Source organism: Dromaius novaehollandiae, chromosome 1 (assembly GCF_036370855.1).
Source record: "Dromaius novaehollandiae isolate bDroNov1 chromosome 1, bDroNov1.hap1, whole genome shotgun sequence".
In the NCBI taxonomy this organism is placed as follows: Eukaryota; Metazoa; Chordata; class Aves; order Casuariiformes; family Dromaiidae; genus Dromaius; species Dromaius novaehollandiae.
The window spans coordinates 110,598,175-110,659,122 of record NC_088098.1 but is presented as its reverse complement, the minus strand read 5'-3'; the positions used below and the strand labels follow the sequence as shown (position 1 = coordinate 110,659,122).

The following is a 60,948-nucleotide window of genomic DNA, read 5'->3' as shown; positions in this document are numbered from 1 at the left end:
TATTGGTTTGGTTTTTGAGGGGAAGAGTGGAAGACAATCACCTGACATAGGCTTGACCTATAGAAGACTGGAAATAGAAATTCCCCATCCTTGTATTACAGAGATCTAGAAAGCACACAGACTGAGAATATGCTTCTCCTGGTCTCAGGAAAGAAAATGGTAATTTTCTGTTTTCAATAGTATTTTATTTACTGTTTCCATCCTGACCACTAGAAGACTTGCTACGGCCAGCCACCCAAATTCCTGAAGGAAATTTCTCTCCAAGGCTGTACATCTCCTAACATGGGTAACAACATGTTTCAAGAAGGGAAGAGAAAAACACAGGGGTGAAAAGAAAGATAAAGAGAGGGAGCAAATAGCACTCTTGGAACTCTGGGCTTGGATTTCTATTTGTAGGAGTGAGTCCTTGCCTTCTTTTTCCTGGACACATTTTCTTGTGGACCAACTGACTGCATCGGTTTACCCCACATTCAGGCCAGAGCCAGCCCAAGGGAGGGGACAGGAACATATAGCCTAGAGAGGGGAAGGGGGTAGGAGGGAAAGGACTTTCTCCTTTCAACAGCTTCAGGCAGCTGCTGCTGCACATGAATCCACCTGGAAAGTGGCAGGTTAAATTGGAGGTGCCACAGTCCTGCTCATTCCTCAACCCCAGTGTTCCCACATCTGCTCTTTGCTGGCATGGGAGCTCATGACACTAGCTGATAAGTTAGTTCAGGAAGCTGGGCTGGCCAGTGAATCCCTTTTGTTTTCAGTGCGCTCAGCTCCCTGAACTGTTTTCCTGCTTGCTTGCCTGAGTGCCAGCTGGCATAGAAGAGGGTGCTGGGTGGAAGGCAGGGAAAGGGCAGGACTGTGAATACCCCGGCGTCAGCTGTTGGGGAACCACATCCCGAGCTACAGGAGGGAAATGTCTAGCTTACAGAACCATTTTTTTTTCCAAAAGAATTTTCAGCATTGCTTATACAGGTTTATGTGCCCTGATGCGAAGAACAGGCACTTTTGTACAACTAAGCTTTTTGGCTCTAGCTGTCCTTATAAGCATTAGTTAAACCAGCCGAGGGCAAATCAGGCTTATATGCTGAAAATAGCTGCTAGAGTCAGGAGATAGTCTACACTGCGGTCTCCTCAACCTGGGGAAGTTGGAGCAAAAGATGTGCAAGGCAAATTTACAGAACATTTTTCAAAATAATGCTTTGAGTGCACACTCTAATGTTACATCCCAACTGATAGAGCCAGGAGCACTGGCAAATTCCTGAGGCTAGTGTGTGTCCTGTGTCCCAGCTTCCCATGTGGGAGTGATCTAGCAGGGTGCCACTGCTCCTTTCCTTGCTGTAGCTTCTACATGGAGGGAACCAAAGTAATGTTTTGGATAGGTCACAGATTTGGATGCTTGGGAGAACAGATGATTGGGTTCTGCCTTTTTTAAAAGACTTTGGGCTGTTTCCAACTGAGCCTTAATTAGATTGCTACTTTTTTATAATGGTAACAAAATGCAATCCATTACTGGGATAAATGAAAAGAAATAAAGGAAAAAATAGACAACAGTATCTGAGTTTTAATTATTCTTAATCCAGGAAATGTTTTTCACAGACTGTCTTGTTCAGAGTTAAAATAACAACTTTCAAATTTAACACCTTGATCAAGCAACAGTTGCTATCAGGGTATAATTCACACCTTGCTACACTCCTATTCAGGCAAGATTATTTTTAGCAAAGATGTTTTAAGAGGGCAACAATTTACAGCTTGATGTCCCTGTGATATTAAAGTTTAGAAATATAATTTGCCTCAAATAATAATTTTTCACTCAGAGATCTTTTAAAATGTGTCATTTAGAACATTTAAATAGCAGAAAGAAGTAAGAAGGAAGTAGTAATGGAGCACTAATGCTCTACTGATAGCATTTAGAATTTGGCCAAATTTAAAGTTCTATATTTACGCTATAAAAGGGAAGCAAAATACGTGTAATAGAAAATAGATGTAGTTTGTGTAAAGTCCAGAAGAGTACATTGTATGGTTTGTCCATATAAAAAAATTAGCCCTACATATCTTTAATCTTTATTAATTATATATTGAAGAGCAACTTGTATTCAAACTTTAGTTTATATGCACATGTCAGTAAATAAGTAATGTGCAACACCTGTTAGTTGGAACATGAGTACAATTCTCAATACGAATCTGTACTGTGACAAAGCAATTTTCTGAGCTAGTATTTACCACAGATATGCCTTGATTGAGGAAAACTTCCCTTACTCAGGAGGAAAAGTAGATATTAAGTGATTTCCTGAAGTGAAGAGGAACTGCTTCTTTAGCAGCTAATCTGATCTGAAGATTACTGTCTCCGAAAGGAAGAGGTCACATTCACATTCTTCTCTCTCCTCTTCCCCTCTCTCTCTCTTTCTGTCTCTCTCTCTCTTTGCATTGAATTTCATCTGTGAAATTTGCCGATGCCTACATGACCTAGCAATAACATTTCACAAAGAGTACAATTCTGGGCCCATCTCCCAATTTTCACTTTTGCAGACTTTCCCATATGCCAGTTTTGACAGTCCTCTGACAATTTAGTGAATTAATTTAGCTCACCAAATTACCAGAAAGTTATTCTCTCTTTACACCTTTTTATCAGATTTACCTGCAGAATAGTTTTTACCTGCAGAATAGCGTACTGACCATAAAAGTAGCACAAGCACATAGTTAGGAGGGGAGGATGTGAGGAAGGAATGGGAGAACAGGCTCATCCTTGCTGGTTGTAGATCTGCTCAAGTGCCTCATGAAATTTTTCCTTCAGAGTGAAGTTAGCCTTATCAAGGGGCCGTTCTGTTGAAGCAAGCACAACTACACTGGTGAGGAAATGCTGCTATCCCATACTTAGAATTAGATCCTAGTGGAAGGAACTCAGCATCCACATCCAGCTGGTTGTACACTGAGCGTACCCTCCTCTCAGGGTTAGTATAGGTTATGCTGGATTTAGATTGTATTTGCTAACTGAAGGTGCTCAGCACTGGGATGGAGTCTTGCATGGTCAGGCACTTCACACCTAATCCTAAAATTAACTCAAGCCAGTTTTGATGCCCCAGAACTAGTAGCTGATGGCTGCTTGGACTGCATCATGAACTTTCAGATTATTTTGTTTGGGCAAGACGTTTTATGAACAGCGCCTTTAGCACTTACTAGCTTTTTTGGTATCTGTATCTACCACTAGTAGTATCTACTACATTAGTGACATTTTCTAAACTGCTATTCAGCTGTCAGCATCCTACTGTGCAGCACAGTTTCTCCTGGTTGACATTGCCCAGTTGCTGGCAAGTTGCTCAAAGCCCTTTCCTGAAATGATATTCCAGAAGCTCTGAAGCAAGACCCTTCATAATCAGTAGAAACTACCTTTTCATACAAAGCTTGAGGCAGCACAGTATTAAGTGGTATGAGGGAGAGCCTGGGAGCTGGACTGCCATAGGCCTGCTGTGCAGTATACCTAGTGGCTGCATGAACAACTGTGTGTGATAAAACCATTAGCCAGAGGAAAAAGTAGGAAGGTCCATAAGACAGCAGCCAAGTGAATGTTTCTCACTTCATTTGACATTCATTTGCTTATTCTGCCAGCAAGACCAGATCCCACAGGCATGCTCAGATCACTCCTAACATCTGTGGCCTGCCAGCTCACATGGCAAAAGGTCTGGACACAAGCCAACAGTGGGTGGAAGAACAGGGTGTTGGTACAAAAGGCAGTGGGAGGAATAAAGAAATAGGGCAAAAGTTAGAGATAGGGAATGCAAGTACAGGATGGGAAAACAAACTGGCAGTAGCTAACCAGTCTTTAATGCAGATGTAAGGAAGGTATTTATAGGTTAAGACTTCAAGAACAGGCAGGTGCCATTTCAGATCCATCAGCCAGTTATACTGAGTCGGTTGCTTAGGTGTCTGACAACTTTACTCTTTGCCCCACGCTTTACCTTTCACTCTTCATGAGTGTGCTGTGCTAGCTGGCTGCTTGCTGAAACACTTCTTCTGTAGGTTCTAATCTTCCCTTTCACTGTAGGGAAGTCTGATTGCTTAGCTCAGGGCTATAAAATCTATTTGTCATAGGATTTTAAGTGTTTCAGAGTAACATGGAACAGTACTTAGCCCAGCTTCTCAAAGGTATTTCAGTGCTAACTACCATTGTTTCCAACTGAACAGTTAAATAACATTCAGGATCTGTAGGTTGTGGGCAGCAGTTATAAAGATTTTCACAGTACCTGCCATCTAATACCTACCACCCATATAAATGATATCATTAAAGAATGGCAATTATCTCCAATCTTTTTGAAGTCCTATGCTATTTGGTCTTTTCCTTTCGTTTAAGGCATCAGCTTCTACAATCATGAAAAGTGTAACTGTCATTAAAAAACAAACAAATATTAAAACCCATTTCCAGCTGATAGGCTGGGAAGAACTGTGGAAATCTTAAAAAACAAAAGGCAACTAAAAATAATCCTAAATTTATTTTTTAAGAAGATCCACCAATTTTGGATGCAATCTCAAGATCTAAGGATGTGGGGAGAAGAGACTTACTCCTGAGTTTCTGATTGGTAGTACACATAACAGGTTTTCCTAGCCCTTTCTGAGATGGATGCTACCTGCTCCTTATCATCATCATTTCCACACACTCCTGCCTCCTCTGTCTAGCCATCAGCTTTAGGTCTTCAGGTCCCCTTCCTTAAATCTCTTTTTTTAATACCTTTTTTCTCAGGTAGACATGTAGCCATGCTTCATATAAGTGTGGCATTCCCTAAAAGCCATAAAATTTATAAAGCAATTCCTAGGAGCTTGAGAATGCTGAAAATTGCTGCTTCAAGTCACTTAAGAGATCCCTGTTCTAAATTATGCTTGGTATCAAGGTTCTGATTTCACTGGCTGAATAGCTGCCACCAGAATAGGAGTTTTACTGTTAGCCCCATATTTCTTCCACTTCGCTTACATTATCTTCTAAGTCCCTTATGTCATCTACTGATCACACACCCTCAGAGTAGGTTCAGCTGGCTAATATATTGGCAAGTTAATCCTCCAAAGGAAAATAAGATCCACATTTTTTTTCCAGCAGAACCATACAAAACCACATGATCACTAGATCTGTCAGTAGAAACCAGTAGTTCATGAGACCTGGGTTTGGAGAAAGGGTTCCACCCCTTCTGGCAGTGGTTTTCCCTTAGATCAGCATGAGGCACAACCATACCTCCCAACCAGTGAGGAACATACCAGGCACTCAGTCAGCCCATGTTCTGCGGCTGCCAGTAGTCACAGAAGTGGAACATAAATCACCCTTTGCCCTTGACTGCTTCCCTCATTGCAGCCACACCTACTAGCTACAGCAGACTTTGGCCCAGGGAATCTACATTTCTTCCTAGAGAAAAGTTTCTAATTCTCAGAGTTAGAAGTTCTAGAAGAGCCTTCTCACATGGAGGCAAAAAGAACAGGTCTAACAATTTTTAATACAGAACTTAAACAAATTTCTGAAGGGCAGTATATGATGTGGCTGCTTATGATAGCAATGGATGTTGTTGACTCAAAGGAGTCCTTTCTAATCTGCAGTTGTTTTTAGTAGTGATTCTTGTTTTCCTTCCCTGTGCATTTTACCTAAATAATTTCCCATCACAAGGTAAGGTTTCAATTCTCATTCTAAGTTGACTTGAATGCATTTTTTATGTTGCTGGATCAGTTAAAGTCACACTTGTAAAATCTTTAAAGTCTGACTTGACAAAATGGTGGGTTTTTTTGAATAGCTAGTGTTATGTAATTCTCCTTCCATATTGCATAAACGGGTTGGGCCAGTTTCAATAGTGCCTTGTAATTATGCTAGCTTGGGAAAAAATGCTGACAGTGCAAAGAATACATATTTTTACTGATAAGAACCTTTGTGATGGCTTGCATATCTGTTTACAATGAAAGCTGTTTTAAATGGCCACCCAAAGAGAAAGTGAAGACTATTTGTCCGGTAGAAGTAGCCCCTAACTGGAAGTCTAGTGCTGTTAACCTAGGGGCAAGCTATGATAATGTGGTTGCTTATTGAAAGTGACTCTTATTGCAGAATTGTGATGTATTTGGGGACATTCTGCAAGTAGTCCTCTACAAGGAAATGAAATTAGTTTTAAAATTCTGTAATTTCTTTTTTCTGAAAGCATTTTCCCCCTTTCCTCCATAGTTCAAACTCATTGCCTCTTGTTAAGGCAGATTCCAGTGGTGAATGTCATCCTGAATTATATTTTAATCCTTCATCAATTACTGAAATGCTGCAGGAGGATGAGCAAAATGCATTCAGGAGTTCAGAACCAAATGGCATGACGTGGAGAGGAGAGTGGGAGGCAGGACAGTCAAATTCTTTGTTTTCTTGTTTGTTGAAATCTCTGGGCAATTTGCTTCATCTGTCTTTTCCTCAGTTGTTTCATCTGAATAGCTGTATAATAAAATATTTGCTTATCAGAAAGGGGCAGTGTGAAAAAATAAAATTGGTCATTTACATTTGGCTGAATACTGTGTCCTCCCTCCTCATATAGGAAATGCTACAAATGCAAGACATGTTATAGGTGCTATAATGACACCATTTCGTAGGATGTTTTAATGTATTTTTTCAGCTTGCACTAAAAGTTCAGAAATCTGTTTACATTACAGGGTGGCAAAGTCTAAGCCTGATGCGTGGCCTGCAGTGACATCAAAAGCAGCAGTCCTGGCCCTTCCCTTCCCCCCTCTGCTCAACTCTGCTTCTGTGTCACTTCTTTGTGCTTGTGCGTGTGTCCATTGCCTCGCAATGACTGGGCAGAAGGGATCAGGCAAATTGCACAGCTCAGGAGGGAAAGAAGCATGAAGCCTGGATAGGTGAGCTTTGGGACTTGCTTTGGGACTTTCAGCAGCAGCAAGCTTTTAGATCAGCTCAGCTGTCTTGGGAAACTTCATCTTGAGATGGCACAAATTAACGAAAGCTATTGGTATTTCACCTAAGTAAAGGCTGCAAGTGAAATTCTGGCACCACTGGATGGAACAGCAGAGTTCCCACTGAATTCAAAGAGGTCAGTGTTTCCCTTTGCAAGGTGTGGCTTCCTAACAGCGCATGGGACTGGGATGGCATAAGCAGTTGCCAGCACAACCCTTCTTCTGGCAGTTGCCATTTTTACCTGCTTGCTGAATCAATTCCTGAATCGCCACAGGTTATGGATGTGCGTATTAGGATCAAGATATACATTTATGATAGCATCCTCAGTATTGAATGTAGTCTTTTTACCGCAGAATAACCATTTTTACAGAAAGGTAAGGATGGCCATGTGGTTGGGACGATTACTTCAGCTAAAATGACTGTCATTTCAGCCAGATCTGCTTTTAAAACACTGTCAAAAATGTATTTATTAACTTTTTGTGTTAAAATGGTGTCTAAAGGCCCCTGTTACAAATCAGGCCTCTATTTCGCTAATTACTCTAAATATACATAAGAAAAAGTTTGTCCTTGTACTAAATAATGTGTCTAGTCTGTCCTGTGAAGCTAGTTTCTTTTTAGTGCTCCTATCAGTGTGCAATTACATTGCAATAATGAACCCAGCTATTTCAAGATATGTTCTCAGTGAAGATAAGGCGCTTTAATTTCACCACAAAGTAAAATTACCCTGATGATGACTGACCTGGTAATGTAACCTCACACCAAAACATGTTTGATTTTCAGTGTGACTTTACTTCAGAATACCCCTCTACTTATGTCTGTAGCCTTCTAGCATACTTTTCTGCATTGATTTTTAATGTTACTATTCCAAATGTTTGTCTTGTCTCTCTGTCAGAGATTACTACTCCAATAACAGAAGCAGCAAAATAGGAGGTGTGTCAACACCTCAGTTTCTCCAGTTTACTGTTAGGAAATCAACTGCATCAAAGAGCTTAAGCTAATGTGCTGAAGATGAACTGAAGTGAGTAGAAAAAGGTAAGAGAGTACAAGCCTTCCTTTTGCCTGTGCTTTTGCTGTCTTAAGTGACTTTTGGCAGGGTGTGCGTGAGTATCTTAGTGGAGGGAGTGGGGCAGAATACACTATAAAATATCCCGTTAGATTTTTTAGCAGATGTCTGTCATTTGCTCTAGTTGGTCTGCAGATAAATATGTAATACATACTACCCTAAGCAGTGCAGACAAATCACAAGCTAAAAGCACATATTTGTTTTCTTGACCAAAACTATGGAGAGCACACTTCCCACTACAAATGTACTTAATATGTTACTTGACCATCTTTGTAAAAAAATAAAACACACTGTAACACAGACTTTTAATTTAGCCAATGTATGCAAAAGGGTTAAAAGAAGTCCAGTGAGGAAAGATACCAAGTACCTGTAATGTAAATATGAAATGGACAGAAGGAGATGATTGTGATACAAATAGTAATACACAACTTCCTATTTATTAGGGAACTATTTATGTTTTCTGGGAGAGATAGTGGATTAAATTAAATTAGTGACCTTACATATTTTTATGGGAAGCTTCTCTGATGCCACTGAGGATCAAAAGAGAAAGCACAAAGATGATATGGGCAATAAAAGATAATGCCACCTGACGAAGCAGAGGTGAAGCAGATGAATAGATTGACAAGACATAGGAAAATATAGATAGCGTTTATCTAAACCAACAAAGGACTAAAATGGGTAGCATTTATGATATGATGAAAAGAAGGAAAGAAAAGAGACACAAAGGCAAAGGTGGCATGATCAAAGTGAGAAGCCTGGAAGAAAGATGTGTTTACACTAGAATTTAGTGCTCTTAAGACCAGAAGAATTATCTTTCAGAGCATTTTAGAAGTGGCTAATATCTTTTCAGATAGTCAAAACAATCTTGGCATTTGATGAGTTTACATTTTGCTTCATGGGTTTAAATTGAAGACAACACAGACTTCCCTTCAGCAGTTAGTGTTCAGGTATCTTTGCACTTTTTCTGTTCTGCTCTTCCCTTGCTGACATACAAATATGAACTGAATGGGCTATTACAAATACTACAATAACTGTGTATTTCTCAGCACACAGAAGCTACTCTCCTCATATTTCAGAAGCTCCACTGCCATTGACAGCAATCTGTTGTTTGCACAGGGACTGTTACCATTATGCAGAAGAAACATTTTTCTCAGGACCTAGTTCAAGACTGATTCCACAAGAAATATTTCAAACCTCACTATGTTTACACAAATGTAAACTTGATTTTTTTTCAATTCTTTCCTTCTTCAGTATCACAGCATAGATTCATATTTCCTAAAAAACAAACCCAATCCCTGAAATGATAGGTATTTTTTTTCTTGACAGAGAAGAAAATGATCATGTCAGATGCTGGTCATTTTGTTTCTACTGTTTATCTGTTTTATCTGTTTGTATGTTTATCATTACAAAGAGATCGCGTACCTTAGAGTACAGCAGAACAGAACAATGTTACAAACATAAAAGGCTGATCAGGTTGGAAACGGTGGACTCTGACATGCGTTTTAAGTCAGTATTGGAAACACACTATGACCTTGGGAAATTTTCCTAGATGGAAAGAGATGCAAGTTTAGCTATTGTCCCACCATTTAAGGCATGCTCTGGGAGGTAGGAAGTTCATAAATTCTGCTGACTCAGAGCAAAATTTTGTGCCTGGATTTCTGAAATATCCAATGATTCTCCTAGCCATGGAGCTACAGTATCATTCTCTCTCTCCGGCCATAGTATGGAATGGCATAGGATTCAAGAGAACATTCTAGGAGAGACTGACTGCACTATCCTGAGGTTAGGCTATTGACTTTTGACAGGGAAAGGTGCAGCTGAGCAATGCTTACTGAACACGCTCTGCTCCTCAGGCCTTAATCTGCATCATGTCTCCAACTTCAGTCTTTTCAGGGAATTCTGATGCAAAAAAAAAAGTCAAAATTTGCATCAGCACAGCTGCAAGTTAGTGAACTGCAGGACAGGGTCAGGAACAGACAGGAAAAAACAGGGGACAGATGGATGAGATGCTTTTTAAATGGGCTAGGCTGGTGAATATAATGTAGTGTTCAATTGCACTGACACAGAGTATGCTGGCCTGAGCACAGGAGAAATTACAAAGAGGATAGGAAGAGATACTGTCTGAGAGATGAGTTTGTCCATGTTACAGAAAGTGTCAGTGACATTTCTTAATAGATGCTGAGGTAAGGTATGCAATTATAATCTCTTGTATTTGAAAATGTTCACTGCAGGCAATACAAATGAAAGATGTATTAACAGAAGCAAAAAAAGCTAGAGTGTATTTGACACTTCCCTACATCCTCTGCTCAGCTAACTTGGTACTTTTCTATATTCAGATAGCTTATTGTTAGGGATACATGGGGAACAATCAAAGCAAAAAATGCTCCAGGTAAAATAGGATAATAAAGGCAAACTGGACTGAGTTCAACAATTTAAGCACATTTTAAACACTAATAAATTCATAAGCACTGGTGAAAACATAATCTTTTAACATAGTGAGGCAAGTAAACAAATATAAGAGCTAGGTTTGGAGTTACCCTACAGGAAGAAATAAGAAACAACCAAATGAATAAAATAACTCTTTGAGTTAAAGAGCCTGCAGGAACCATATAAATTCAAGCCAACACAGATGCCAGCTTCAGTTTTTAAAGACCAGGAGGGATATTTAGATAGGCAAACCTTTTCTTTAAAAAAATATGAAAATATTCAGATTAATTCATTTAAGGACCTCCTTTTCTTGAAGGTCTTGATTCTAGCTCTGAAGTTAGTGAAACTATTTAAGGGCAAAATAAGATACAGAGGCAGAGAAAAAGATAGTGTATGAAAAGACAGAAAACAAAAAAATAGCCTTTAAAAAGCTAAAAGAAGCCCAACCTTCCAAAAAAACCCAACTCACACAAATATTCCATTGCATACAAAACAAAATAAAGCAATTCTCTGATATATGAGACAAACTGTGGTGATGCTCAAGTTGTAAATGTGACTTTCAAAACAAAGGGATGTTCTAATGATTTTTTGTTGTTACTGTGATCATTAACATGGCCAGAAAGGTTTTTTTTTTTTTTTAACATGATTGTTTTCTTGGATTAGAAACTCGTTGTCTACTGAAAAGCCTCTTCAGATTTTCAATTATATATCAGGAGTTCCCAGCAAATACTGTTTTCAAGGCTGGCATTTCTAAGAACTAGTCAACATTCTTGTCACTTTAAAATGACTTTACTACTACTTTAACTACACTGTTTTGTACCCCTATAACTGCATTCACATAAGAGGCTACACTGACACAAATGCTCTTCCTCCTCCTCCTCAATTGCCTGTTTTAAAAAATTACCTCCCATATAAGGCAATTGGACTCTTACAGACAAGATCAAAGGTAGGAAAAAATGAACATTTAAAATAAAAGACATATTTAAAAATTTAAGCTTTAGCATCATAAAAGAAACAAAAATAAATAATTATATATAAAAATCCAGAGTGCTTTTAAGATTCTGAAATTCCTCAAAACAATGTTGCCAGTACGAGCTAGTTCTGTCATGAGCTACAGGAAGAAGCAAAAGGTGAAAGCTACAGCTCTCTTTCAAAGTAACTTTTTTAAAAACACTTTTTTTATACCTTTCAGAGACCTAGTGCAGTGTTTTCTTCTGCTGAAAACAGAAGTCAAGAATTAGAATCCACCTGAAGTAAATCAAAGGTAGATAAATGACAGCAGGGCAGCTACAAAAAAGAATTAAAAATAATACAATAGGTGGAAAACTGGAATTAAGCATCGAAAATATCTTTGGCTGAATTGCATTTTTTTATTTTTCTCTTCTTTTTCGTTTCTGTGTGAATCAGGTTTAGTCTAAGTATTCCATTTATCCTACCATCCAAAATCAAACACAGAGAAAAATGCAAGCCAGACAGGAATGTAGCACTTTCACACTGAAACCTGATACCACCAAGCTAGATGTATGCCCTGTAAAGCACTTTTTGGTCAAAGGAGGAATGATTAGCAAAATGAACCCTGAGTCACATTTCATTATGCACAGTTCAGACAAAAAAACAGTAGACTGAAAGGGTACAAATAGCTTGGTGGAGAAGAAGAACAGAAGGAAGATAAAATATTTAAGAGAGACCACTGGAACAGCATGTTGACTATGTGAAGTTATTAAGTAATTTCTCAATTTTTTCCCAGACTTTTTTGTACATAAACAAAAGCAGCTACGCAGAAAGTGAGAGCTCAATATACAGTAGATATACAGAGCTCTGTATACAGAGATAAAGCTGACCAGACAAAAACTGCAACAGCCTGCCAAAACACTATCATCTTCTAGGAAAACAAATGACACAGCCTGAAACCAAAGAACTTCAGACAAATCCTTCCCCCACCCCCTCCCCTTGCACACCCAGACACAGCCTGAGGCTTGCAATTCAGCCATTGAAAAGGTGCAATCCATAGAATAACAATGCTGCTATTTTCCTGTGCTGCTGATAATGAGAATTCTGGGAATTTTTTTCCAATCAAGGAAAACGATGATACTCCTACATCAACAATTAATTAATGTGCTATTTTATTTAAAAGACAATGATTATCTCTGGCTGTATGTGCTTTCATAAATCTACGTGGACTAAAAAATAATCTGTCACAAACACGTAGAGTAAATACCCCAACATGTGTCACAGTAAAATGGACCAGAACATCTACCTTGGTGGTAACCCAACATCTAATTACGTTATATCCAGCTATCTGTTCTTCCTTCAGATCCCTAAGAAAAAGGAGGTCAGTGGTGTGAGTTGGAGGTTAACAAATGCAGCCTGTGCTTGCCGTCAAGGACAACACGTGGGTAATTGCCATGCATTATTTACCATGTATTAACTATAATAACCATGTTTACAGACTGTCATTAAAGGTTTGTCTGTACAAGCACATTTTTGGCTGCTTACTGTCAATGGTAGCAGTTTTATTTGGCTTTACCAATCAGGTATACTCTCTTGCGATTCAGCTATAATAAGCATCAGAAGAGGAGCTGCCTCTCCTATCAGCCTATTCCACTCAGCAGTCTGGCAACAGCAGGGCTGTTTGCAATAACAGGAACTCGAGGCATTTGCTCTTTACAGCATCATTAGCACCAGATAACAGGAGCAGAGCCAGGGGTTTCTTTTTGTAGCGCACTGCCCAGAACATCAGTTGAAAGAAAGAGTAGAAATAAGTAAAATGTGGAGAAATAAAGAGAAAACAACAAACAAAATGTATAGGAAGAAAACAGAAGAGAAAAGAGATAGAGGAGGAGGTGTCCTAAACAAACAAAAAAACCCCAACAACTCCCCTCCCCCCCCATTTCATTCCTATCATATGAGGTGTTTCTCTGTACAGCTTAAAGATATTGCATACATGCATCCATGTCTCCCAGTGTTTGGTAAACTGTTGCATTAGAAAATATTCTTTTATTGTTTCAAGTAAAATATGAAATGTGCTTGTTAGATAGATTTATATTTCATAGTGCTATAAGCCCATTTAACAATTTTGGTTAATATAGTACCATATAAATGCTGAAAGTAACCCAAGATGGGGTGCGTATACCTTCATTTCATTTAATTGGCTCATCCTATGTTATTGCTTGTTTTACTGTCTTTGTTGGAGTGACATGGGTGGAGTTCTGTGAGAACTGGTTCTTTCACTAACTTCTCATTCTGCTACTTGTGAAACTAGCTAGCACCTTACATAAGCATTTACTTTCTAAATATACCTCTTAACCCTTTGTTATTCATCATAACCCAGCAAGAACTTCCTTGATTTGTAAGACTCATAATAAGATCATTATATTTAGTAGAGATTTCTCATGTTTACAAAGTTTCCCAGACAATCTTTATGAGTCATAAACTAGGGATGAAAAATAGCTGAGCAGAATTCTACTGTATTACTCATGTTAGCCCTACAAGCCAAAGACAGCAATTGCAACAAAGAAATTAGAAAACATAAAGCAGGTCAAGAGGAATATGGACCTTTTTGCATAGTGTCAACATCCTCAGGATGTCTGTTAGAGAGAAGGTGTTTTCGAATGATCAAGTAGTTCTAGATAAATTGACTTTATTAAACAGAGACTATATAAACATATAAATATATAAACTCTTTGCAGTGTATATTTATAAGTACTGGAAAACGAGTCTCAGACGAAAAAATGTGGGGATTCCAATATCTAGTTAGTAAAAATGAGAACAGAAGCTAAGAAGAGGAGAAAACATTATGCGCAGCCACTGGAGGGAGGCAAGCACAGTGTGTCTTTAAGGTGTATGATCTCAAGGAGCAGAGCGGGAACATTTCCACAGGTAGAAGATGCAGCAAGTGAGCATTCGGGGCACTGCCTTTCTGCTCTCCGTCCTGCACGCAGGAGTTAGGGCTGACCATTTCCTCAGACTCTTCCATACATTGTTGTTGGAGTATATCATGCTGCCGACCACACTGAGCACCAGCATTCAGGGAGCGGCAGCTGCCTCTTTGCAATTGCTTATGCTGTCTTGCTTCCTACATGATTTCTTACCTGTGGGCACATGGGCTTGGCTCCTACATGTTTTGCATGTACTGGTTGGGGAGTTAGGCAACTCCTGCTTCAGCTGGAGGCTCCTGAAGTCTCCACTCATTGCCTTAGCAGAGCAGTGTTACTGGGGTTATGATTTTACATGAGTAGACACCCACCACCATTTAACACATGGAGATCTTACAGTCTAAGGGAAACAAATACTACAAATGGTCTAGGTGATAATATGGCACATAAGGTTACAGATTAGTTTTCTTAGCACTGCAAAATAGTTTTTTAATGTTGGAAGAAAATCTGGGAGGGAGGGTTGCTGCTGGTGGTGTTTCACAGTTCTTATCATTTTTTTGTAGTTTATTTGGCCATATGATCAACATGGAAGCTTGCTCTTTATTCTGTCTAAATATATTCAATTGGAAAAGGACTTGCTGTAGGGAAATGAGCCCTAGTGTTTGGGCAGATATTGCCAAAAGAGCCAGCTGGCTATACACCAATTAAAATCATCTTTGTTCAAAAACCCACGTATAGGAGTTTCAGAATCCAGATAATTCCCGCTCATCAGAAGGCTAACACTTTGGTCATATTAGGAAAATGTACAAACTTCTTGGCTGACAATTAGACATGCCCAATGTAGCTTCTGCACCATGTCACAAAAATTGACAAAAAAGTGGAAATAATTCATAATTGAACTTCACATGAAAGGAAAGGAATACATCTCACAGAGCGGACAGTATAACTTGAAGTTGTCCAACTTTCAGTTTAGTTTATCCAATATTAATGAGTGACACAGAAAGATTTAATAAGATACTTTGCTGGAACTCTTAACATTTTTTAACAGTTTTCTCAATCAGTTTCCAATTAATTAGAAATCTTTATTAGACAAAACAATTTAGAAATTTAGGTGATGGTGGAGTATTTTGCAAGTAGAACCAGGAAATAAGTAAATCTGGGCAATAGAAGTTAATACTGGTGGAATCAGGGAAAAAATGCATATACTTCAAAACCCTCTTACTTGTGAAAAATTATTCCTTAAGACTTAAATCCTTTGATAACTTTCAGCTAAATACTTCTATCACTCATCTGTTGAATTATACTTCTATTCCATTCACCAAAACATCTAAGTAATTCATGAATGTACTACTGTTCTCCTTTCAGACTTCTCTAGATTTAACCAATTTGACAATTGTCAAAAATCTGACAATTTTTGTCCCAGATATTAATTTGCTCATTATTCTGACTAAGATTTTTCACTATTTGTGAATACTCATATTTCTTACTTGTGTTCACTAGTGAAGTAAGATTCCAATATATGTGTCCACACCCATTTAAAAACTTTGTATGCTTTTGACATGTTCCATTTCTTGCATCAGCTACATGAGGACTTTTCAGGGGAGTTCAGCTGTAGGCCATAATTTGCTATAATAATAAAGTTCAGGGTCAGAAATTTAGATGTGTGTAAAGCCCAGGACTTGACATTTTCAGTGCTAAACACCAAAAAACAAAGCTAGGGAAGGAGACTAGTGACAGATTTGAACTCTAGTGTATTGTGAAACACCAGGAGCGCAAATAAACATTTTGTATCACCAGAGACCATACCTTCCTAGACAGTTTCCTCTGGATCCTATGGATCAGAAGCTATCTGATATTAATATCATGTCTTCCTGATTTGTGATCCTTTCTTCTGCTTCTCCATTTACATTTATATATTTTAGTACATAGATTCTTTAGAAGGGCTGATCTGGGGTCGCAGTTCTTTGCAACAGTTACATCTCTGGTTAGGGCATTAATTCTCAGTGTGGACAGTTAAATGAGGAAAAGAGGATTAAATTAGTCATGCAGCAAAATGCATAACACTGCAGAAGTCAATGGAGGCACTTTGCACGTACACCCGTGCTGCTGAGAGCAGAACTCACACCATTATTTATAAATGATGTGGAAGATTCCCCTCCAGCAGCATATCGATTTAACAGCATATGAACACACACAATAGAATACCTTCTGTTGTTTCTAGTCCACAATCAGAGCAAGTTCAAGGACATAAACCCTAGGTATTACCAGCTAGATTACTCAAGTGAATTTACACTACACCTGTTATAAGCATTTTTATACTCAGTTTTGTGCAAGGACAAAGCAACGCTGAGAGAAGTTTAGGATGGAATCACATAGAAAGGAAGTGGCATAGTTGAGTTTATAGACCAAGAAATGTAATCACTAACTGTAACCACCAAACAGCAGCTAAACAAAAGCAGACCACAAAATGCAATATTTCATCCTGTTTGATAGATACTGGTCTCTAGGCAGTGAAGAGTAGCGTGTACACCTACAAGTCATTCGACAAGCACCAGAACCAGGGCAACCTGATTTCCTGCGTATTTGTGTCACATGTGTGATTGCCTTTGGTCCTTTCCCTGCTGCTGGAAGGTCCTGCTCTTTGTCTTTCTTCTTCCTCTCACCTTTCCCAGGTAAACTCAGGTATACTGTAAGGTATGAGCTCACACATCAGAAAGTAATTATTGGAATCTCTATCTGTTCTAATGATACTTTAAGGAAATTAGCAATTTCTGAGACTCTACATATACCTGTGAAGTTAAACTAGCCATGGCCAGCATGTCCTGAGCTGCTAAGGAAGAGGGAGGACCCACAGGTAGAGATACACACAAATTGAAAATATGATCACTAAAAGCTTGATTCTGTAGAAAAACAGATTAAAATGGAAACTCGAGTCAGTAAGTGCACCTAGGTCTTTTTAATGGCAAAAGGCAACAAAGTTCACAGAACTTTCATAGTGTACATGTTGATAGGGTCAAATGGAGGAAATTATGTTTTGACAATTTGGGAACTTCCCATAGTATTGATACAATGGCAAACAAATCTTCGTCTTTAAATTATGCTAGAATAACTTGGTCAAAACTAAGACAAACTGAAGAAAAAAATACAATTACATGTGAAATACATTCAATTTTATACACACATATACATGCACACACATACACACACAGACATATTACCAGAAATTTCATTCTCTTGTGATTAGTTTTCAAGAGTTAATTTGTCTATGCTTACAGACTGGTTTGAGGTTATCAAGTTAAAAGCATTGGAAATGCAGAATATCTTAGTATCACTCAATTTATCAAATACATTTCCAAAATACTTTAAATCAAATTTGTTTTCTCTAAATAAGCTTATTTGTTTTGCTAAAATAATGTTTCTTAACTTTCTTTTCTACAAGAATAGTTTTAAAGGATAATATGATGCTACTTCAGCTGTTCATATTAAAATTTTAGAATCTGCCTACTTTCAAAGCTGTATTTTTATTAAAGAAAGTCAGAAAAAGGAATTAGAAAAAATGAGCTATCAATAAGTAGATTAAGTTTGAGAATCTAGTGTATAAACTCGTGGGGTAGTGACAGCAGAAAATGAAATGACAAGTGCAAACGCAATCCAAAATTCCCAGAAATCCATTGTTCATTTGTTTACTTACTTTTAAAAGACAATGTCACGGTCTGTTTTGCAAATGCCTCTCTCCCCCTCCCCCACCAAGGCATTATACAAGCAGGAATAAGGGATATTGCAAGTGTCCCTAGGAAGTCAGTCTCTCTAAGCAGATGCAGACTAAGCAAGTACAGTAACAATGCCATATTTATTTTGCTATGTCACAGGTAACACAGGCTCTCACAGAATTACTCAGGATTGACTGGATTTTGTAAACCAAGCTTTGTGGGTGTCAACATGGAGGCAGCAAGGCATCAAGGATGAACCCGTGAGATTAGAGGAGCCAAATTTCATTTACATAGGTTACAAAAACAACAAATATAATTTGTATTTCCAACATATATGCACACATACATGATTCATGAAAAAAGGAAAGTAACTTCTCTTATTCCTCCCATCTGTTAGCGCCTATAACCCTTTCTTTCATCTTTCAAAGCAATTTACAGGAGATACAGTCCATGTTGTTGGGGATCTATATACCTCCCCTTGCATAAGTAGATTCCCAGCCACATCCTCTGTATGCTGTTGGCTCTGACTGCCAGTGAGTCAGCCTTCTTTCCTGCCCAACCTGTGCCACTGGGCAGGAGGAGTTCAAGATGCACCCGACTGGGAGACAGAGGGAGGGGCTGTAACTTTGCAGCCTGGCACTCAGAGAGTGTGGCTCAGGTGAAAACACTGCAGGTTTTGGTCTCACTGTTGTTGCAGATGTGGATCCTGGCCTGTCTCCAGCCTTCCAGAAGCATTCTGTAACTAAATTACAGAGGTCCTTTTCTCTCCCTTTCTATCTCAGGTAACTTGGATTCCTTTACAACAGCTTCAGAAACAAGAGACTACAGAGAGGCTATACCCAAGATAGCTGATAAACTGCAAGGTAAGACTGTTCCTAAAGAAGTGCAAAAGAATTTTTACCAGAAAGTTGTTATGTGGCTCTTACTGAATTGTGTAGAAGGTCCTGGTCCACAGGTTGCGTAATGTGGTCTTAGAGCATAACTGCAGATTGCCAGAAAGTAAGAAAGTAAGAGGAGATATTTCTCCCTGGTCAGCAACAGCTGAATAAGATTCCTGAATAGAGGGTGTCAGTACCTCAATTTCAGATTTAGATGCCTAGCTTCTGCCACTCTAGAGTCTTACGACAACTATGTCCTTTTCTTAGATCTATTTCAGGAGGCTAATATTTATGCACGAATCAATTCTCACTTTAATACAAAAATTTCAGTGTTTACACATGAATAGTTGCAAAGCCAGAATGAATTCTATACAATTCTGTTGCTGTCAATATAGCATTATCTAGATCTGTACCCTTAAACCTTGCACTGAATAGTTTTTGGCACATTTTGTACAGACTTCTTACAAAAGATTATTAAATGCAATTAATAAGACCCTGCTAGCAAATCTTTTCATCTGTAAAATATTGGAAAAGAATTCAGTTTGCTTACTAAATGATGCAATTGTAATTTGATAATTCTGAATCAAGTTCCCAGCTGGAAATTTAAAAGCATGTGTCCCATTTACTTTTTCATTACATCCTTTTGTTGTCCATGGTGAGAACTGGTACACTGCTAAAGGCAAATAGCAGATGGTAAAACTCCATTTCCATATGACTACGCTATTATCTCATTCCTCTGCATACCTAATCTGATAAATTCAGTGTAACTGACTATAAATGCTCACCCTACATTTGAACACATCCTAGTACATTATAGCTTTAGCAAGAAGACTAAGCAGACTCTTAGAGTTGATACTGCATTTCTCATGTCTGCTTACACAGTTCAAAGTAGTTAAGCTAATTTATATGTGAGGTTCAATAGGAAAAGTAAGTTTCTTAGAGTACTTGCAGAACTCTGCTTCCGTCAGCTCCTCCAATCCAAAATTAAATAATTTATCACATTAATTCAGCCATGGCTTATAACATGGCTCCAAACACAATAAACACCAGAAAGAGTAAACAAACTGCATGATCATGTTAAAAAAAAACAACCTATTTTGTGTTTAATCTATATAATTCCATTGTCATTGAATAGATCTTTGCCTGTGCTATCCCTTTCACTTTGAAACATAATAACCCAGACACTTCCTTGGTTTCTGAGGTCTCAGTTTTATTATCTTCTTTAATCCTACCTTAATAGCTTTCCAAAAAAGGTAATTTGCATGTTTTTCAGCTTCTGCATCAATGTCCCCATGCTGGAAAAAATGTAAGCATATGCTTAGGTTTGAGCTCATACTCAAATCCTAGTGCTTTCAGTGGAATTCAAGTATGTGCTGAGATGTATTCGTGAATAAGGACACTTTCCTCAATCAAAAGTCATCTTTCACTGGACTAAAGTGGGAGGTTCACATGTATGTCGAGGAACACGAAAGCGTTTCAGGCTGACCATCATGTGTCTGCTAACCAGCACTTTAAAGCCTTTATTTATTTGATTGTTATTTAGTACTTATCTTTTAATACGGGCTTGCAGGTTTAGTCTAGATGGGGGTGCTCTTTTGTTAGATCTTGTATTAATGCAAATCACATCCTTACACTATGGCAACTATAGCATCATTATTACTAGTACTCTGAAACATTTCCCTTTAAGCTCAAATTCGTAACTGAATTATCATAGCTTAACAAGTTACTGTAGATCAGCTCAGCCATGAGAACAATCCACATGAATGCATTTAGTCTGCAGTAAATCTGAAGTAACATGACTTGGCATAGCTTTTAATGCAAGACACTCTGCTTGCATTTGCTGTAATCAGAGCACAGTTACCAGAGCTCAGCTGACATGATGGAATGAATATGAAGCTGATCCTTTTTTTGTGCTAGAAAAATGCAAATATCTAACTCTGTCAACATAATTCAAATAATTAAATCTTTCTAGTTATAGTATATTTAGTACGGTATTTATTTGGTGCATTATAATTATAGCATAATTAAAACAGTTCATGTTTTCTAGCTGAATTTACAATTACTATAAAAAAGTTTCATACTGGTATAGCTATTTCAGAGAAAAGGCTACCTTGTGTACTTCTACCTGGAAGTGTAGCTACATTCATTCTAAAAGTTGTTCCACAGTTATTATTTCAGTGTCTAAAATTCACAAAGGAAAAATAGGCCTACTAAAAAGCTAGTGGAGAAGAATGCTGTTATGGGTAGAAGCAGTCATGGTATCTTTACCATAACATTATTCACAAATCCCTTCTAAGTTCCTGTTTTCAGTTGTTTCTAACTTTACGAAAAATAAGTTATTCTAACTCCATTTTTTCCAAGCTCAATTTTTTCAGGTTAGATGTATACTTAAGATTGATTTAAAAGCAAATTAACATAAAAGATGTTGGCAGAAATAGCCCAGTTGTTCTGAGAATAAGATTAGAAGAAAATAAACTTTATTTTCCATGTAAGAACATGATTTGTTGAGAAGTTCTACTGTTTCTTAGCCCAGACAGCTGAATACCCTCTTCTTCTTTCCTACTGTTCAACCCTGAGACCTGGGTGCACTGCTCTGCAATGGGACATGTGAGTCTGGGATTTTGTTCAGAGGAGTTTGCCTGGCACTACTTTTCTCCTCCAGCAGATTGTAGACATTTCCATTGCAGATTTGGCTATTCCTGCTTTGGTGATGGCGTGAGCCCAATCTTCGAATATTCTGTATTCATTTATTATTTGGGAGACTGCCAACATATTCCTCTGTCATGCAAGCTTTAGAAGCAAAATCAAAAGAGAACTTTATGAAATTAAGTGAGTTAATTAAATTGTATGCATTTAATCCAGGTTTATTAGTAGTGAGGGACACTTTTCTAGCCTATGGGTTTTTCTTTGTTAAATTGAAAAAAGCTGTTATACCAATGCCGGTAGAATTTTTTAAAACAGTTATAAAATATTTTTCTAGTTGAAAGTATTTTATACAAATTGAAGTATTTTATATAAATCACTAACAGCCTATATTTGGCACATTAAAGAGAAGTCACTACCAGCTGCTTCTGTTGCAGTAAACATATTGACATTTATAAGATATTACAAATAGATAAAGTAAGACTACCTTCTTATCTTATTCTCAGTAATTTGTTTTATAGAGGAATCTTATCAAAGGTAGGTCTTAAGGAATAATTTAAATGAGAGAACTAGGGCCTTACAAATCCGGTCAGGGAGGATTTTCCCTATACGTGAGCAGTCTTCACTGCGTTCATTTAGGTAATTGGTGAGGGCAGCCACTCCACAAAGTGCTACCTGAGTTATGGTGTCAGGACTTGCTGGGATTTCTAGGGATATATTCCCTGGCTCCTTCACTCTATTAAGATGAATTGCTCTGTGATCCCAGTGAACTGTGGGAAGATGTTTCCTCCTGGAAGACTCTAGAAGACTGTCTGCACTTAAGTTGTTTAGTGCTCTTCCAAATCCTAAAGGGGATAAGTTACAATGCTTAGGTTTTTCACCTAGGCCTTAGGGTAGGTTAGCTAGTTGTCGCTGAAAGCATCATCATCTGGGTGACAGGGAATATTGCTTGTGAAAAAAGTTTAGGGAGAACATCTTAGTAATTCTCAGATTATTTGAGTATAGTTCACCTAAGTAATTCTCACATTAGTATTTCTGTGAGGACAAATTCTAGGAGGCCCTGTCACCAGAAAGTTTAAGTCGATATAGAGATAAACCCGACAAGTGAGCAGGTGAGGCTGACACCCATAACAGAACAGTGGAGGCTGCAGAGCACGGGATGGGGGGAAGCAGATAATGAAGAACAACAAATGGAGGGAAACACAGTTGTTTTTCTCTGAATCGAAGAAATGTCTGCCACTATCAGGCAGGGTGAAAGCTACACCATAAGCCAATACTCAATAAAACTTGTATTTGGATTAACCTTTTCCTGAAAATCATGAAATTGCCTACCTTTCTCCAGCAACTTCATGTTCCCGTACATGTGACCAGAGGCCACAAATATGAACTTGTGTCTTATGAAGCAAAACGATTTATTTTATTTGCATTTATGCATGCCTTTGATGCCATCATAAGTCCAGTTTTGACCTGAGCATTAGCGGATATTTCTTTTCAAGGAGGAGTGTAGGGCTAAGATCGGGCGAGTGTTGCTTAGTAATTTCTCATCACAAGCCCAACTACAAATCAGAAACTATTCTGTCTGCTTGTCTTTTTGCCTTACATGATACTTAGTTAATGGCCATTTTTTTTTCTAATAATAAAATGAGGAACAGCTATTTCTTATCTAGGATATTGAAGTGATGGAGCTCATAGCACTTTGCAAGGAGGCTAGTACAATTAAAACAATATATACAAAAATGACTTTAAATTAAACTTCCTTTTGATTAGAGAGGAAGGGATAAAGGGATTTTCACATCACCAGTTTCAAGACAGTCAAGGACCATTCCTGTCTTTTTCCTGCAGTTGAGGTGATTGATCCCCTCATTCCCATCTAGAGTTCTCATTCCCACCTAGGATCTTCTATTTCTCATCCTTGTGCATGGCAGCTTACTGTTTCTGCACCAGGATGAATCTCACATTTTCCCTTGCCTAGTAGCTTTCAACTAAATACCCAGTGAGACTCTTTTTTGCAGCTTCAGGGTTTTTTTTTCCCCAAAATAATGGTTATTTTCTGTCTGCCAATGGGAAACAGAGAACATTCTCAGTGAATCTCGTATTTCTAATGGTTAGTAAAATAAGAGTAAGAATTTTGCAATGGCATTAAATGGCCCCTTGGCCTGTTTGGTGCTTTATCCCTGGTCAATGAGCAAGTGCAACAACAGAAAGTAAGAGTGCAAAGAGTCACTCTTTCCATTATAGCAGTGGCACAATCGTGTGTCTGCAGTAGCCAAGATTTTAAAGCATATGGGTAAGGATTATTCTAACTAATTCCTGTGTAACTAACTTCTGCACAGAACAGGACAGGAAAAATGATCAGAAAATGAGCAACCACGACCCTAACAATCCTCATATGCTGCAGATATGCTGGATGTCATTTCAGTTGCATACATTAGGTCTGTGCTCTATGACATCCCCACCAGGCAAGCCTGCTAAACATGTAGCCATGGAAGATTAAGCCAAGAGGCAGGCATCCTTTACAGAAGAAAAAGGAATGACACAGACACTATTTCATTGTATGCTTTTCTAATCTGTCTCTTTTTAGGTCTATGTGTGTGTATGTGGTGGGGCTGGAAAGGAAGGCTGTGTTTTTCTTCTCAGTGCACACTATGGTAAAGACAACTTTTAAAAATAAATGCGGAAATGCAGAGCTCGGCAGTAACAGATAGGTGATTAATTTCCACAAATTTAGGCAGGAGATAGACTGCCTAAATAGTTAAAAAAGTTTAAACTTTAGAGGGCACCCCACCTAAGCAATACCACTGATGACAAAAAATACAAACATGATTGATGAAAATTATTTTTTTTTCTAACAATGGAGTCTGAGGTGAAATGCAGGATTTATCAATGAATGATCGTAAACAGGGTGGAAAGGACTTTGAGAGGACCTGTTCTCCATCCTGCTGCCCAAGGCAGGACCAAGTCTACCAAAAACATTCCCAGCAGACATCTCCCTAACCTGTTTTTCCAAATTTCAGCACTGGAGGTTTTACACCCTCCCAGTGCATCCCAATGTGTCTCCCTGCTTACTGTGAGAAGGCTTTTCCAGTACATACCTTAAGTTTCACTTGCTGTGGTTCAAGCTCATTATTAAGCCCACAAAGAAAAAAAGTTCATTTCCTCCTTTGCAGCAGTGTTTCTCCTCACTGTCGGCTCTCTAGACTAAACAGTCCAGTTCATTCAAACTTTCTCTTATCAGTCATGTTTCATACATCCACTCTCATCCACATTGTTCTCCTCTGGACTCTCCAAATGCTCTTTAGATTTTTGTGTATCTAGTTTTTTTATGTCATCACCCTTGCCCAGCAAGACCAGGGCACTTGGGCGGCAGGGCTGTGTGTGCCCTGTCTCCAAGACCAGCTCCTGTCCTGCAGCCCTCAGCCAGCTGGGCCAGTCTGGGGATGGTGACCAGGGTCAGCCACAGCCTGACCATCGCCAAGCGCCACCACAGGCCATGGGTCCATCTGGGAAGGCAGCCCCCAGGAGGGACAGGGCTGGGGCCTGGCTCTGCCAGGCCCTGAGCCGGGTGACGCTATGGTGCTGTGGGGCCAGAGCTGAAAGGCAGCTGTCACAGGAAGCAGACAAGCTCCAGCTGGGACTTCTCAACCAGCTCTCCGAAGGGCAGGGCAGCCACACTGACAAAGCTGACCCTCAGCTCAGGCTGCCAAACCAGGGAAGGGGCAAGGAATGTGCCCTGACATTTATATCCCTTTACATGTATTAGTATATTGCTATATAAGTTGAGAGGATAGTGTGCTTTTCTAGCACTTACAGAAGTAGAGATTCCTCCTGCAAACTTTTCTCTGTTTGGCTCACAGTCCATAGGAAGCTGAAAGTTCAGATCTCTGGGGAGCCAGCCTTTGCATTTCTGATACATCCACCACAAGCAAGTGCAGGAGAAACAAAACCAGTACTGATGGGCATTTAGCAAGCTGCATAGAAAATAGAAGATTAGTTGTTTTAAGCATATGCAGCTTCCTCTCCTCTCCAAAGATTTGTGTTTCAGGCTTGGTTTCATTGCTGTAGGACTGCTTTGTTTACATCATTTCAGAAACTCATCTGGCTTATGAGAGAGTCTTAGACCTAATGTCTTTGTATAACAGAGTCCATCATGCAAAAAGGTCTGTCTTTATTGCACTCATGCAGGATGATGGACATAGCCTGACTCTGGAGACACTTGAATTCTGTATTTGATCATAAAGGTTTTCCAGGTGCTGGAAAGTTCTGGTTTTGGTCGGATCCAGAAGCACATTGGTTGTGACAAGGCTGAATATCAATACTGAATAGTTCATGCCCACATTCATGAAACTATGTGTGAGATTTCTTTCACTTAACTTTAGATGTCTGCATTTCACTGACAGTTCACCCTATATAGCTAACAGAGAAATACTTCTAGAGCCCAGGGTGAGATAAGCCATCCCCTTTAAGAGTGTATTTCTTCCCTAGACATTAAAAACATTTAGGTGGCTCAATACAGTCATCTGAAGAGTACTTCTGTCACCTGAAAAGTACTTCCTCCTAAGTTCTTTGAGGACCCCATCTACACACAGGACCCATCTTCCTCAATGGAGAGGTCTCCATCTCAGTATCTGCATATGCACAGAGGTCTCTGCACTGCATGTTCAGTGAGTCTGGTCTTGCAGATATGATATAGAATTACTCTTTACACGTGAACTTCAATTACAGACCAGTTCTGGGGTTTCTTCAAGCTGGAGCTGCTAGGTGCGGGTCCCACTCTTCAAACCATAAGACATTGCCAAAGTGTATACAATATATGCCAATATTCTTTACAAAATGCAGTCATAGCCAGTACTTTTCCTTAGAGCTTAGAGATCTCTAGGGGCTAGAGAATTCACTGTAGATTTGCCAAATCTGTTTAGACCGGTATCCAGATGATACGAGCTGTACTCTTTGAACTATTTTACCTATGGACTGCAAACTACGCAGTATCGTCTTTTAATGAGTTACACTGTAACCCAGACACCAGATCAGAAATCTAGGCTGCCTTGCTAAAGTTTGACAAGTCTAGCTCATTTGGGTTCAGACCTCTTTTCTGCATAAGGGATTCAAAGCCAGCTCTCTAGTGGAGGACTCTACAGTCATGTGTCTGATTCTGTCAGGATGGAGCTTGTGTATGTGTGTGCTTGGGGTACTTTCCATTTTTGAGGCAGACACTGTGCAGGAAGGAATTTCACACTGGCTAGATCAGAGAGAAAGTGTGGCTAAGAGCCTGATTCCCCAGCCCTGTATTATCCTGGGAATAGGTTTCTAGTCTCTGCTCTGAGCACTGCTTTATCCCATCAATAGGCAGTATCAATTATGGAAACAGGAGAAAGAATCAGGTTATAAAGTGAGGCAGAGCTTCAGCTAGGCGAGGCCTGTGTGTTATCACAGCTGTTTAGGACTCTTTGGCTTCCAAATAAATTGGAAGAAATATGTAAATTGCAGCCTTCATGAATCCATTTTGATCGCGAGAATATGGAGTCCGCAGCAGGCAAAGGCTGTGCAATGGCAGTGGTGAGACCGTGGGTCTGCTTGTGTGAGACACTGACCTCTCCTGGTGGCTTTCCCAATTACAAGCTAGATTTTCACAGTCCTTCACGCAGTTATATGAACTATTTCAATACGGCTAAGATTCCTAATTGTCTCCCTAACATTGACTTGAAATCCTGAGAGGTCTGGTATACTATAGAGCGGTAACTGTGACATGTCTTCAGATGGACCTGGGCTTGTCGCAATGGGCTTGCTTTTACAAAAGCAGCATTGGGGGGAAAAAAATAACAAACTGCTACAACTGCTACTGCTACTACTACAAGGCCAGACCAAAACGCTGTTTGTTTGCCTTGAATCATGATATTACAGTAATAAATACATATATAGAGAGAGAGCTGCATCTTACGTCTTGTTTATTAGGCAGAAAACCATATGAAATAACTACCTGCATTATGATGATTTAAGTTGTGGCATGCAATGCTTTATCTCCAAGGATTTCAGAGCACTTTATGAACATACAAAGCAATATATTAAACAAAGTCCCCTTCTTCACCACAAACTCGCCCATGTGTGACCCTTTATCAGCAACAGTGTTCAAGGTAGGCAAAGAAAGTAACAACAGTAGGTACTCACGCTTTTATTTTCTACCCCTTACATAGTAGAAGCCTTAAAAGGCAGTCTCTGCCAAGACTGTGAAGTGCTAGCATGAAGCAGGAAGCCCTCAGGTGCCAGCTTACTCCTCTATTACTCATTCAGGCAGGAGGTTTCAGTTCATAAGTAGGACTTACTGGCACATTACCAACAGAACAAACCAAGTTGTACTGCTTGACCTGTATGGTGATGTCCAGCAGGTGAAGTTGGGTATCAACACGCTAGACTGATAGATGTGGCTGAGAACTGCCATCAGTTACACTTTATGATCTGCTTTTCTTGCCACTAAACTTTACCCTCTTTCTTTTTCATGTAAGGGAATAGCTGGATGGAAAGGAAAGGAAAGGAAAGGAAAGGAAAGGAAAGGAAAGGAAAGGAAAGGAAAGGAAAGGAAAGGAAAGGAAAGGAAAGGAAAGGAAAGGAAAAAGGAAAGGAAAGGAAAGGAAAGGAAAGGAAAGGAAAGGAAAGGAAAGGAAAGGAAAAAGGAAAGGAAAGGAAAAAGGAAAGGAAAGGAAAAGGAAAGGAAAGGAAAGGAAAGGAAAGGAAAGGAAAGGAAAGGAAAGGAAAGGAAAGGAAAGGAAAGGAAAGGAAAGGAAAGGAAAGGAAAGGAAAGGAAAGGAAAGGAAAGGAGAGGAGAGGAGAGGAGAGGAGAGGAGAGGAGAGGGGAGGGGAGGGGAGGGGAGGGGAGAGGAGAGGAGAGGAGAGGAGAGGAATGGAATTTATATGGCTAATTTGGGAGAGGTACAAAGCCCTGCAACATCTCAAGAAAGAGCCTTAATCGAGAATCATGGTTGTTCAGCACACTGCTAGATTTGCCCCTATATGTGCCTGCTGTGCCATGGCTACAGGAGAACAAACAATGATTTGAACCCGTTGGCCTTTCTATCCCCCACATGGGAACAGAGGAACAGCTGGAGTAGCTGAAATTGTCTGCGTGTGGCAGACTGAAAAAAACAAGGCTGAACAGAGATGCAAACATTACATACTGACAGGCTGTGTCTCTTACTAATTTTGCCTGTTTTCCCTCATCTTTTCTTCTCTTTTCCTCTAACCTTTCCTAAAAATCAGAATCCTCGCTGAATACAAATTTCGTGAAAACCATCACACTGTCTACGAGAAACAGAGCCGGCTCTTGGCAGAAGCAAGCTAGAGAGCTGCTAAGGAGCAGCAAATCAAGCAGGGCCCAGTCACTGTGTTATCCATGCCTGCCTGCTGCTGCAACTGCAGTGGAGATAGGGGTGTGTGGAGTGGCAGCTACTGCTGCAGGAACAGAGGTGATGAGCTCCCTCTGCAGCAGCTATCACCATCCCCTACATATCCCATCCCTCTGTCTACAGCAGGAAACACAAGCCTGGAGTACCCAGCTCTCCCGCCCCCATGTATTTTCTCTTTTCCTCTTCTGTGGCAGGAACACCCTGGTCCAAGCCTCTTATTGAACACAGAGAGACATTCACCTTTGTCTGTATTGCTGTAAGGCCTTGAGCTGACTTTGGCCAGAAGCCTTATGCATGGCATAGCAGGGCTATATCACTACTTCCCAATTAAAAGCCTACTCTGCAGTTACTGAAACAATACAGCTGGCAGTCTAGTGAAAATAACAGGAAGAAGAAAGTAAAGCATTTGCATAAAGTCTTCAGCACACAAATATATATTAAGACTTTATTTATACAAGTGACCACTCTCTGTGCCTGGAGTCCAAGGACACCTCCACTTATCTGAGATGTACTCAGCTGATTTCCTTTATAGGAGGTAGTAAGGAGGTTGATCAGGTAACTCTGTAGTATTTGTAAGTCCCCCAATGATAGCCTGCTTTGGGGGACCTACACTAGATCGTAGTTCTGTGAGTGGCAGATGCTAGAATGCCTGCCCTCTTCCATTTTTTTATCCTATCCCTGGATATCCAGACATATATTATGCGTGGATCCCCTCCTGTAGCATACTTTTTTCCTCTTTTTGTCCCATACAGCTGATGCTGCAATATTCTCAGGTTGTCTTCATCTTCCCAAACCATCTCTGTAACTCCATTTTCTCCTATGTTCTCCTAGGCCAGCTAGCTCCCACCTGTTGCCAAAGGCCTCCTGCTGCACTAATCTCAACTCTTATGCTTTCTATAGTTCTCTCATAATATTCCTAGTGTCTTTTCCCATCCCCTATTTTTTCACATGGCAGCTGAACGAGATGCGTTATATACTGGGACTGATTCAAAGTCTGGGACTGATTAGTGAATCAGTCAACTGTTGGCTTTTAGCTGACAAGTATATCAAAAAGAGTAAGAGCTGAGCTTCACTGAGCAATAGAGCACTGTCTGCTCACAAATTTTCAAGAAACCTGTGGGAACCAAAATTTATAAGATGCTACTCTGTGACATTTCTCTGTTAATGCTTAAAGGGTTTAAAAAGGCAGTACAGTGTGGCTGCATGAGTCCTCTCTCTTTATGAAACCTGAATAAAAATAAAAGCCATTCTGCAGCAGTAGACAGCAGTGACAACGGCTGCACCACATTGAATCTAGGATAGTCTAGGCTCTGTTGTCATTGCAGCTGGCAGTTGCTACTCTGCATGGATTTTCTACTGCAGACTTAAATTCCAGTGCTGCCTGGAAGTTATACCTTGAAAATCCTACTAACCACAGGGTAAATAACATAGTAACAAAAAGTCACTAGGAGTTAGTCTACAAATGCCCAAAGCACGTCAGAGAACTTGCTGTGTACTTTTACAGTGCATGCTTCAAAGGAAATACACTTACTCACAAATGACAGAGCATTCTCCTACCTGGGGCAGGGCAGAATGGATTCCTCTTTCTGAAAAGGTCTGGGATCCAAATGACTTGGGGGCTTGAATTTTCAAAGGGTATAGCAGTAAAAGTGTAACTGATTTTCACTGACACCTGGGCTCCTGGACTCAGGAGAACCAAAGTTGTGTTTGAAAATGAAATTCTAAGTCAGTTAAGAACTCCTGGAAAAATTATCATGATGTCTAGCTACTTATACTCTGCTCTGCCTTGCCTAAACACGCCAAGTCATGAAAGACAATTGGTATTTCTGGAGTTTCTTTTTTCTTTTCCTATATTTTTATATAGTCTCTACTTTTAATTTTCTAAGTCTTTCTGGGTGTTGTCACTTAGGAGGAGAGAGGGGTGATTGCTCCAACTAAACATAGTGTCTACAGCATAGAAACATATGATCAGAGCTAGTCTGGATTCACTTTATAGTCATAGAGAGTACTAAGCACTTTTTATACATGCTCCATTCAAATGAGAGGAGTTCCAGCCCTTTCCAGTAACCTACTCTCTGACCTCTGTCACTTTCCCAAGCTCACTTTTGCCTCAGACATGGTGTTCTATGATAACCAGCAAGATTTGAAATAGCTTCCCCTTACTTACTTTCTCCTTTGCTTCTGAGCGAGCTTCTCTCCTGCCTTGCTTAGTTCAGGTTGTGTCTAGAGTCAGACACTGGCTCCTGATACTGGCTCCTGATCTGGAGGCCACCAGATAAGATGCGGTGCCTCTTGCTTCTAACGAGATTCCTCTGCTCTTAGGCCTTTAAATGCTTCCAAAGATGCAAAGTGGGAAAAACAAACAAATAATATTTATGAGAGCAGCAGAGCCAATGAAGCCTGTTTTTCTGTGCATTTATGTTGCAAGGTTTGGGTTCTCTGTTGTGTAGTAATAGTGTAAGAGAGATGGCTGCTGCAGCCTGTTGCTGAGATGCAGATTAGTACAGCCTTATTCTATACCAGACTACCTTCACAAAACATGTATTTACTGAATATGTTTGACATCTCTGATCTACTACCTGATTTGGTCAAAATTCAATGGTGGGCGGCAGAGATAGATATATGTTTACACATATGCACACACAGAAGCACGCAGCCTGTTGCCTCAAACCTAATTTGCTTAGATAGCCCAGCCAAAAGCTGTAATAGTAGAGTTACTTACAGCAAAGGCATATCCTAAGTCGTGATTATCAAGGTGAACCTCATACACACAAATGTTTGTGATCATGTCTACCTGAGGAGTTTGCACTTCTCTGGCTCAACAATCTAGTTAAAACAGCACAGCTCCCAAGCTGAAATTATCCAGTGAAGTAAGAGTCACTTTTAAATTAAACCAAGGCAGCTTTATGGAGATACAAAGTCTGAGAAACTGCCCAAGGACAGAAGAGTTGATATTCCAGAGGCAGACAGCCAGCCTGCTCCATCTCTCAGGCAGTGCACTTGCAACACCCCAGCCAACGCATGCCCTCCAGTACACCCTCTGTCCTTAGCAGGGCTTGCAATGACAGGATGTGCTAGCATGTCTCTCTGGGAAAAGCAGAAGCAAGTTTGTAGGCAGAAGTGATATTACAGCAGTTAATGTAGTCAAAAAAGTGAAAGCTTTCAGCACACAAATGCTTTTGCAGCTTTGAAATAAAAGTAGCAAACCTCAGAGCTAAGTACAAGTTGGAACAACTGTTTTGAGTTTAATTAGATATGCATCAGACCAACTATAAGGAAATACATTACCTGTAAAATGAGGGTTGGCAGTGTCAGAAGAGAAGCGATAAAGTGGTCATTTCCTAACATAAGGAGTACCAAGTAACAGAGATTAATGAGGGAGGTTTGCAGCCAAGGGAACTGCAGTTGAGTTAGCTCTTCTTCTTTTCTGGAAGTCACTGTGTTGTTTTGACAGTAGCTTCAGATTCGTTGTCCTGTAGTAAGGAAACCCTCAGAGCTACTGAGGGTATTCGCTACACAGCTGCAGTGTGCACTGTGTGCATGTCTGGGCACCCCCAAATCCACAGCCATCACCTTTGTGGCTCCAGTACGACCAAGTTGGACCTGTCCTCACAAACGGGGCTCCCTCTGGATTGGAAAGCCAGGAAAAAAAAAAAAAAACAAGCTCAAACTGCATCCTCTCAGATGATATTTTAGGGTGGAAAAAGAAGACATGCATGGGGAAGGCAAGTTCAGGTACCTGTTAGCAGCCCTCTGCGTCCCTCCCATACAGCTGCTGGTGGGCCAGGCGCAGCCACCTGTGGGCAGGTGAGCAATGCGCCGTGGGCACCTGCCCCTCCTCTGGGGACAGCCTGTGGCACTGGCCACCCTTCTTCAGCCCCAGGCAAGAGGCAAAGACCTCAGACCCACCACAGGCCCCCTCATGATCAAATGAGGTTACAGCGTAAGTGGTGCCAGAGCTGTTCGCCTGTCCACTCATCTATATATGTTAGCGTGCTACTCTTTCAATAGAGACAAAAAATCTGCAAAATCATACTTATGGAATGTCTTTTAAAGAATATTTCTTTATTTATGGCTCAATAAAAAGCAAAAAGAAAAGAACAAGATAATGATAAATCCCAAATTTATATAAATAACCTTGAAGCTGATAGTTAAATCTTTATACAAATGAGGAAAGCCAAGTTTTATTTTTGGAAGAGATGACCCAGACTTCAAAGTACCTGATGGCTCCCTTCTTTCTGAAGATGGTGTTGCTCTGGAGTCCAGAAGAACAACTGCCAGGACAAGAACTTTAGGAGCAGAAGTACATCTTTTGTTGATTGAGTTCCATATGATTTTTGTTAGTTTGAAAGAAAAATAACTAGTAGATAAATGCAGCCTTCCAGAAATGGAGAAAGTGTTTCTCCGAAGCAAAGTTAAATTGTAGTAAAGGTAGAAGTCCTTATAAGGACTTCTACAAGAAGGGTTCTATACTTCTTATAGGATTCCTTTCCCAGACAGGTTCGCTTTTTGTTTCCTGTCATGTTAGCATTTAATCCATGTTGGCTACAGGAGGAGAAAGATGGTATTTCTAATATAATGTCACAAACAGAAACCACTCATTCTAATCCTGTCATCATAGTGATAGCAAAGTTTGTCAGCAGTAACTGAAAAGAAAATAAAAACAAAACTGAAAATTGTGTCTCCCTATACTACAACAGAAGAATGTGGGATTCTCTTTAAAACAGGGAGCAGCACAAACACTGCCTTTCACTGATGCTTTTCTTTCCGAAGTGGTTCTAATGCTAACTGAAATGCCCGTATAAAAGAGACCCAAAAGAGGAGTGCAAACCTGGAGCAGAAAAAGAGGGCTGTGCCTGTGAAAACCAACACAATAAATCAGAATTTTCATGTGCCTTTATGGGAGAATCCTTGCCTGGTGGAAATTATTGTCAAAACTCAAAATGGCCCTCAACAGGTCAAGGTTTTACATATCATGTCTAAGATTTAATTCACTCCTTACAATAAGTCACGTGCAATAGCAAGAACCTTTCATCTGTTCTTTAAAAAAATGGCATACAAACAACAACAACAAAAAAAATGGAATGACATTTAACATTGTCAACAGATCTTTACTCTTTCCAGTGATGGTATACTTCTCATTCCATTAAAAATCAGCCATCCAACATTGCCTGGAAATGTGGCAGCTGACCCTTATACAATTCAGTACTCAGTTATACATCGGTCTTGCATGCAACCTCACTCTCAGATATTGAATGTAGTGGTTCACCACGTAAATATAGTATTTAATGGCTGGACAGAATTGTATTCCCAAGCATGATCAGTTGTACTTTCTGACCTTTAGCTCTGTGATTATTCTTCCCTCTGAAGTGCTACATATATGTAAGTGTGTGTGTGGGTGTGTGGGTGTAAATATGTATATGCATCCATGTATATATATATATGTATATTATTTGGGTTATCTAAGAAGCTGGCAATAGATTTGAGACTTGAATCTTCATTCGTTCATGGTAATATATAAATTGAAAAAAAAGAACATTAAAGTCATTTTCATTAGATGTGCATCACAACTGGAACATTTATTCCTCAGAATTTTTTTTTTCAAGTTGTGGACAATTTTTAATATCTCTCTGGTAGGTACTTCCAATTGGAAATAACACAGAAGTCCACTATTCATTGTCCTTTATTGTAATAGTGTCAGAAGTTGTGTCAAAACATTTGTGTCTTTTCAGAGGCATGGACTTGATTAAACAGCTCTGCTCCAGACAGATGCATTATGGGTCAGAGGAAGATGGAATTATGGAAGATACGGAAAGTTGAGCAATTATTGACTGGCAGATAGACGAGGCCTTAACAGCACTTGGAAAACTATTTTAGTTCTGAAGTACATATAATACAGACCAGTTCTTCAACTCTACTTTTTTTCCAGTTCACACACTGAATTCACCTACATTAGTAAGTTTTGTCATTATGGGAATTTGTCATCTGTGGGCATAAGTTCCAATCCAGCATGCTTAGAAAACATAAAATACTGATCCCAATTTTATCAGAATTCATATATAATTTCTATGTCCAAAACCCTCCCCTGAGTACAGAGAAAATAGGAAAGGAAGAGAATAGATAGGGGGAAAAAAAAGCATCAAACTAGAGTAGATGCATAAGGAGACAAAATAAAAAGCTTATTAAAAATCACAGTCTTACATATGGAACCTATCAAACAATAGTCAATATTGGAAAATATTAATTTATTGAGATAGACAGAAAAGAATCAATTTCCCAAACAAAAAATATCACTTACATGAAAGACTGAAATATTCTGATACAGTAAATTTCAATCTCAAGATGATTTGAACTGGTATTTTAAAGTATTTAAATTAATATGAATTAGTTTAAATGAAGCCAAAACTACCCAAATAAAAATTCAATTGAAGGTGGAAAGTATTTGTTCTAATACCTAAATCAATCTTGTTCTTAGGTGAAAAATCTGAAGTTTTACTGGTCATAAAAGTTCATGCAGGAACACGCTTGCTATTAAGCCATCGGACTTTAACCTGGAAAAGATATTCTGAGTGATGCAAAGGCAATAAGATCAATGGGAAGAAAGCCAAAATTAAGGCACAATATCAATTGGATTGAGGAAAACAGAATCCAAGTAGACTCCATCAGTATAAAATAAATTAAAAAAATGATTCAAGAGAGACGGGATCATGCTCCAGAAGCAATCTTTGTAACAATATACTAAATAATCTCATAATGCAAGTTTTTCATAAAAATCTAATGACATTTCCTCATATATTTGTCCTGTGGTATATTTTGGTTTAATATTTTAAAATCTAATCCATTCTAGTCCATTATCTACTTCTGTTTACACTTCAATCACTCTAAATCTCAGGACCAAAACAACCCATCAGACTTCAACCCCATTGTCTCTAGTTCATTGACTTTTGCTTCATTTCAGTGCCAGGCTTTCCTTTACTTCAGCTCTTACTCTGACTCTGAATTAGATTAAATGGCCCTGGGGACACTCTTCAATGTTCATATTGATGTTCTCTGGAGCGATTTACAGTCCTCATCTATCAGCTACTAATTAGGAAAATTAATCTTTTGTATTCAGCGCTTTCCACTTAAAATCTCTAACACTGCAGCAACACCCTCTGATTGCAGCAACTTTCCATGAATGAAGATAGCAATGAATACACGTTATGGTGAGGGCAGGAAACTCTATGTTTTATTAGTTGTCCAGCACTTCCTGTTACACTGTGTTTGTTCCCAGGCATTTGAGTTGAAATATTTTCATATAGGGAAGTTCAGAGGGAGAGTAGGAAACTAATTTAAGCAAGACAATTCATTTGTGCTTAGTATTTTCAGTTTTTCACACTAGTTGTGTTTTTCCTGTTTTTTGTCTGTCTGCATGACACCTTGAAATCTAATCTGCTGAAAAAAGGAGAAGATAGCACTAAAAATGAAGTCAGTGAAAGCTGGGCCCTCTATGCATGTGCTACTTAATGATAAATACTCCTCAAAATAAAATCTCAGGTGCATCCAAAATTGGTGGAAACTTTCATCTCTCAGTGACTCAGTTTACTGCCTACAAAATGGAAATAAGCCCCCTCTGCCTGTCATGCTCAAAGAGGTAAAAACAGATTCAAAATCACTGTGAAACTTTAAGGGATGGAAGGACTAGTGCCTTAAAAAACTGGACATAAACTAATACTGCTTTGTGTCTCATATCATACACTTAACAAGGAGAATATCTCAATATCTGTGAATCTGGCCCGTGCCAGACATTCTGTGAAATGAGCACGACCAAGTCCTAAAATAAACAAACAAACAAAAATGGTTGCATAAATAAATACCAAGTAACTTTCATTATACTGAAGGGTCAAGCTGAGGTTGCAATAGCAGCTTTAATTCTGGCATTTCCTAGCCTGTCTTTGCAATGTTAAGGATGATTTTACAAATGAAGTTCCTTATGTCACATGTAAAAATGTATTACATGCATGTAGTGTTTTAGGTATCATTCTCATTCTCATAAACACACACACATGCACACACTCCCACTTTCTTTTCACACTTTCTAATATCTATAGATATAAACATCTAACACTGGGGATAATACTCCAGCACATTACATTTTACTTATTTCAGTATTGTTTCTGCACACCTGTGTTTTAATGAGCTTTACAGCAAAGTACTAACTAAATCACAGATGACTGATTAGACTATCAATGATCAATGGCAAAACAAGTGTCGATCACTAAAGCAATAACAATAGTTATATTTTACATCAGTTTATGATCAACTACTACAATATTATTTATTGAAACACAAAAATCGACTATATTTATTACCTTTGTAAGAAATATTATAACTTACATCTAAAATACAAAGTATAATCGAAGCAGGTAGAAAGAATATAAGAAATCAATAAAGACAAGTTTTCAGTGCTATTAAACTGAAACATTTTAATCATAGAATAAAAACAAACTATTGTTTTAACTCACAATTTTGTTTCAGATGCAAATACCTCCATTTCAAAAACTCTTGAAATCCTGAGTTTTGACTCCTTTTATCACACACTATCTAGCCATACTATAAGTAACTGTGATGGAATTTATCATATTAGTCTTAACACCTTGGTCCTGCTAAACTCTAGATGTCAGTAGCCTCGAAATAACTAAGGTAGATTAAGTTATTTTTAACAGTTTAATTAACACGTGCTAAAACCTGAAGGTAGACATACGAGTTATAGTGCTATATACACTAACTAGTTGAAGTTCTGTATCTTTCTCTTAGATACATTACAACTAGCATACATCAAAACCAATAATTTCAGTACATGAGTTGAAGTACTGGTGATGACAACAGCTTGGAAGTGATTCTTGTAGGAGTTTGTACCAGCTGGTGGAAATGAAGTTTGGTAAAATCTGGAGATTTTTTCTTTGATCATAGTCTCAATGATGAGATTTATTTAAGAGATCTGAAGCCAAAAATTAATCCCTTCTGATCAGAAAGCAGTTCAACAATGAAACACAGAAGTGAGCACAGTCAAGAATAATATTCAGAACTTGCTCATTCTGAATGGCCTCAAATACAAGCTCTTGGTGTTCAGGCTTTCTTGTTGTTGGAATGATATTCATTTCCTTTCAGTCAGTGATCAGAACAGCTGGAAAAGTTCTGCATTCCTGAAATCATTTGCGTTGGTATCAAAATGTTTCCTGTCAGGGAAGATCACAAGGTAATAGAGCTTAGAATACCCTGTACAGCCCCTCTTGGAGACTTTTCTGCAGTTCACCTATGACTACTTTCTTCCACTTTCTGCATTACAGAATTCAGTGCATGCCCTTATTCCTGTTCCCCAACTTCCTTCTGCAAACCAAAGCCTCAGACTGTCAGGTGACCTCTTTATCTGTGTCTTTTCCCTGTGCTGCATTTTGTGCCAAATGGACCTGCTGCCGCAATCTGTTAGAGTTCAAAGGAGGAAGATAATTACTGGAGACAGGGAAAAGTCTCATATGAAAAGGGACTAAAGGGACTGAGTCCTTCTGCTCTGTAAAGGAAATGAGGAGGAATGTAAGAAACATACTTGAAGCAGTGAATGGGACAGAAAAGGAGGATATAGAGTTCATGTGTTACAAGGCATTAGATGGTGCGATAAGGCAAGAAGGATACAAATGCAAAATTAAGAAAGAAAACACTTTTCTGGTAACATATGGTTGGACTCTGGAACATACCAACACCAGAAGGTGTTCTGGCTAAGAATTTAGCAGTATGCAAAAGGCCCGATCATGTACAGTGACAGCAACAATATCCAGAATCATAATAGTTAATGCAAACAAAGTATTGTAAAGGTTTAAAAAAACATTTACCACTCCCTCACTATTAGGGAAGATAAGAGATTACCTCTATCAAGTGTGTGATTTTTGCACCTTCTTCTGAGATGTCTGGAGCCAGTTACTGTTGTACAGAGGCTACCAGACCAGATGGATTACAAATCTGATCCAATATGATAACTCCTTATGTTCCTAAGTCAAGATTTTACCAAAAGCATATCAGCAAGGCTTTTGGAAAATCTCAGCAAACTAACACAAAAAATATCCAAGAATTTGCCACCTTCTGTCTGCTAAAAGAACGTCAAAGAACAATGATTTTATTGCTGTCTAATCTGCTCTCTCCCTTTTCTTCTTTATATGAATTACTTCCATCTGTCTTTGAATAAACTAGGTCTGATCTGTGTTCTACATGTTGGGTTATGTCTCAAATATTTTACTTGGTCAAATTCTGAAGCCTAGACAAAGTGTTTTCAAGATGGCTATATTTCAATGCTGCAAAAATGTATGTACAGAAATTTATGATCCTTCAGTGTAACAGGTGTGATATTAATATAAAAAACAGAATAGACAGTACTTACCAGAAAAAGGAGGAAAGCAGGCATATTTTTCCAAAATATATTTCTGATTCCCTCAGAATGGGTAATCCCTCCCTCTAAGATAGCAGCACTGATTCCTTCACTGGTAAAATTTTCCCTTCAGTCACCAGTTACTCTGAGCTCTGCCACTCTCATCTAATTTATTTTTCTTCTCTTCCCACGTTATTCTGTTGGGCTAGGGCTCATTGGCCCTTGTTCTCTGCTCTTAAACAATCTCAGGCAAAGGGTCTCATGTAAATGTGCTCAAATAGCTCTTCTCTACTACATCCCCTACCCAGTAACATTTTACACTCATTTTGCATAGATGAAAACATGCAGTGAAGAATCAGGCCAGTTATCCCCCAAAGGAATGATAAAACAGCTTCTGACCACACAGTATTGCCACATTAAAGCTTAGCAGTGGCTTCAAGGCAGGATGACACAGGTTTGCAGCACAGTGCCTGAGAGGCCCTGAGAAATAGAGTGTGACACTGCATGCCTCCTCTTGTCCCTGCACACAGAGGAACCTTCCCTGTGGAGTGGCCACCATTTTCCTTGCTTAAAACAAGCCTAGTAACAAGCCTCCTGAGGTGCCTCCCTTCCCTTCTACACCCAAGCTCTATCCCACTGGATGCAGATTTGCAGAATTTCCATCAGGGGACAGCAGGTCTCTATTATCTCCCCTTCCGCTCTCACTCCTACCGTACAGAGGGTCTGCATGTTTCCCACACACACAACCAAGGCTTTCCTCCTACACCCTGATCTATGGATCTCAAAGCCAGAGAAAAGATGTGACAACATGCAGCAACTAAAGACTATGTGTTTTTCTCCATGGTGGTAACTGTGTGCTGTGGCCCCAACTTTACCATTTACCTTTACAGTTGCAGCATGTCCATGATCCATGATTTGACGCAGAAGCTGCAGCCCCATTTTACCATGTGATAAAGGGACAAGGACACCACTAGCATACAGCAGGTATAGGGGTAAAATGTGGAGACATATAGGTATATGTATATGTATGTATATGTATATGTAATGGCCAAGTCCCCAGTCTGGAAGGTCAGGATTGTGAATTGCACCATGGAGCCCATCCTTCCTCACAATTTAGATAAGAGTTATGAAACCAGAGATGGTTTTCTTGAAGCGAATGGACTCTTTATATTTTAACCATGTGTATATGATATCCTAGATAGACAGGTTGTGTTGCTTTCCTGTTTGATCTTGCTGCAGCCCTGTGGTAAACAAACAAACAAACAATAAATTCATACAGAAAAATATCATAACCCAACATACCAGAGCTTGTCTTGGCAAGTCAGGTCAAACATAGGGTTGATAAAATGGTGACACCTCTGAATTAATAAGTTAGTACACAGCAATTTCACATAATATATTTAGGCACTGTTTTGATACTTCTGCAGTGATACAAATTTTTTTTTTTCTATCACAGAACTAGAACCAGGAGGAGCTAAAGAGTTATACATTTAAAATTGACACAGGGTTCAGGACAAGTCTTGCAAGGTGCGTTGTGGTTGGAAGACACACTGGCTGAGCCCAACAGTTAGAACTGGGTGGGGAGGGAAGAGTCAGATACTGAAATTAATGTAACCCAAGATCATGTGTTGGAGGACAGTTGTACAGAGCTAAAGATCTGGGACAAAAGGACCCTGAGAAAATCAGGCAATTCAAGGACAAAATCCTGTTCCTCTGAGGATGGCTTGCAAGGAGCAGGAGCCATGCCTGGGACTGCATGGGGCAGGAGCTAGGGATGAGGAGGCTGAGGACAGCATCAGCATCAGGGAGGAGACAGGATCAGGACTGAGTGGAGGTTGGAGACTGGCAACTGAGAAACATGAATCTGTAACACAGCAGAAGCCAGAAGCCGTGTTAAGCAGGGCAGAGCAAGTTGCTGAACTGCTTCAGCCAGCTGAGAAGCAGGCTGGTGCCTTGTCAAGCTCAGAAGTTGGCTGTGCTTTTCAGGTTCTAATTCTCATCAACTTACCAGCTGCAGATTTTGGCTACTAGGGGATTAGAGTCTTGCAAAAAATGGCATTTCTATTTCTTGTAGTCAGTTTAAGAAAAACAAGGTAGCCTACACTGCCTAGGGGAGGTAGGAAAAATAGAGACCACTAAAGGGGTCCACTTCAAGTAGGGGATTTGAAAACTGAGATATCCTAAACAGTTAATCACTTTCATAAAAACCAGATGACACTAGTTACTAGTATGATTTATCTCTATTTGGCAATAAGGGTCCTGTTTACCAGTCTGTGTTGTAATGTGCATATGACACATTACAATACAGACACTGTATGTTCAAAGAGCAGCAGAATAATTCAGAGATCGAGGGAGACCACAGACCAATATAGTTTCAACTACATGGGAATTAAAACTGAGTGAATAAACTGAAGAAGTGATTAGCCAAGAAACATGTGAAATACAGAAGATGGAAGAGTGAATTTAACAGTGAACAGGGGATTGCAGGGAGCTGTAGTTAACAGTGTCTAGTTACTGAACTAGGCTGTGAAAACTGGTTTGGCTTACCAGCTGTTATAAAGTGTTACCACGAGTTACTTCATTTGATAACCACTCAGTTTACACTGTCGAAGGGTCTCATCCCTCACCAAGAACATGAAAGGAGATAAAGCACAATGCAACATTAGGGTTTTTTAAGCAGAAATCAGGAAAGCTGCATGTGTACATGTTTTAAGCAGGTCTCCATTCTGTAGAAGAGAGTAAAGGCCTCAGTCAGCAGTCACAGAAGGAAACAGCAGGAGCAAAAATGAATGAGAAGTGAGGAAAGGCCCACTCAGGCATAAAGCAAGGTAAACCCAAGAATCCAATAATTTTGAAGGTGGACAAAGACTGGAGTGTGATACATCTTTCACAAGGGATGTTTCAACAGAATCAGACAACAGCACCACCATACTGCACAGCACAAGCCAAATCAGGTCTGGAAAGAATATGATCATATATTTAGTGTGGCAGCCTTGTTTCTTAGCCCTGCTGAGAGATGGAGATTATTAGTTTATCCAGAAATATTACCATGCCATGGCTACACTGCTCCTGTGACCCAAGCTTGATTATTCTTAGCACAGGAATCTCTTTATCTTGTACAACATCCTCCATTATTTATCTACTAAATAGTCTTCTATTTTTTGGTGAGGAACTCACTTGTAGTATGCATTTTTCTAAATACAAAAGAATTATTTTTCACCCTGATGGAAAATAAAGAGCTTTGGCACTGCTAAAGGAAGAACAAGAATGAGGAAAGAAAATACAGTAAGCATCACCAAACATCAGTGATCATCAGTGTCATCAGTGATTTGGTATAGAACAGCATATTATTTGTTAATGATTGGTCTAGCCTAAAGGATTACATTATGCTTGGATGCACACTATCAAAGTAACTAGGGTATTAGCAAGAGTTTACAAAGTATGTAAACACTGGTAAAGGTTTGGACAGTATCCAACATACAAAAACCATTCTCAGTACTCATTGAGGGATTACTTTAGAGATGGCCATAATAATATTTTATCAAATAGTTACACAGGGAGTAATGCAATTTTCTTTTCAGTGGTTCTCCTCAAACATTCCTTTGTTCTCCAGCCTGAGAGAGTGATGAACATATCAAACTATTGGAAATAATTAAGATCTTAGCTAATCATTATTTTAGTCACTTTACGGCAACCACAAGTATATTCATGGTTAGTACATTTGTTCATTTACACCAGTGAGAAACTACCATTTACACACCAAAATACTTTTTGGCAAACACAGATTTAATGCCTCTACAGTGGGAATAACCTGTTTTAAGAATGACAGATACAGAGAAGGGATAAAAAATAGGGATGGAAAAAACAGTTAGAAAAAGTCATAGAAAAAAGAATGTCATCTGTAAAACTGCACTCATTTTCTGACATGGCCATAAACACTTTTGCCTTGTTAGAACACTCAGAGTTAATTGTGAAAGTTAAAATAAAATATCAAGATAATATAATTACAAAATAGTTCCAAATAATAACTCTAGAGCAGTCAAATGGAAAGGTGAGGAGTTCTTTCAGCGATGAGTCAGTTTTGCTGCTGAAAAAGTAGCCAGCTTTTTCCAAGGCATTTATCTAATGACAGAGTGTATTTGATATTCCATTCCTCAACAGTATATGTAAGAAGTAGCAGCATGCAGCAAAGGAATTTAAGAATTAATAGGCTTGAAATGTGCTCTCCAAGGCCAAATACCGAGGACAGCTGTATTGCCTTTCCTCTCAAAGGTACATGAAAAACTATGCTTCTAACAAACGTACAACAAAATATATAGATTATATTACCTGATTACAGAAATACTGCTTGTAGCTCTACTTCTTTATTATTCAAATGTAAATTTTACTTTTGTCTTAATAAATATGAATTTCCAGCCAGATAAAGAGTGAAAAATAGAGACTCTAAAATTCAGAAATAGTAAGCCTGATTGTTTTCTACTTTAGAATAAATCAAGAGCAACTGAAATAGTCAGTAGGGTCAGGCTATTACAGAATTTGTGAAAGGCTGGAGAATGGAAAAATGGTCTTATGGTCAGAAAAGCTAGGAGCCTACTATTTTCAGACCCTACCCACTATGTCAAAATCACTTTGAATTCTAATCCTGTCTTCTAATAAATTTGCAGCCCCTCCCAATTTGGTATTACTTGCAAATTTAATATGCTGCAGGCAAGGTTGATGGGAAAACAATGGTGCTTTAAAATTTATATCTTGTTCTTACCCTGGGGCAAAGGTGCTGAGTCTGACAGTTAATACTGGTTCTACGGTAGCCAATATGTTTTTTACAGTATGGCAAAGATGTAAGAGTGGCAAAGTTGTCAGAAGAGACAAAGCCTTCTGTAGACTTTACAAGTGCACAGGAAAAATGAATGAATTGTCTGGTTTGCAGGCTCCAGAGCTCATTTGTTTTTCTCCCAATCATGCCCGTTTACCTGATGAAAGATCTTCCCCACCAAAAGCCTTTCTTCATCCCCTTCCTCCCAGGTCAGCAGTAAGCTTATACATCAAAACGCAGCTCTAGGTAAACATACAGAAGCATCTTATTCAGGGGACAGTCCCCTTGCCCTCTCCTACTAAGGCAGAGGAGCTGTCATTTCCCACCTCCACAACTCTTCTATTTCGAAGACCTCTTCTGGTCTGCAAAATACATTTTCCCCTTCATGTTATCCTTTTCCTCACATTTCGTCTTTTCTGCCTCAGGACTCCCAGTTCCTACCCTTCCTTATCTTCTGCCAACATCAAGTCAGCCTTCTTTTCAGCTTCTTCCCCCCCTCCCCCATCTGCTGCTCCCTCTCCTTCCCCTCCTCCTGTGCTTTTCACTTTTTTTCCTCTTATTCCATAATAATATTTTGTTGTGCATGATATGTGAGGAAAGGCTGAGATGGCTGGATTTCTTCAATCTGGAGAACAGAAGAACAAGAAGGGATCTAATCGTTCTCTCCAGCTACCTAATAGGTAAAGATTGCACCAAAGTATTCTTAGAGATACCCAGTGAAAGGGCAACAGACAGAAGATGTAACAGGGAAGACTGAGGTTATCTATAAGGAAAAAATTATTCATGATGACAGTGGTCAAATGCTGGTACAGGTGACCAGACAGGCTGTAGAATATCCATCTACAGAGATATTTAAAACCCAGCTAGACAAAGAAAGCTCAGAGCAACTTGGGTTAACTTTGACGTTAACCTGAAGAGAATGTCCATAGCCCCTTTTAAATACTTCCATTAAAATGAGACTTCTCAAATTTCAGCTACTATGAACTGTGATATCAAACCATAATTTTGTCCTTCCTTGAAAGGTTTATAAAACTTCCTGGAACTCAGAAAATAATATTCAACATTGCAACATTTTTCAAGGCCTTTAATTTGCTAACCTATTTTTAGCTTTACTAACCAAAAATGGTGCTCCAGAACACGAACACAACTTAGAAGATTTTCATTGTGCTGGATTCAGACCTATGGCTATGCTGTTCCAGATATTTGCTGCCTTTAGTCTCAGTTGTCCCAGTATGTATGTAAGCATTAAGACATCCCTGTGCTGGAAGATTTAGCTGTACAAGGTAGCCCATTTGCTTAGAAACTAATGCAATGTACTGTAGGTACATTGGTACATGTCCTGGTTCTCCAGCTATTACTAAGTGCAAAGTCACTATCCTGCAATGGAAGCCCTCCGTGATAATAGCCACTGCCTGGAAAGATATTGCCTCATCCTTTTCACATGGCTTGGCACAAGAATGATACTGGCTGAATTACAGGAAAGAATTATGAACAAGTGAGAAAGAACTATCAAAGGAGATGGACTCTGGCATTCAGCATCAAGGATTTCACCAGAGTCAAGACTAAATGCAAATCTCTTTTCTCATTGCCTCAGTACTTTTCCAATTAGTAAGCCCTAGCCAAAGTAAAATCCAACCATTTTATTTAAAACAATTTATCCCTAATTTGAATGAAAATACTGGTTTATTTGGGAGGAACAAGACCCTAAGTTGACATGTGTAAGCAATATAATGCCATTACCTTGTATCTGAGACCAACATATAATAGAAAATCAAAAAAGAAGGAAGGAGGTACAGAATTTTACCTTCTCTTGGGGCTCAGTAGAACAAAAAAGTTGGCTTTCCTTTCAGCTCTACTGACCACAGACTTCAAAATATTTCCATTAGTTCTTCCAATGTGTACATAGCTTTGGTTCCACTCCTCACATACTTCCTTCCCTCTTCTAACAGATCAGCTGTGTGTTGCTGAGGAGCTTCATGGCTTAGCAGGCCACAGACTGTGAGTTTTTCTTTGCTGTAGCTTCCTTCTAGGTCCTAAACAGCTTTAAGTACTGGAGTTCTGAATTATGTGTTGGTAACCACTGGAGGAAACAGAGCTGAACTATGCCTACCAAAAACCAGAAGTTAACTGGCTTAATACCATTTATTAATAAAAATTATAATCAGATGTTAAGAATAAATGTCACATAAGGAAACAAAGTTGGGTAGTGCTTGTGCAAAATGTTGACTGATACAGGAATATTGTAGGTAATTTTTGTAAAGACTTAGTAATTGCAGTCGAAAAGCAATCTTAAGGAAAAACCATATAGCTTTGTCTAATTCGTAGACCATAAAAAATGAAGAATCCACTTAAATAGTGGAAAAATCTTTTCACATGTGCATACGAAGGATGACAAAACTGAAATACAGAGGCTAGCTGCACAAAATAGTAGTACCATGGCAATAGCTCTAAGGGATGAGTGGATGATGGTGTGAAACAATTCTGAGCTTCCATGCCTTTCCCACATGACATGCCCAAGGATTTTTCTATCAGCTCATTAGTTTCTCACAGCAGCCATCTTTTCCTTACAACATGGTAGCTTGGAACATGATGCATGTGAAAAAACATTCATTTTTTAATGTGTTCACAGCAAGAGGAGAACTCATTCATGTGTTTGAGATATCATTATTTGGCATGATGAAGTACAGCATGAGACCCTTAACTAGGAAAAGCTGTCTGGAGTCTAGTTATGGAGGTGTAAAAGTGTCCTGAGAAAAAGCTGATGCAGTGGGAAGTTAAGACGGGTTAGCACAGTGGCCAAGGTCAAAAATAATGCCGTTGCACACACGATAGACCAAGTGAGATCCATCATGTGGTCCATGAGCTTGGGACTGTGATAATAGGAAACCGATTCACTTTAATGGAGTGGATGTAGATATCAACTTCTTTGCACCACTGTCTATCTTATCATGAAAAGATTCTGACTGTGTAGAATGGAATAATTCTTTTTACAAGCTGCAGGTACTGTATTCTGTGACTGCTTGGGGCTGCTTCACCGCTTGGTGCCTACAGTAGATCTTGCAATATAAATGATTTAAATTTTCAATGGAAAAAAACCTCAACAATGTGGGGCTGAAATGTCTTCTGTCACCAAAGAAAGGAAAGGATAAAACCTACAGTACACAGAGCTGCTTTCTATGATTATAGCAACTTGAGTTCTAAAAGAAAGGAGGCTCAGAAGAGATTTCTTATCTTTCCCAGATAGAGCTTCTGTGAAACATTGTCCTAAACAAGTAAAAGATTTTTGCTCAGATGATCTACCTTGCTGTTTTCCTTTCCTTTGAAGAATCCTGTGGTGCAATAGACAACCCATCAGGATTAATTAGATTGTATGGTGGCATCCATGGAAATTATACAGCTTTTGAAAAGAACTCCTACAGAAGATCTTAGAAATCACATCTATTATGGATATCTTTTACTGTTTCAAAGATGGCACAGCCCCAAACTATGGGAACTAAAAGTGTGGCAAGATCTGACTACTCCACACTTTATCCCTGATTTCAAAGTTGGAATTGTCTTAAAGGCTGTTAAACTGGAAGAAAAAATATCATGGCTTAGTACAGTAAAAAACAGGTGAGAGACACTGGCTCTGTTTCTCAGTAATAGCTTTTGAAACTGTAGAAGTGAAGGCAGATGTTTGACCGGATGATCCTACATACCATGTTGCAGATTATCTGTATTTTACACATCATTCTGTACTGTCACAAATGTCATTGTCCTTCTGGACTCCATACTGTCACTGGTCTCATTGTCGTTCTGGTGTCAGGAAAAGAACTTACATAATTGATCAGAAGGAAAGGAAAGGAAAGGAAAGGAAAGGAAAGGAAAGGAAAGGAAAGGAAAGGAAAGGAAAGGAAAGGAAAGGAAAGGAAAGGAAAGGAAAGGAAAGGAAAGGAAAGGAAAGGAAAGGAAAGGAAAGGAAAGGAAAGGAAAGGAAAGGAAAGGAAAGGAGAGGAGAGGAGAGGAGAGGAGAGGAGAGGAGAGGAGAGGAGAGGAGAGGAGAGGAGAGGAGAGGAGAGGAGAGGAGAGGAGAGGAGAGGAGAGCAGAGGAGAGCAGAGGAGAGCAGAGGAGAGCAGAGGAAAAAGAAAAGAAGAAGCAATTGTGCACCATTGGCTACACTACAGTTTGGTGTTTCAAAAATACCCAAGTAGCTTAGGAGGTTCTCTGAACATCAGTAAAATGTATGCTCCAGTGTCACTGCCACACAACCTTGTGTTTCTCTCCAGAACAGGTCCAGGACTACCAATACAAGGTTCCCTCAAATGCCCTGCTCATCTCTTTTTATATATTAACTGGTGGGTTGGAGTTTTAGAATTGAGACAATAAAAAATTCAGTCATTGGACCCATTAAATTTGTGTATACACTGGGCAAAGCAATATGGTAGGATTTTTGGGAAGGGAAGGCTAGATACATCTGTACCAGTAAGTCAAAAAAAGCCAGTCATTCATTACTTCACAGAACATATTATTACAGAAGAGTAATACCACGGCAGTCTTAACCAGAGCTGAACTTGAACGGAAAACCAAATACACAGCAGAGGAAAGGGGTCAGAAAAAAAAAATAAAGGAATAAAAGTTTGTTAGCAAAGCCTCTACCTACATAATTATTGTGTGCATGAACCTCTCAGGAAAAAAAATGTACATTCTCTTTTAACTTGTTGGTTCTTTGCCCTACTCACTGTGAAAATGGGAAGGGAATGAAAACTCTCCATTCATACCGAAGACCATTAATTTTCTTTATAGTATCTTTGCATAACACGGTACAGATGTACTAAGAACTCTTCTTTTTCCACCTCCTTTTTTTCCTGGCATAAGGTGATAGCACATAAAGCAAATTCAATATATCTTTCTAACGCCAATTCCTTTTTTTGGTCAGGAATGGGATTTCCTCCTAGTTCATGTGGTTATTTGGTGTGGGCTTTTCCACTCCACTTCATTAAAAAATCATCTTTGAAACCAGCAGTGGAGAATGCAGCCTTGGAAAGCACAATCTCAGTAGTAGCATCATGAGCAGAGTGTCAGGGGTCAGTTCCATTTCCCATGAATTCAAGGCCTGAATCAAAGAAGTGCTAACTGTCCACAGTGAGTTTGTCTTGAGTTTTCAGGGGCTAGGTAGCTCTGACAAATTAAATTCTTAACTGCTATCACCATTCTGGTAGAATTGATTGCTTTTGAAAGAATACTGAGTAAACGCAGGTTGTGCAGAAAGACTACTGCTATTGCCCTAGATGTTATCCCCCTAAAGGGACTCTTCCTATTCAGTTAAAAATAAATCTATTTTCAAACTTCACTTGCCATGAAAATGGAGGAATATGGAAACCATTAGTGCTTAAAAAAATGAAAAAAACACAGTAGAAACTTTAAAAGGTAGGCAAAATGCAAGGCTGCATTAAGGCAACACTGGGGACAAATTTATTTAATTAAAAACTGCTATTCATTGTAGTACACACTATTTCCACTGAGGTGTGCTAGCTCTCCAAATATCATCACCCACATCCTTAGGCAACAAAATATGCTGTTACAACCTCAACAATGTCCACTGCTGTGTCTCAGATTGCTAACCCTTTCACGTATCCATTTTATATCTAGCATGTTTTCAGGCAAGAATAACAAAATACTGTAGAAGGAATCTGCTAAAACAAAAGATGGTTTCTCTAGTTTTAAACTAGACAGGGCAATTAGTTCCTGTCTGAAACTAGTCTTCTTTGTGAAGGGAGTAACATGGATATTAGCTCTGAAGTCATCAAAATGATTGGGAATGTTATTCTGGAAGAATTTGGGCAGTCTTAACAGTGTGCAGGAGGAGTTTTTCATGCTGTTTCGACATTTATCTGCTTCCAGGAGCCACTGTGTGATGTTGTACCATCATTATTGCTACCACCATAAACGTAAGCTCCTTTTGCTTTTACATCAGACTGATTTCTCCATTATTCAGACCTATTTAAACCCCAAGGGTGCTCAAGCATACCTACTGATATCTGAAAAACAGATAACACAGTAGGGCATTTTTAAATAAGCTACATAACCAGGAAAGTTACACAGATCCAAAGGTTTAACAAAGAGGAATTTGGGAAAGTGGGGATGAAATTTCACTTTGCGAGCTTTCTGTTATTCAGATCCTTAAAAACAGGTTGTCTGTGATTTTAAGATGAGTTCATTCTATTAAGAGGGGAATAATATCACAATAATTTTCAACCTACAGCTAATCACTTTAAATTGGCACAAAGTGACAGCTGTGATAACTCACTTTCTCAGCACAAAGCTCATGGAATCCTAGTGTGACCAGTATGGACTATACATTTATTGGTTCATCATCAGTGAGCTATGTGTTCCCCCCAGAGACCAGCAGATTTCTAAAATTAAAAGTGACTACAATATAAAATATAAAAAAGGGGACAGAAAGATTTTAAGAGTGTGGCTGGAAGTAATAAATAATGAACCTCACAATAACATAACTATTACCATGAAGGTTTTCTTGGAAAATAACAGTGTGCTGTTTCAAAGCATTATTTAGATACACGGGAAGGATTCATCTCACCTAATATTAGATGTCTACAGTGTAGATATCTGAAGTTCCCTATGTACTAAATGGAGAGAAATAAACATAATTCAACTAATTTATTGTAGATGTTTGCCTTAGGATGAAAGGATTCATGCCCTGGCAGTGTCTTTCTCTCCACCGACTAGTAAAAGTAGCCTACGGGACTGGCTCACATGTAGGCATCTTCCATTTAATGAGATGAATGACTCCCAGAGTACCTGTATTTCCCTAAACTCAAGAAAAAATTGAAAGGACAACATATCTTTCCCTTTTGTTAAGTGAAAGAGCAGCTATAAAGCTGACTTAGCTGGCCAGAGAAATCCCCCAAGAAGCATAGGAAGGGCTCCGCTAGTTTATGCGTCTCCATTCTTATATTATATTTCAGGGAAAGAGCTCTGCTTAGGGAAAAGGGAGAATGGTCCAAGTATGCTTTTAAATAATCAGTCAGCAGGTAGATGGGCTGTCCATGATGGTGGGATCCTGCTTTCTGGAGCTTGTGTTGAGAAGCTCCTCAGGATCACTTAACAGTGGTAGCCCAAAGAACTACAAGCAGCACAGTTTGGCTGGTGATAACCAAAAAAAGCTCATGTTTCCACTTTTCTCTTTAGATGTCAATCAACAAGCAGTTAGGGTATAATTGCAGATACAGTCAGGGCATTCTAGCAGGGACATCTGGAGATAAACTTCCAGTGAATTTTCCCAGCTTAGGGAACTGGATGCAGGGTGCTCAGGTGCTACAGAGCTAGCACAGTCTTTGAGCCTATGGTGAAGATGGAGGACAGGTGATCCAAAATGAGCATTTTGATATGATGATTTGAATTGCAGCTTGAGATGCCAAAATAATAAGATTTGGCCTTTTTTTGCATTTGCTTTGCAATTTGCTAGCTTTAAAACCTGTCAGTTACATTTTATTGAGGGCTGCTGCTAATTTTACCAAGATCTAGTCAACAAGAAATTCCAGCTTTCTATCCCCAAAGCTGAAACACACACTCTAGCTGCTCCTTAAGAGACTTTGAAAATGGTAGAACTCTCCTACTGCAGTGTAAGAGACATAAGAAGACTTGCATTTGAATTTGCCTTTTGAGTAGATCCATCTTCAAGCAAAATCCAATAAAAACTCCCAAGCATGCATTTTAGAGGTGGACAGTCAGTTGAATAAAAGGAAACCTAGAGAATGAGCAGAAGAGTGAGGTTTGCCAAAGGGTTACTCGTTATTACATGAAATTATAATGTTTCAGTAAATACTAGAAAAACCAAAGGAGGAGAAATTATGGCCTCTCACAGTTGTCCTGGAAGAAAATGGTCACTGATGAGTTCATAATTTGCCTAATTTTTTGTCCATAATAATGCAACTGGTCAGTGTTTTAGCACAATACGAGGTTCTCGGAAAACCACATAAAACCTGGCTACAGTTCTAAAGAGCCAGGAGGTCGGACCCAAACCTTTCAGTGCAGAACCACAATGATTTGCTCAAAGATCTTTCACTACCAGTAAAGAAAAGCTACTAGTGATGGAAACCATCAAGTTGCCAGCCTTGTGCATCTCCACCTAGAGAAGCAGAGAAATGCATATCATGGTAACTCCACTGGCCATACGAGCACATGTTTCTTTGTGCATTTAGAAAACTCCTTCAACAATTCAAGTATTGGCAAGCTGCCAGCATATCAGAAAGGTCAGAACGGGCTTTAGGCAGCATAAAATAAGTGATTCCTAGGTCAACAGGCTTCAGAGAGCAATAAAATATCCAAATCTAATAGTATCTATTGCCAGAACCATGCTGCTAAGTGTAAGCAGCCATGGCTAAGGGATGGGAGCCGTCCCTCCTAGGGACAGCAGTGATTGCACTAACCCTCTCATCTCACTGACCACTAACTAGGCAGCGAATCTGCCTCTCCAGGGCTCTTTTCAGCCCTCTGTTGCATCTGTACACTTTTCCTTCACCTCTTCTTTTCCTTTGGTAAAAACAACCCTGATTCAGCCTGCCCTGAGCTACTCATAGCTGGCTGGCGCAACAAAACTTATATCAACCTTTCCTGTACTTGGAGGAAGTCCATTAGTCCTTTGCAAGAACTGTCAGAGAACCTTGACCGACTTTGCTTGGGAGGGTTATGGTGAAGGGAGACAGGGTAGAAATAGGAATATTTTGAAACAGGAGGAAAAAAATTCTGATATTGTAAGGCAGTTGTAACTGCCTGTCTGGACATTCAGCTGAAGTCTCAAAGCTCAGATATCTTGAATAGCTAAATATTTGACTCCACAGCTGTGGAGTTAAAAAATAAATGAAATCTAAAATACAGTTTTTTTACTGTTTGCTTATTTATGCCATACAATGAATGCCTAGAAGACTTATTTAAATCAGTGTCTGTGAGTGCCTGGAAGTTTGGCTGAGTCTCTTTATTGAGATAGCAGGAAGCCACAAAGTTCAAATCCACATTGAACTTTCCTAAAGATCAGGAGCATTCAGACTGATGATTTTGATTCAGATCTATGTGTCATTGTAATTTCAATGTTTGATTTAGGTGTGTGTGGGTTTTTTATTGTATTTTTAAGAGTTACTGATAATTTAATTTGCCATTTACTGAATATATTTCATTGCATCTCAGCCATTGTTAACTATTATCAAACTTTCTATTTATTTTTTTTAGAGATAACAAAAGTGCTCTTCTACCCACTTTACAGGGTAATACAGTGCAGTGTGGAGAAGATCAGAAAAAATCCATTTGTCTGCTTTTAGAGGTATTTAGACAAAGGGTTAATCTTCGTAATGAACAATTAATTCCTTGACACCTTCTGTTTTCCCTCCCTGTTCTCTTACACACATGCACACACGCACACATGCACCCCCTTCCCCCCAAAAGGCAGACAGACAGAGTGTGTTTCAGGCCATGGCCAAAGGAAACCAGTTGGAGAAGTGAATTCTAAAGACAAAGGAAAATGTTCTTCATGTTAGGATTTAAATCTGATTTTCAGTTGCCAGGCCAGATCCCAATCAGAGAAGATCTTTTATGTCACCCCTATTCTTATTCTTTTACATCATCCACATTCTTATTTTGTAGACCAATGTCAGTTCCTACAGTTACATTCATTAGCATACAAAAAAACAAGGGGTTTTGAGATGGTTCCTTTGCACCACTAATAATCTCAACAGGCCAAGTAGTCACAGACCAGATTTTCTAGGGTCTATGGCCTTTGTATGTCATTTTAAGAGACTATACTACAGTATTAAAATTTAGAAGTGACAATAACTTGATATACCAGTGTGGTGAAAAAGACTAGTAAAAATGGATGTACAAATAGAAAAATAAATTTCTTTATTTCCAACAGTGATGAACTCATGTCCAAAGCAATGAAGGAGTCATGACTGTCCCCAGTTCTAACTGCCCATGTAAAAGCTAAGAAAAATCACCAGTAACAAAATTCTGAGCAGTGAGAAGTAATTGACCAGAGGAATGGCTAGGATACTAGATGGTGTAGGTGAATATAACCACCTATCTGAGGCTAGAGAGAGAATATCAGGGCATTAAAATATGAGCCTGTTCTCTATATTATACCCTTTGCTGAGTGAAGCAGAAAGCCTGGGACTGGAAATTAAAATCAAGGTATCGAATATACGCATCCTCTCTGCTAATTATAGAACCTCCCCTTCATCTTAAATCTAAATGCTAATGATATTTTTAAAGGATTTGGCTAATAAATAGAGGTCTGATACAGCACCATGCTGAATTCCATTACATCTTCTTGGTTTTGTAGGAGTGGGGGAAAGACATCAACTTTGTGGAATTAAACCACAAAGGCACAAGAAGACCATTTTAAAATTCTTTAGTCTGTAGAAATGTGACAGTAACATCCAGTCCAAAAAACATAAGAGATGCTGAAGCTTGGCTGGCCTACACTGGATTTAATCAGTTCCAAAACGCTACTCATCAGACAGATGAAGAGGTAAAAGCCCAACCATTTACAATGAAAATAAGAATGATGAGCACATGAAAAAGATGTCTGAACATATTATTATTTTTAAAAGGAAACAAAACAAAACACAGACATTTGATATCAGAAGAGCAACAAAGATGATTCAGTAGAGCCTCAATAAAAGAAGATATATAGGGCTAAAGATGAACATTTAGCCAGACTAAAGACACTCTTGGTTTCCTGAAAATCATCCTTGTCTCTTGAATCATTCACCTTTACTTAAGTTTTAGTTAGGTAATAGCAGTGCTATCTTTAAAGCTAAGGGAGTTGGAGGGTAATTAAAAACGAGTTCCCTTAGGAGTATCACACACAATTAGGAATCTATATTTAAAAGGAAGTTTCTTCTCAAGAAAAACCTCTTGCTTCACAATAAATGAAAACAGCAGTGTTATTTAGAGTGCAAAGTTTTCTCCTAGGAATGTTTCAAGTGAATAATAGTAATACACATTCTGTAAAACATGAGTTGCACATATGGATGTGTTTGAGGAAAATTTAATTATATATCATTTACAGAAGCAAAACAAAAACAAGTAAATGAGCTTGAGTTTCTTCTAGAACCATTATACAGCATGACCTGCATATGTAAAGGACAACTACAGGATTACAGGAACATACCTATTGGTATGGTCAAAGCCATGTGTCATGTCCAGAATCTGATTCAGATTTCTCATAAATAAGGGTCTGTATATATGTAAACCATCTGAGTATCTCTTTATTATAAATCAGCATTAAATTTAATAGCTTTGGGAAGCATTTTAGAATTTGGTTTATGTTATGATAGGACAAGATAGGTAGGTAGATATGATAGGACGAGAGGCAATGGGTGCAAACTGAAACACAGGAAGTTCCATCTGAGCATAAGGAAAAACTTCTTAACTGTGAGGGTGACTGAGCACTGGAACAGGTTGTGGAGTCTCCATCCTTGGAGGCATTCAAAAGCTGTCTGGATAGGGTCCTGGGCAACATGCTCTAGGTGACCTTAGTGGGTAGGGGGGTTGGTTGGACTAGATGATCTCCAGAAGCCCCTTCCAACCTCAACCCTTCTGTGATTCTGTGATACCACCCCTTCTCCTCTCTCCTTTCTGTCCCTTTTCCAGAATAAAATAAGAAACACAACTGGAAAATTTTGATTGCTTATACAGAATATGTAAAAACTGAATCCTGCTGAAGATAATATCTACTCAGGCTCACCATTTAGATCTTCTCATTAGTATTTGTGTCCTGTTGATATTTGTGAGAAATTCTTATGGACACAGGATAAGTCAATGAGCAAGGAAATGTTTTGTTTCATTCTGTGGTCTGTTTTCCAGAGAGTTCAAAAGTAATGGAGAAATGTTAAGCCATAGCATTGTAAGAGCAGGGTATGAAAGAAGACTCATTAGGGCTGAAGAAACACAGAGAAGAAAAAACAAACAGAGAACCCCAAACCAAACCAAAAAGATATTAGAATGATACAATCAAAGTATTGGCTGTAAGAGACCTCTGGAGGTCATTTAGTCTCAGCACCTGCTCAAAACAGGACTATTGCCAGCACTAGATCGGGTCATCCATGGCTTTGTCTAGCTGAGTCTTGAAAATCTAGAATGGAGATTTCATGATCTCCTGGGGTAACCTTTCCACTGTGGTGCTACCCTCCTGGTGAAGATGGATGATTTTCCCAGCGTCCATGCTGAACCTTCCAAGCCTGAACTGGTGGATATTGCCCCTTGTTTTATCTTCTGCCACTATCGAGAAAAGTTTGGCTCTGTCAACTTTGTAACTGCCCTTTAAGAAATTGTAGACTGATATTAATCACCCCTAAGTCTCCTTTTTGCTGCACTGAACAAGCATGGCTTCACCAGCCTCCCCCTGTATTAAGTGCTCTAGCTTATGTCCATCTTGAGAGCCTTTTGCTTTCACTGTCTAGTTCCTTGGTGTCCCTTTTGCTGGGGCATCTAACACTGGACACTATTCCAGGTACAGATGGACAGGTGCTGAGTAGAGGCAGGTACTAATCTCCTCTGAGCTCAGCTGATTATGAGGACAAACTTCAAGAGCGAAATCCCCATTTTTTCTTTCATTAGCAACCAATACTACAGGAAACTGCGAGCAATACACCCACATACAAAGAAGTGCAGTTCTTCCTTTTTCCTTGCAATATTGACACACTTTCACCTGCATATTGCTATGCAAAATGTTCTTCATTTCATGTTTCACTGTTATAAAATGATTCTTATAATTTTTTGGATTATTCTATATTGCACATTTCAGTTATTGATAAGATATGTTTTGGAATAGGGCTTCCTAGTCTTCTCTCATTATTATCTGTGTGATAGGCACAAACCTTTTGTCACGGATGAGATTTTTCATTGTGCTAGATACTGTACAAAGAAAGAATAGAAGTCTGACAGTGTGTGGGAATTGGTTTCTTTTGTTACATAATAATGTTTCAGCTCCCTGATAGAAAGACTGACATTTTTCTAGGCAACAAGACAGAAGTCAGATAGATTTCCAGTAGAGCTCCAAAATTTACAAGAATATGCATTTATGAGGTATTTATTTTCTATGACCAAAACATAATCACTGTGAATGTTCTCAGAAAATGAATTTGAAACACTTATAAGGAAATGGTCAAGAATGCTTTTTGTTTTTATTTTTCATAATAACATCCCTTGTAGTTTATTGACATCTATAGATTATTATTTTGCTTGTGCAGAGCTAATTTCAGAATGGGTATAATTCTACCAACTTCCCTGGAGTTACACCAGGCATGAAAGCAGCCCACCCACTGACTTTACATTTTGAAAGCAAAGTTGTGCAATTGTAACAGGCACCACATTATGTCTTTGCCGAATTTAAATACATTCTTCCACCAAAGAGCTCCCCCATCTTTTTATTCACCTTGCTCCTTTCTTCACTTTTCACAGTGCTCCTTGAACATGACTGCATCTGCATTTTACTAAGATTACTGCTACTCTTTAAGAAACCCCGTATCTCACTATGTCATGCCATGCTTTAATATTTCCTGTTTTATTCTACTTGTAGTTCCCTTAATAGATAAATATATATTTTCACATGCAACAAAATCAGACCTTTTTAAGGAATAAATTGATAAATTGGCATCTAGAATGCAATCAAGCATCCTAACTCTGTGCCAAGCTCACAGGAAATATCAGGACTGCCAGTTTCATTGGCTGAAGAGTAAGTCTATAGCTAGCCAGGAAGAGATTGTCTGTCTGCTGGAAATGATTACTGCCATTATTTAGACTTGAAGTGATGCCTGCTGCTTGCTCTTCAAATATAGACAAGGTACAAGAAACACTGCCCTCAGAGTAATACAATGTAAATACAGCTTTAAAAATAAAAGCCATCACTGAACCACAGTGATTTTTAAGGGAGGGCAGGGAGGGTGGAGGAGAGGAACACACTGCTTAAGTAAGGAAAATATCTGTGAAAGCACCTCTTGCAAAATACACATGCATGTACATGTGTATTTATATATACACATACACTGTAAGGGCAAGACTTGGCCTTTCTCATTCATACAGAGTAGCATTCTAATCATATAGTGGATTACACAGCTGTACTTCATAGCCACATGGAAACCCCTGGGTAGCCAAGGAAATCTGTAGGAAGGATGCCATACAGAGACAATTGCAGTTTTAGGGCTATACACTTACAAAAGTTCTAGTAAGAGGGCAGCATTACTCAATGTGAGTACAGATGTTGCTCATTCATTGAGACTATACTACAGTGAGGAGGGACTCCTGCTGTTGATGATCCAATGATAGTGCCAATTTAATAAGAAAATATATTTAAGTAAATATATGAAACCCCCTTCCCCACATCCCTCCCTACCACAAAGCCTGAAGGTTTTTGAGGCAGAAAGAGCAAACCCAGGGACATCCTGCAGGACAGGTACTAACACGTTGGAGCAAACCTGGGCACGAGGGTCCTACAGGATCCAATAGGTAAGCTCAGGCTGTGTCTGAAGTGGTGCTCACAGGTTTGCAATGCCACAGGCCACTGAATCTGGTCTTGAGAGCATTTTCTGAGCCATCTTTACTATACAGTAGATGTATAGCCCTACATATTCCCCATCTCTCCACCTTTATCCTCTTTTATTCTGAAATCCTGTACTAAATCAATGCAGGGTTGCAAATGTGTCTCTGGGACTTCTTCTTTTACTTAGCCAGTAGATTCACTGCTGTGCATTAGGGAGTTAAAATAAATTTTAAAAACCCTCAAAACTTCTTTCTCCCCTTGCCTACCCAAGCTGTAATCTAAGGAGAAGATAGACACATAAGGTGTTTGAGGAGAAGAAATTTTGGTTCATGAACAAAAGATATGCTTCTGGCAACAAGGTGTGGTGTAAAATTAACAAATTATCAGGAAAACTATTTGATTAGTTGCTGCTCCTTCATGCAAACATTAAAACATTAAAGCAATTAAACATTAAAAGATAACATATTCAACCTACCAACCTCCTGGTCTGAGAGACCCTGAAGAGTAAAGGAAAAGCAAAGAAATAAGGATGTGCAAACAGAATAGGAAAGAACTTGGATGTCTGCTCTGTAATGAAAACTGGTACCACTGGAAGCCAATGTAATAATTTGTCTCAGCTGATAGACCAGCTAACTCCTAATACATTGTGAATACACTAGGCAATCTGGACTCTGTAAGATGAATGCTTTTCTGCATGCAAATTGCAACTGAAAGGGCTATTTTTCCCTTGCATTAATCAAAAATAAATAATGGTTATAATATTACGTATCTCCTTATCTCTGACAGCTTCTTCGTGCTGAAATAGATTGCTGCAGTATGCAGCACAGCTTCTCGGTGTGTTGTGTGCATGAGACAGAAAGGGAGTCATTCATCCTGCAAATATCTGGCAAAATTTCGACGTGGCATCCCCTTCTAATCAGTCTTGAACATGGCTACAATGTGTTCCTGGAATTTTAAGTACAGTTAGATATACATTTCTATTTACTGTTAGCAAATTATTACTTTTTTTGCAGTCCAATTTCCATTCATTGACCGTGATCAAGCTTAGTGTGAGATTTTAAAAGGAAGTGCAGTAAAAGCTAGTTTTCATTTTTTGGAGTCTCTATATGGAATCCTCAGCCTGAACAATTTGTTATGATATGCAACCTATGAAACACATGCAAAACATAGAACAAGAGAAAGTTACTACCTGATAGACTCGACATGACAGACAAGGTAAGATCAAATATAATAGTCCCTAACATTTTCTGAAATCTATTTCCATTTGACACTTACATAAGAGTACAAGATAGAAAGAGATCTCGTTGGTCATAAAATTCTGTACCTGCTATCAATGTCAACCTTATCATATAATCCCTTTAACACTCATTCTCCCTGACAGGCAAATTTCTTCTCCTCACCTTTCTCCTACTTCTGTGAATAAATAAATGTTCCCACTAAACATTATCCAACTTACTCTATGCAACACAGGGTCTCCATATGTTATCAGAGGCTGGAACCTTTGTTCTGAAGCCTCTTTCAGACTTACTGTTTGGACTGCAAATATCAAAGGGAAATTGCCAGTATGCTGAGGGTGAGAGTTCCATGGCTTTCATTTTTGTGAGCTGTACCACACATTCAAAATGTGGTTTGATCATGTGTGTGGCTTGCATGGAGAATGTCTTACTGCACTCCCTGGAGGAAAGCACAGTGCATGTACAACAGATTTTTGGGGAGGCACAAGAGGAGTAGTTGTATGCGGATTCATGCAGAAAATTCCAAAGGAGGCCTTGTGATATTCCCTTTTGCTTCTCTGCAAGGACCTGCACACGTGGTTAAAATGTGGCACTGATGCAAGGCAAGCACTAGTACGCTAACAAAAGAAAGTGGCCCCATTTTGTCGCTTTCCTTTGGAAGACAGCATGGTGGCACAGAGACCACTGTTAGACACTGACTGACTGCAGCTCCTCCTTCCCTGCCTCTTTAAAATAAGCAGATTTAAAGCTTTATGTAAAACCTTTATGCTGGAAAAGTGTAGGACATAATTATTTTATTCTCTTAATACAGTGTTCTCTTTAAGTGTTTGTGCTTTCTTTACAGTGCAAATTACATATAAAGAAATCTAGAATGCACCCTATATAAATCCATCTGAAATGACATCTTATGTGCATGAAAATGACAAAAAAGACCAGCATAAACTGGGAGCACATAGTTAACAGTAGATATCCTTTCTTTCTTTTTAAAAATCTTTTAAAAATCTTTAATCTATTTTTTAGATGTAAAAAACATTTTTATCTTTTTTTGTTATCTTCCTTTTATAAGGGGAAAATGTATA

General features: G+C 39.0%; 1 long non-coding RNA gene across 3 annotated transcripts; it reads left to right on the top strand.

The window, feature by feature from the left end:
• Positions 1 to 2,901: 2,901 nt before the first annotated feature.
• Positions 2,902 to 35,679, top strand: LOC112987890 (uncharacterized). Of its 3 annotated transcripts, none has more exons than XR_003260407.2 (6): positions 2,902 to 5,629; positions 6,640 to 6,843; positions 6,968 to 7,034; positions 7,791 to 7,930; positions 18,756 to 18,836; positions 34,621 to 35,679. It is a non-coding gene; the product is annotated as an uncharacterized LOC112987890 (long non-coding RNA). The 3 variants fall into 3 exon arrangements; XR_003260406.2 differs by having other exon boundaries at positions 2,909 to 5,629; positions 6,640 to 7,034; positions 34,621 to 34,843; positions 35,364 to 35,679; XR_003260405.2 differs by having other exon boundaries at positions 2,903 to 5,629; positions 6,640 to 7,034.
• Positions 35,680 to 60,948: the final 25,269 nt, after the last annotated feature.